Source organism: Ovis aries, chromosome 3 (assembly GCF_016772045.2).
Source record: "Ovis aries strain OAR_USU_Benz2616 breed Rambouillet chromosome 3, ARS-UI_Ramb_v3.0, whole genome shotgun sequence".
NCBI lineage: Eukaryota > Metazoa > Chordata > Mammalia > Artiodactyla > Bovidae > Ovis > Ovis aries.
Window position 1 is genome coordinate 99731635 of NC_056056.1, and position 71641 is coordinate 99803275.

General features: G+C 48.4%; 1 protein-coding gene across 5 annotated transcripts; it reads right to left on the reverse strand.

The window, feature by feature from the left end:
• Nucleotides 1-10368: 10368 nt before the first annotated feature.
• IL1R2 (interleukin 1 receptor type 2) lies at nucleotides 10369-46619 on the reverse strand. Of its 5 annotated transcripts, none has more exons than XM_060412382.1 (10): nucleotides 46574-46619; nucleotides 35727-35895; nucleotides 30155-30270; nucleotides 28945-29203; nucleotides 26787-26967; nucleotides 23160-23331; nucleotides 20133-20195; nucleotides 16680-16815; nucleotides 15031-15173; nucleotides 10369-11083 (listed from the first exon to the last, which is right to left on the reverse strand). In XM_060412382.1, exons 3-10 carry the CDS (start codon nucleotides 30207-30209, stop codon nucleotides 10902-10904), a joined length of 1191 nt encoding a protein of 396 aa, XP_060268365.1. In that variant the 5' UTR covers nucleotides 30210-30270; nucleotides 35727-35895; nucleotides 46574-46619; the 3' UTR covers nucleotides 10369-10901. The 5 variants fall into 5 exon arrangements, with proteins under 5 accessions (XP_060268365.1, XP_060268364.1, XP_012029110.2 ...); XM_060412381.1 differs by lacking the exon at nucleotides 46574-46619 and adding an exon at nucleotides 36449-36570; XM_012173720.4 differs by lacking the exon at nucleotides 35727-35895.
• Nucleotides 46620-71641: the final 25022 nt, after the last annotated feature.

Below are 71641 nucleotides of genomic sequence, written 5' to 3' on the forward strand. Positions count from 1 at the left end.
TCTCTGGGAATTAATGTTTAAACTCCTTGGTTTCCTCATCTCTCAAACATGAGTTACAGTATCCACCTTGCAGATTTTTGTTGAGGATTAAATTAGGTAAAACATATAAAATCTTGCACATTTACAGATGCTTAAATGTCTGTTTCCTCTTATCCATTCTTGCTTTTTTTTTTTACCCCCTCTCTCCTACATCAACAGTCTTTCTCTCCGAGTCCCGGCCTCTGGTGGAGCAGCTCCTGACCCCGCGGAGCCTGAGTCCTGGGCCTCCCTCAGGGCTTGGCAGCTGTGCCGTTTCTGAAGAAGCAGTGGGCAGCACCCCGGGGAGTCTCTCTGCAGGAGAGTTGACCTGGTTTTCCTGTCTGCCAAGGAACGAGGAAGTGGTTTCGGCAGGCTGCCAGGGAGGAGGAGGGTGGCTCCGTGGGAGAGAGGCTGTCAGGCCACCAGCGTCACCATTGTGATGCCTGGAACGGGGGGGGGCCCTATGACAGTACGAGGCGGCTCCTGACACCATAGCTGACAGGCTGCAGCCGGGGGAGGGGGGCAGCTGGGCAGCTTGCTCCCCAGTCGGGTCACCCAGAACACTCTGTAGTGTGACAGCGCTCTCAGAGGCCAGCGGCTGTAACAAGGGACCCCGACAAGATGGCATGAGTGACCGAAGCCAGTGGGGATGGAGGGGCGGACAAGAATAGGTAAGAAACCACAAAAGCACAAGTCCCGTTTCACATCGCAGTGAGCCACGATGAGAGCCGCGGGGTCGACCAGAGCGAGCTTGGGAGCAGAATCAGGAAAAGGGAAAATCAAAGGGTCTCACTGAGGCCATCCCGTTTGTTCACACAGGCTCGTGAGTCCCCGGAGAACTCAGGTTACACACGATTTATCCATCCCCCCAGCAGACACTTCCTCAGTGCCTGTGGGAGCTAGGGATACATCGGTGAGCAAGAACACCCTGCCCCGGGGGGCCGTCACGGTAGACAGACAACCCTGCCTTCTCCAGGAAGCACCTATCTGCTCCCGGAGCATATGAAATGCTTGAGACGTCAAATTCTGTTTCTCACACATAAATTATTGCTGACACCTGGCCCAGGTGTCCACTGTCACCCTCAGGCAGTCCTTGGGCTGGTGGGGTGGGGTGACCTTGGGCTTGTTTTTCCCATGGGCAGCAGAGAAGGGCAAGGTGGTCAGATGCTATCTCCCCTCGCCCCCACATTTTGTAGGAGGAGGTGAAAAAATTCACCTTAAGAAAGTGAAACCAATGGAATCAAAGTAAAATGGGTAAGATCAGCCACATTAAGAAACCATCTTGTTTCTTTTTGTTTAATTTGGACTCAGGGGCTCAGAATTAGATTAATCAGAATCTTTGGTTCAGGGCACATACTTTTTAAGCGGCCTGTTTCTTGATCTGGTAAAAATAAAACCCACCACCCAGCACAAGAGCCAGGGCATTCTTGGAGGCTCGGTGGTAAAGAATCCACTTGCAGTGCAATGCAGTGCAGGGACACAGGTTTGATCCCTGGATCGCAGAGACCCTCTGGAGAAGGAAATGGCAACCCACTCCAATATTCTTGCTTGGGAAATCCCATGGACAGAGGAGCCTGGTGGGCTACAGTCCATGGGGCTGCAAGCAGTTGTACCTGACTTAGTGACTAAACTACAGTGTTGATAGCCAGCACCTGAGGAAACTTACACCTCCCTCCATATCGCCACGCTGGTCCTACCTGTCACCTGATGACGTCACTATCCTGAAACTTACATTTCTCATTCTCCTGCTTTCTTAAGTGTCAGTCACTCAGCCGTGTCCAACTCTGTGCAACCCCATGGACTGTAGCCCACCAGGCTCCTCTGTCCACGGGATTCTCCAGGCCAGAATACTGGAGCGGGTTGCTATTCCCTTGTCCAGGGGATCTTCCCAACCCGGGAATCAAACCCAAGTCTCCCACATTGCAGGTGGATTCTTTACCAGCTGAGCCACCAGGGAAGCCTGCCTTCTTAAAAGTACAGGCAATTTTAAACCCTTCAAATCACATATGTGCTCTTTAAATACAGATACATTCACATACAGGTAAAATAGTTTTATCCTATGTGTTCAGGTATAAATTTGAATGTCTGTTAACATATGTGCATGCATGTGTATAGAGAGTTCAGTTTTAGTTGTTTTCCACTTTATATAAAAGAATGTATGTGCGTGCTCGGTTGTGTCCAACTCTTCGCAACACCATGAAATGTAGCCTGCCAGGCTCCTCTGTCCATGGGATTTCCCAGGCAAGAATGCCGGAATTGCCATTTCCTTCTCCAGGGGATCTTCCGACCCGGGGCTCAAACCTCAGGTATCCTGCACTGGCAGCGGGGTTCTTTACCGCTGAGTCACCAGGGAAGATCATATAAAAGGACATCATTCTATAAACCAGTGTTTCTGGGATTCGCTATTTCTGCAAGAATATCTTTCTAAGATTCAGCTGCAGGTAGCTGTCATTTACTCGTTTTCACCTTTGTAGAAGATTCCACTGTGCTACGATGTCTCAGTTTATGTACCCACTGTCTTGTCTAGTGGGTATCTGCGTTGCTTCTATGTGTTTGGTTTTTTTTTTTTAAACCGCTCTGATGGAAACTTTTAAACATAGAGAGATTGGTGTGAGCAATGTCCTACACACGTGACCGGTGTAAGCAATGGCCGGCACACAGCCAGTCTTATTTCACCCGCATCACTCCCACTCCAGCTCTAGATTGTGCCTGTGGGCTAAGTTGCTTGTCGTGTCTGACTCTCTGCAACCCCATGGACTGTAGCCCATCAGGCTGCTCTGTCCAAAGGATTCTTCAGGCAAGAATACTGGAGGGGGTTGCCATTTCCTCCTCCAGGAGATCTTCCCAACCGAGGGATCAAACCCACATCTCCTAAGTCTCCTGCATGGGGAGGCGGGTTCCTTGCCACTAAGGCCACCTGAGAAGCTCAGGTGTCCCACTTACCCCCTGATATTATCATAAATCAGTGCCCCAGACTCCCCGAGTGTCTCCCACTTTCTCATGCTGTGACCCAGACTTCAAATCTTCGGAGAGGGAGGAAATGCGTAAGGGAGCCATCAGGTAGAGTCCGGGAGTGGTGGCTCTGCTGGCTGCAGACTGCCCCTTTTCTGGGTCATGGCTGAAGCCCCCCAGATCTGAAGGTGAAGAGCCCTGGAGGAGGGGCCCCAGGAGGGAAGCGGATGAATGCCACGTGGCCCCCAAGCTGAAGACCCAGCAAAGGAGAAGCACCTGAAGCAGCCGTTCACAAGGCTCTCACCTGTCCACCATCTCCAGCCTCTTTCCACTCTTTCACATGGAAGTTCTGATGGACGCAAAAGCCCTCTGCCTGCGCCATCTCACTTCTCTCTCCTCACCAGCTTTGAAAGCAGGCAAAGAAGGGGAGATGATAGTAACAGGGAATCTAAAATGAATGGTCAAAACTGCGCATCATCTCCTTGCCTAAACCAGCCATCTGCAAACCTTTTCTGTAAAGGGCCAGAGGGTAAATTCTCCAGCCAGAGCTCCAGTACTCAGCCCCACCTTCAAACAGCCAGGGTAGCTCTTCGAAGCCACGGTGCATCCACAGACAGGCCTTCCTATGTCCTGATAAAACTGAATTTACAGAAACAGAGGCCATCTGGATTTGGCCAGAAAACTCATTTGCTGACCTTTGGTCTATTTGGTATATTTACTTCTGTCTATTCCTAGGTGTTTTTTTTTTTTTTTCCTTGCCACTCGGCTTGTAGGATCTTAGTTTCCCCGACCAGAGATGAAACCCGAGTCCACAGCAATGAAAGCCCTGGAGTCCTGACCACTGGACTGCCAGGAATCCTCACTATGGGTTTTGATTATTAAAGAGCCAAAGACTCAAAAAAAAAAAAAGATAAACAAAAACAGCGAAAGGCTCTATTAAAGACTCCAGGGTGTTAGAAAGTGATCTAGTTTCATTCTTTTACAAGTGGTTGGCCAGTTTTCCCAGCACCACTTGTTAAAGAGATTGTCTTTACTCCATTGTATATTCTTGCCTCCTTTGTCAAAGATAAGGTGTCCATATGTGTGTGGATTTATCTCTGGGCTTTCTATTTTGTTCCATTGATCTATATGTCTGTCTTTGTGCCAGTACCATACTGTCTTGATGACTGTGGCTTTGTAGTAGAGCCTGAAGTCAGGCAAGTTGATTCCTCCAGTTCCATTCTTCTTTCTCAAGATTGCTTTGGCTATTCGAGGTTTTTTGTATTTCCATACAAATCTTGAAATGATTTGTTCTAGTTCTGTGAAAAATGTGGCTGGTAGCTTGATAGGGATTGCATTGAATTTGTAAATTGCTTTGGGTAGTATACTCATTTTCACTATATTGATTCTTCCAATCCATGAACATGGTATATTTCTCCAACTATTAGTGTCCTCTTTGATTTCTTTCATCAGTGTTTTATAGTTTTCTATATATAGGTCTTTAGTTTCTTTAGGTAGATATATTCCTAAGTATTTTATTCTTTTCGTTGCAATGGTGAATGGAATTGTTTCCTTAATTTCTTTTTCTACTTTCTCATTATTCGTGTATAGGAATGCAAGGGATTTCTGTGTGTTGATTTTATATCCTGCAACTTTACTATATTCATTGATTAGCTCTAGTAATTTTCTGGTGGAGTCTTTAGGGTTTTCCATGTAGAGGATCATGTCATCTGCAAAGAGTGAGAGTTTTACTTCTTCTTTTCCAATTTGGATTCCTTTTATTTCTTTTTCTGCTCTGATTGCTGTGGCCAAAACTTCCAGAACTATGTTGAATAGTAGCGGTGAAAGTGGACACCCTTGTCTTGTTCCTGACTTTAGGGGAAATGCTTTCAATTTTTCACCATTGAGGATAATGTTTGCTGTGGGTTTGTCATAGATAGCTTTTATTATGTTGAGGTATGTTCCTTCTATTCCTGCTTTCTGGACGAGTTTTTATCATAAATGGATGTTGAATTTTGTCAAAGGCCTTCTCTGCATCTATTGAGATAATCATATGGTTTTTATTTTTCAATTTGTTAATGTGGTGAATTACATTGATTGATTTGCGGATATTGAAGAATCCTTGCATCCCTGGGATAAAGCCCACTTGGTCATGGTGTATGATCTTTTTAATGTGTTGTTGGATTCTGATTGCTAGAATTTTGTTGAGGATTTTTGCATCTATGTTCATCAGAGATATTGGCCTGTAGTTTTCTTTTTTGTGGCATCTTTGTCAGGTTTTGGTATTAGGGTGATGGTGGCCTCATAGAATGAGTTTGGAAGTTTACCTTCCTCTGCAATTTTCTGGAAGAGTTTGAGGAGGATAGGTGTTAGCTCTTCTCGAAATTTTTGGTAGAATTCAGCTGTGAAGCCATCTGGACCTGGGCTTTTGTTTGCTGGAAGATTTCTGATTACAGTATCAATTTCCGTGCTTGTGATGGGTCTGTTAAGATTTTCTATTTCTTCCTGGTTCAGTTTTGGAAAATTGTACTTTTCTAAGAATTTGTCCATTTCTTCCACGTTGTCCATTTTATTGGCATACAACTGCTGATAGTAGTCTCTTGTGATCCTTTGTATTTCTGTGTTGTCTGTTGTGATCTCTCCATTTTCATTTCTAATTTTATTGATTTGATTTTTCTCTCTTTGCTTCTTGATGAGTCTGGCTAATGGTTTGTCAATTTTATTTATCCTTTCAAAGAACCAGCTTTTGGCTTTGTTGATTTTTGCTATGGTCTCTTTTGTTTCTTTTGCATTTATTTCTGCCCTAATTTTCTAACACCGCACACAAAAATAAACTCAAAATGGATTAAAGATCTAAATGTAAGATCAGAAACTATAAAACTCCTAGAGGAGAACATAGGCAAAACACTCTCAGACATAAATCACAGCAGGATCCTCTATGATCCACCTCCCAGAATTCTGGAAATAAAAGCAAAAATAAACAAATGGGATCTAATTAAAATTAAAAGCTTCTGCACAACAAAGGAAACTATAAGCAAGCTGAAAAGACAGCCTTCTGAATGGGAGAAAATAATAGCAAATGAAGCAACTGACAAACAACTAATCTCAAAAATATACAAGCAACTTCTGCAGCTCAATTCCAGAAAAATAAACGACCCAATCAAAAAATGGGCCAAAGAACTAAATAGACATTTCTCCAAAGAAGACATACGGATGGCTAACAAACACATGAAAAGATGCTCAACATCACTCATTATTAGAGAAATGCAAATCAAAACCACAATGAGGTACCACTTCACACCAGTCAGAATGGCTGAGATCCAAAAATCTGCAAGCAATAAATGCTGGAGAGGGTGTGGAGAAAAGGGAACCCTCCTACACTGTTGGTGGGAATGCAAACTAGTACAGCCACTATGGAGAACGGTGTGGAGATTCCTTAAAAATTGCAAATAGAACTACCTTATGACCCAGCAATCCCACTTCTGGGCATACACACCGAGGAAACCAGAATTGAAAGAGACACATGTACCCCAATGTTCATCGCAGCACTGTTTATAATAGCCAAGACATGGAAACAACCTAGATGTCCATCAGCAGATGAATGGATAAGAAAGCTGTGGTACATATACACAATGGAGTATTACTCAGCCGTTAAAAAGAATTCATTTGAATCAGTTCTGATGAGATGGATGAAACTGGAGCCGATTATACAGAGTGAAGTAAGCCAGAAAGAAAAACACCAATACAGTATACTAACACATATATATGGAATTTAGGAAGATGGCAATGACGACCCTGTATGCAAGACAGGGAAAGAGACACAGATGTGTATAACGGACTTTTGGACTCAGAGGGAGAGGGAGAGGGTGGGATGATTTGGGAGAATGACATTCTAACATGTATACTATCATGTAAGAATTGAATCGCCAGTCTATGTCTGACGCAGGATGCAGCATGCTTGGGGCTGGTGCATGGGGATGACCCAGAAAGTTGTTATGGGGAGGGAGGTGGGAGGGGGGTTCATGTTTGGGAATGCATGTAAGAATTAAAGATTTTAAAATTTAAAAAATAAAAAACTAAAATTTAAAAAAAAATAAAAAATAAATAAAAAATAAAAAATAAAGACTCCAGGGTCAGTCCTGTTACTATCCCCATTTTTCAGATAAGAAGACTGACCTACCATGAGATAAAAAGGGCTCGTGCAGAATCACGAAGGCAGCTTGACATGAGCCTAAGAAACATGTGTTCAAAGGCCCTGGGTTTTGTTTTTCTCCTTGTCTCAATGTAAACAAATTTTAACATCGCTGCAACCATTTAAACTTCATGGGCCCAGGACGCAAGAATGGCTCCTCTCTTGCTCTCTGTGCGTCCCACCCGTGAATCATACCGACTTCCCCTATGCCCACTCACATGAGAGTGCTCACCCTCTGCTCCAGGCCCAAGATTGTTCTGATCCTTAGCTCCACCTGCTAGCTTATTAAGGGGAAATGTCTTTAACCTGAGGGCCTGTGAGGTCAGGCCCGAAGCTGGTCTCCCAGATAACCAATAAGCCAATCTACATCAATTCCCTTTAGAACCGGTAGCTTCCTGCTCTTCCCTGGTAGCTCAACTTAAGGAATCTGCCTGCAATGCAGGAGACTCAGGTTCAACCCCTGCGTTGGAAAGATCCCCTAAGAAGGAAGTGGCAACCCACTCCAGTATTCTTGCCTGGGAAATCCCATGGACAGAGGAGCCTGGTGGGCTGCAGTCCTTGGGGTGGCCAAGAGTCGGACATGACTGAGCAACTAACACTTCCTACTCCCCCAGGAGTGAAGACTGCCACTCTGTGCTGCTAGCCAGCCACGGTGGGCGGTGGCTCCAGGCCACTTGGTCCCATCCAACAAGCCACTCATGTCTCTGCCACTGTTTCCAAGCTTTCTTGGGTCTCCAGGCTGGACAATTACAAGGCTTGCAGACCTGTGGGGTGCAGTCCAACTGTATAAGACAATTTCTGTTTTGCATACAAACTTCCCTTAATATTATAAATATCCTGGTCTCAGAATCTTGATAATTATCACTTATTACTGAGGCATAATGTTTCATCATCAGGGTGGTAAGTTTCACTGAATGCTATCTCCTGTCTATTTTATTGAATCAGGTCCTAAGTTCCCAGGAATAGCAGTACTGGGCATCTCTATGGTCCTCATAGTGGGGTACCACAGAGGGGAGACTTGTGGCATTTGCCAATTTCTGTGATGTAAATTCTCCCACCAGAGTTGGTTTTAAGCTACAGTATGACATCACTGAACAGAGCAGAGGAGATGACACTGGCTCTTTAAGGAGGTGCAAGCTGGCCCCAGGTGGTGCAGTGGTAAAGAACCTGCCTGCCAACAGGAGATGCGGGAGACTCTGTTTAGATCCCTGGGTCAGGACGATCCCTTGGGGTAGGAAATGGCAACCCACTCGAGTACTCTTGCCTGGAAAATTCCATAGATGGAGGAGCCTGGAGGGCTACAGTCCATGGGGTCACAAAGAGTCAGATGCAACTGAACCCACACGCACAGGACTGGAGGCTGGTCCCAGCACCCCACTGGCATCACATGTATACCTTGCCACCTCCCAGTGCCAGCGTATACACGGTATCACAGGGTGTGAGGGTGACTGTTTTGTAATGATCTTGGTATCACCTTTTAACACTGGATAGCAGAGGATGAGATGATTGGATGGCATCACCGACTCAACGGACATGAATTTGAGCAAACTCCAGGAGATGGTGAAGGACAGGGAAGCCTGGTGTGCTGCAGTCCATGGGGTCACAAAGAGTCAAACAGGACTGAGCGACTGACCAACAACAAAAGTGTGTGAGTGCTTATTTACTTCATGATTATTACTGAAACCACAGGTCCCTGGTGCATGTTTCTTCTGCCTTTACTCATGTTCTCTCATCTGTTCAGCTCTGACACCTTTCTTAAAACCTTGAATCACTGCAAATTATAGCTACTAATGCCTTGATCTTGCTTGATGCAATTTCTTTGACATTTGCTTTTATTGTTCTATTATGCAGAAATTGTAACATAATGAATCCTGTCCATCTTTACTCAGGTGATTCTTTTATTGCTATAAAGAGAATTCATCCTATTTTCTTCTATTCTACAAATAATTATTAAATGCCCAGTGAACAGCAGGCTTGATTCTAGGTACTGGGGATATAGTTGAGACCAAAATAACATCTCTGCCCTCAAGGAGCTCCCATGCTGGTGGGGAAAACAGACAGAAAATAAACAACAAATATAAAATGGAAGGTCTGGTGTGGGTAAGAGCTAAAATGACACAAAGCACAGTTGGTGGGGGGACAGAGAAGGATGGAAATAGAGGGTCTCTTATTGAACTTATATGCAGAGTACATCATGAGAAACACTGGGCTGGAAAAAGCACAAGCTGGAATCAAGATTGCCGGGAGAAATGTCAATAACCTCAGATATGCAGATGACACCACCCTTATGGCAGAAAGTGAAGAGGAACTAAAAGCCTCTTGATGAAAGTGAAAGAGGAGAGTGAAAAAGTTGGCTTAAACCTCAACATTCAGAAAACGAAGATCATGGCATCTGGTTCCATCACTTCACAGGAAATAGATGGGGAAACAGTGGAAACAGTGTCAGATTTTATTTTGGGAGGCTCCAAAATCACTGCAGATGGTGATTGCAGCCATGAAATTAAAAGATGCTTCCTCCTTGGAAGGAAAGTTATGACCAACCTAGATGGCATATTGAAAAGCAGAGACATTACTTTGCCAACAAAGGTCCGTCTAGTCAAGACTATGGTTTTTCCTGTGGTCATGTATGGATGTGAGAGTTGGACTGTGAAGAAAGCTGAGCACCGAAGAATAGATGCTTTTGAATTGTGGTGTTGGAGAAGACTCTTGAGAGTCCCTTGGACTGCAAGGAGATCCAACCAGTCCATCCTAAAGGAGATCAGCCCTGAGTGTTCTTCGGAAGGAATGATGCTAAAGCTGAAACTCCAGTACTTTAGCCACCTCATGCAGAGAGTTGTCTCATGGAAAAGACTCTGATGCTGGGAGGGATTGGAGGCAGGGGGAGAAGGGGACAACAGAGGATGAGATGGCTGGATGGCATCACCAACTCGATGGATGTGAGTTGGGGAGTTGGTGACGGACAGGGAGGCCCAGCATGCTATAATTCATGGGGTCGCAAAGAGTCGGACACGACTGAGCTACTGAAGTGAACTATAAGGGCCTTTGGGAAGATCACATTTAAACAAAGATTTGAATAGGTAAAGGAATGAGTCATGCCAATTTTCCTGCAATTTGATTTTTAAATTTAACTCATTAACTTAGCAGGAATTTATTTTTGATATATTATATAAAAGAGGCTGCGATTTTTTTTCCCACAATGTGTATGAATCATCTCAACACTCTTCCTCTTTATTTTCAGAAGTTTAATTATGAAAGCTAAATCCATTTCTCCATTCACTGGTATGTTACATGTTTTTCAGACCATCTATTTGAAATTACCATTTTCTGGATCATCCTTTTAAAAAGCATTTACCAATTCTTGAGGATTCTTCCTCTTTAGTTTTTCTAAATCATCCTGTCCAGTATCAAGATAAAATTCCACCTTTCCAAAAGGAAAACCATGCCTTCACTATTTTTGTATCTAGAACATCTGCCATAGAGCATAGTCAACGTAGAACTTTTCACACGTTTTTATGAAATGAATAAATGAATTTCAAAATTCATTTTGATGTTTTCAACTCTTATTCAAAGAGCGCCTCACACCCACCCACATGCACACTGGTTCCCGTGATCTGGTTTCACAGTAAACATTACGTGGACATTTCAGTCTTTCACTACAAACCCACTATAAACACAGTCTTTGGTAAATAACTGAGGAAAAGAACAGCATCCTTCAAAAAGCTGAGCCGCTTCTGTTGGAAAGGACGTGGTTTGATTTGAACTATTTTATTTCCTTTATTTTACTCGGATAGGATTGCGAGTCTGGATGGCCAGTCTTTAACTCCATCAAACCATAGGCTTTGCCAGTTCTGCGTTTATACCGTCTGTGCATCCATATGCCCCCCAGAACCAAGACGATGAAGGACAGGGGGGCAAGCATGATCTCCCAGGAGAACGTGGCGGCTGTAGGAAGAACAGAGACACACGAGAGGTGAACAAGCGCCTGTGGCCAGCAGGACACTGCCGTGCGCTCTACAGAGAAGGAAACGGCGTTTGATTCTCCTAACAGATATGCACTGATTTTCAGAAAGTATGTCCCTTACGCCCGGATCAAGGGTACTTGGGACAATATGCCAACAATATTGGTGGCATTATGGAGACAGGAAGGTAAAACAGGAATTTCCTGGCAGTCCAGTGGTTCACTAGAAAAGCCCCTGAAGCTGGGAGAGACTGAAGGCAAAAGGAGAACCGGATGGCAGACGATGAGTTGGTTGCATGGCATCACCGACTCAATGGACATGAGTTTGAGCAAACTCTGGAAGATGGTAGGGGCTGGCGTGCTGCAGCCCATGAGGTCACCAAGAGTCAGACATGACTTAGTGACTAAACAACCAGTGGTTAAGACTCCAAGCTTCCAGCGTAGGGGGCACGGGTTTGATCCCTAGTTGGGAAAGATCCCATGTGCCCCACAGTGAGTAAAGAAATAAATAACGACAACAAAGTCAGGTAGAACAAATATCCACCAGAGAGAAGCAGTGTGGATTTCGGCGGGGGGGCGGGGCATGGGCCAGGGTCTAATTTTGTTCCACCTGCTGGACTGTTTGCAATGAGGGGTCTATCAAGGTCTTTGCTGGCTAACTGTGATGTGGCCAGGGTATAATATGTCCTTTTCCAGGGAGCCTGGGTGTCAGGAGGAGTCAGTAAAGTAACAAAGGAAAAGAAAAATTTGGAATAAAGGAGCTTTAGGTGTCAAGATTATTGCCTGGATCCAGCTATTTGTAATTCTGCTCCTTTGCAGCTCTGTGTTACGAAAATATAGGAAGCAAGTGTTGATTAAAAGTTAACAAGTGGTGCAGGAGAGGGATAAACTGGGAGGTTGGAATTGGCATACACACACTATATAAAATAGATAATTAACGGGGACATACTGTATGGCACAGGAAACTCTACTCAACACTCTGTAATAACCTATACAGGAAAAGAACCCAAAAAAGACTAGATACATGTATACGTATAACTGAATCACTTAGCTGTACGCCTGAACCTAATACAACATCATAAACCAACTATACTCCAAAACATAATAAAAATTAAATTTTAGAAAGTTAACAAGTATATTTTAACACTTTAAATGGTGACTGTTATGGTATGTGAATAATACCTCAATAAAATAAATATAAAAGCACAAAAAAAGAGTAAAGCTGGAATTAGAGAATGTGTAGCTCAGATGTAGAGAACAGACGTATGGATACCAAGAGGGAACAGTAGGGGTCGGGGATGAACTGGGAAGTTGGGATTGACATATACACACTATTGATACTGTGTATAAAAAACATGATTAATGAGAATCTACTGTCTAGCACAGGAAACTCAACTCAGTGTTCCGTGGTGAGCTAAATGAGAAGAAACTCCAAAAACGAGGAGATAAATGTTAGCATACAGCTGATTCACTTTGCTGTACAGCAGAAATTAATACACTGTAAAGCAACTACGCTCCAATAAAAACTGATGAAAAGGTTAACAAGTATATTACTTGTTAGATTCACAAAAGAGGCTCTGATTATTGATCACACATGGATGAGGAAGCCAGAATTCTACATTTCTAAGCTACTATTTATCCTACTCTGTGCAGATTTTGGGGAAAAAACACATTCTCAGGCAATTTCTCCAGATGATTCTTGCATCTTAAAATTCCGCAAGCCGAGTGAAGCTTTCGTTTTTGGAGCAATTATTGGGAGGCACCTCTGAGTCCTGGTGGAAGCTTTCAGCTGTGAGCTCTGTGCTCAGTCACAGCTGACCCAGCGAAGGACATGCAAGGTCAGGGCTCACGTCCTAGAAATGTGAGCAGTTCCCAGCCTCAGGACCAGACACGCCACGGCTTCCTCTGGGTTACTGCTCTGCAGCCTGGCAGTGGATCCTCCACTTCTAAATCTATACCACCACCAGCTCGTTCATGGAGAAATGATCTGAGACGTCAGCCCTTGCTTGTGTCCTCCTCCAGTGGTTCTCAAAATACAGCATGAACAGAGCTTGCTAAATGTCAGTCTTTGGCCTCCCCCCGAGAAAATTTCACTAGGTAGATCTGGGGGTGAAGCCAGGAATCTGCATTGTCAACCAGTGGCTCAAGCGGGGCATGCTGGTGGGTGGAGAGCACGGTTACAGAGAAGCTACACTGTGTGGTCATTCCTGCCCTGAGGCTCATCCAGATCCTCAACTGCCCAGTAAAAGCCTGCCTGATGTTTCAAGTTAAGGAATTTAGCGCTTCTCTCTGTAGGGCTTCCCTGGAGGCTCAGAGGTTAAAGCGTCCGCCTCCAATGCAGGAGACCCAGGTTCGATCCCTGGGTTGGGAAGATCCCCTGGAGAAGGGAATGGCAACCCACTCCAGTATTCTTGCCTGGAGAATCCCACGGATGGAGAAGCCTGGTGGGCTACAGTCCACGGGGTCGCAAGGAGTCAGACACGACTGAGCGACTTCACTTTCTGTATGGGAAGATGTAAGAGTCTGGGCTAACTAAAATCGATCATTTCCTATACATGGCAGCTTTCTGGGGCCAATATCTGGTGGTTTTCCACACCCTTCCCCCATCCACCCCCAGCTCCTCCACGGTCACTGTAGGAAGTGGGTGCAGCCTGGTGGGGGTCCGGATCATAGGTATTGTTCTTTCTGGGTGCCCTCCAGAAATAACTCTCAACTAAAAAAAAAAAAAAAAACTTGTCCGCAGCTGCCTCCTCTGCAAACACCCAAATGTAGGGGGGCTTGTGTTTATTGATTGTGCTGATGGCCCAGAAGTCAGGGTAAGGTCCCCAGTGGGAATCACTTTGTCTCTTCCCTTCTTGTCCTTCGAGCAGCTAACAGACTACATCACTCACACCTCCCTTTCCTGCTCAGCACTCAAACACTGAGAAGAAATCGATCTTTCAAAGTGATTTTTTTTTTTATTTTGAAAGTTGCTCAGTTGTGTCCAACTCTTTGCAACGCCATGGACTATACAGTCCATGGAATTCTCCAGGCCAGAATACAGGAGTGGGTAGCCTTCCCTACCCCAGGGGATCTTCCCAACCCAGGGATCAAACCCAGGTCTCCCACATTCCTGGAGGATTCTTTACCAGCTGAGCCACGTCAAAAGGATAAATCGGGTTTTTCCTTTCTCCTTGTTTCAATGTTCTTCCGCGAGCAGCGAGTTGACCTAGCTACAGTCTTCACCTTATTTCCTGATGTTGTTTAGTCTCTCAGTTGTGTCTGATTCCTTGTGACCCCATGGACTACAGCCCGCCAGGCTCCTCTGTCCATGGGATTTTCCAGGCAAGAATACTGGAGAGGGTTGCCATTCCCTTCTCCAGGGGATCTGCCCAACCCAAGGATCAAACCCCTTTCTCCTGCATCACAGGCAGATTCTTTACCACTAAGCAAGCAGAGAAGCCCTATTTCCTGGTGACTGATGGCTTTAACCCTAAAGCCACCTGAGCTCTGGGTACCTCCCAATCCCCAGCCCTGGGAGGATGAAGTTTCTCAACCTCAGTATGAAAAACCTCCCACCCACCTTGAAGGGTCAGGGAAGCACAGTGGCCCTGCTGATCCAGCAGAACCACAGGAGAAACATGGTTTGGTTTGGTTTTTTTAATCTATCACAGAACCATTTTGTCTTTTTTTCCAAAAAATCAGCTTCCTTTTTAAATTTTCCTTTGAGTATAATCTCCCAAAGCCAGCCTCCATCCTACCAAAAACATTCACAAATTCGGAGAGAAAAACATTCACCAATACAGAGAGATGTGTTTTCTGAGCTCCACTAATGGAAAACTCACAGACTCACCTAAGTAACCACCTGATGAATCAGGACCTTTGTTTCACATCCACGGAGCACCCAACACTGTCTTTCCCTTTTGTGGCCCCACCCCCGCAAAATCCATACCTTCTTTGACCATGGTACGAAGCGTCTGGGAACTCATTGTGTTACGGACAGCACATCTAAAATCCGTGTGCAAATCCTCTCTTCTGACAGGATCGAAAATCAGTGGCACCTCAACGTAGTTCTCATTGTTTTCTGAGTATGCCCTGAGTGAGAAAACAGAGCTCAACATCCGCAGCCAAACGCCAGCTCGGCTTTTCAATACACACACCTACACATCCTCAGAGCTCCACTGGACTTAAACAGATGGCACAATTTACCACGTTAGGGCCACTTGGCATTACAGTTGTTATGTGCTCGGGAGAATTTCTAAGCCTGTTCCTGAAGGTAAGAATAACTCTCAAGCTGCTGGTCGCTGGGATAGGATGCTTGTGACAATGCGAACTTACAGAAGCCAGCTTCTTTGGATAAACAGGTAGGGGCGGGGGGGGGGGTCACTTTATAAGGCTCTTGATGAACAATGAACCATTGGTGGGAACAGAAATGTCTAGTCTGGGGAAATTGGACTGTATGACCAACCAATCATTTGCATATTGAAGGGAGGGAGGAGTGCCAGGAATCCCATCCTCCTCTGTGTCTGCTCTCATCACCGCCAGCTCTCACTCTGGAAGTTCAAGTTCAGAACCAAGGGCAGCAGACGCGGGGCAGGGCTCTAGTCAACATCACTGCCACTTGTAATGTTACAGGCATCCAAAGATGCTTCACATTATTTATTAGTACAAATAAAAATACTGTGGCTGTGGATCCACTAGGACTATTTTTGTTTTTCATCTGTGGGGGAAGAATAGGCTCCTTTAAGTAAATGGATAGTATGAGCAAGCTGACATATGGCATGTGAGTCCTGCCCAAACTTCTTGCAATGAGGATCCACGAGCAAAGGGCCATGCTAACCACGTCTAATTTCTATCCACTAAACTGCATCTAGAAAGTTCTTGTTGGATAGATCTTTCCAAAAAGACAAGAATTTGGCAAGCAAAAATTCAGGCAAATTCAGAGTACCGACACTACAATTTTAAAAATCCTTTATGATTTGGAACATGGAAGGGTCTGCCTTCCTCACACAAAAATGGTTCCCATTTAGGCCTGACTGTTCTGTGTTCAGAGTGAGAAAACATTTTCCAGAGATGAAGGCTTATGAGAACAGAATCCTCACTTTCTTTCATAGCATCCTTCCTTAGAGACTGTGGTAGCCCACCGTTCCCTGAGAAATAGGTGGGGCTCAGATCCTGCCGCTACATCTCAGGATCTCTTTAAGGGCTGTGAAAATGTTGGACTCCCAGGTTGCAAAGTCAGGAATGGACACATCTTAGCTCAAAGTATTTGTTTGAAAACTGTAACACTTGAGAGAAAAAGGTTTAATTAAACAACCAGAAGAGGCGACGCCAACCAAGTATAAGGCTGCTACTCAACTCATAGCGTTCCAAGCCTTGATTCTCAGGAGCAGTTGGTGATTCTTAGCAAAACTCAATGTCAAAGATGCTAAAAATCCAACAGATTAGAATAAAAAATATATATGGGTTTGTACTGTGGTGTGTGTGTGTATGTCATATAGGATGGGTTGGCTAGGACACTGTCTGTACAAGGAAGTGTCGTCTGCAGAGGGTCACAACAGCTGTGCCCAGCTGACAAGGAAGATCCGCCCCATCACTTACTGGCGCTCCCCCTCGGTCACGCGGCCCCCGTGGTAGGCGTCCTCTATGCGGGTGTTGTTGGCCGTCCACCACAGCAGAGTGGTTGTGTGTATGCCGGCTCCCAGAAACACCTTACATGGGATTGTCAGCCTTGACCCTGTGACAGCAAGACATAGTGCATCAGATGTCAGAACCCAGCGGGCGGACAGGGGTCACGTCAGGGCATCTGAGCAGTGGGCCTTTCCACTTCTTCTCAGACACCCTCACCACACTGTTATTTTTCTTAGAAGGAATGTTAGTTCCCTTAAGCTTTCACCTCGAGCGCCAGTATTCACTAAGCATCTCCAGCTCCTTCCTCATGGTAGATGGAAAGCCAGAGGCAAACAGCTTCCCAAGGCCACTGGGCTCCTACAGAGCATTCTGAAGTCCCAGGCCACCTTCCTCCACAATTCATTCTCGCTGCCTCCAAAAATCCGGATGGGGGTGTGGATTCTCTCTGCCCACTGCTGGTCTCAGCTCTCCTGTTTGCCCAGGGAGCTCTCCACCCAGGTCGTGTTCATCTAGGATTAACCCTTTCAAAAGTCACTGTGTTTACCATTCATGGTCCAAAAGGATACATGCACCTCAGTGTTCACTGCAGCACCATTTACAATAGCCGGGACATGGGAGCGACCGAACTGTCCACAGAGGAGCGGGTGGAGAAGATGTGGTGCGTATATACGAGGGAACGGGATGTGTGTGTGTGCGTGTGTGTGTGTGAGTCGCTCAGTCGTGTCTGACTCTCTGCGACCCTACATCTCCACCAGGCTCCTCTGTTCATGGGACTCTCTAGGCAAGAATGTTAGAGTGGGTTTCCATTCCCTTCTCCAGGGTAAGATTCCTGACCCAGGGATTGAATCTGCATTGCAGGCAGATTCTTTACCATCCGAGCCACCAGGGAAGCCCAAAGAAGACGTGGCACGTATATACAATGGAATATTACTAAGCAGATAAAAGAACAAAACAACGCCATTTGCAGCAACGTGGGAAGCCCTAGAAACTGTCACGTGGAGTGAGGTGAGTCAGACAGAGAAGGAGAAATATGACATCCCTTATGTGTGGACTCTGAAAAGAAATGATACAAATGAACTTACAATACACAAACAGGCTCAGAGACTTAGAGATGGAACTTACGGCTGCCTGCAGGGAAGAAGCGGGGGAAAGGATAGTTGAGGAGTTTGGGATGAACATGTACACACTGCGTTATTTAAAATGGATGAAACAAGGGCCTGCTGTAGAGCACAGGGAGCTCTGCTCAATGTCATGCGGCAGCCTGGATGGGAGGGGAGTCTGGGGAGAATGGATACATGCATATGTACGGCTGAGTCCCTTCGCTGTTCACCTGAAACTATCACAACATTGTTAACTGACTATGAAAGTGAAAGTGAAGCCGCTCAGTCGTGTCCAACTCTTTGCAACCCCACGGACTGTAGCCTACCAGGCTCCTCTGTCCATGCGAGTTTCCAGCCAATAGTACTGGAGTGGATTGCCATTTCCTTCTCCAGGGGATCTTCCCAACCCAGGGATTGAACCCAGGTTTCCCACATTGTAGATAGATGCTTTACCGTCTGAGCCACCAGGGAAGTCCCCTAATTGACTATACCCCAATACAAAATAAAAACTTCTTTCAAAAGAAAAAGCCACTGTCTTTTACATGAGGGGTGCCTTCTACAGTTGTGCGATGTGATAGTCCTGAGTCCCTTGCCTCAATCACTGTCTTTTTTTTTAGTCACCAAAGTTGGGAACAAAAGAAGAAATCCTGCCCATGCATGTCTTTCTCGAGAGATGGGCCTCCCTGGGGCATGGGCTTTAACCCCGCAGCCCCACTTCAGGCTCAGAAAGCCTACTTTTGTTCTTCCTGGACACCCCTCTGACCTTAAAAGATTTCTCAGGCAGAAGCAGCCCATTCAATCCGGCCACAAGGGACTCTGCCTGGCACATCCATGCGTGCAAAGCAACGGGGTGGGAGGCACAGTTTTGTGGGCTCAGGAACATGGAGGAGCCGGGGGCAGCACTGACCTGGGTCCCCGCCTCCCCAGGCTTCCAGAAGGCTCTTCTGAGAGCCCAGATAGCCTCGGGAGCCGCAACTCAGGTGTCAGGCCACAACCCCAGCATCTGCAAGAGCCCCCTAGGCTCCATGGTCAACAGTTAAAGTTTAAAATATAAGTGCTAGTTGCCCAGTCATGTCCAACTCTGCAACCCCAGACACTGCAGCCCACCAGGCTCTCCCATCCATGGGCTTCTCCAGGCAAGAACACTGGAGAATACCGTTTGAGCCACCAGGGGAGTCTCAAGAATACTGGTGTGGGTAGCCACTCCCTTCTCCAGGGCATCTTCCCAACCCAGGGATCAAACCCAGGTCTCCTGCATTGCAGGCAGATTCTTTACCATCTGAGCCACCGGGGAAGCCCTTAAAATATGAGCCTAAGGCCAAACAGAAGAAATAGGTAGGCGGATGGATGGAAGGAAGGATGGATGGATAGATAGATGGATGGATGGATGGATGGATGGATGGATGGATGGATGGAAGGATGGATGGAAGGACGGATGGATGAATGGATGGAAGGACGGATAAATGATTGGTGGGTCAATAGACATATGATTGATAGATGGAGAGACAGAACTCTGCAGCCAGGGTTTAATAAATGAGCATAAGACCTAAAAAACGATTATATAAAAACAAACACACACACAAGGTACGGGCCTCACAGACACACAGGCCTGAGTCTGAACCCCAGCCAGACTCAACTGAGACTTTTTGACAGACACTGAGCCAATGACCCCCACCACCTTCACCCCAGGCAGCTTTTCTTCTGGAAAATGGGAGAAATAAGACCATCCCACAGGGTTGATGTTGGCATTGAAAGACATCTTATTAGACAGTGTTTGATAAGAAAGTGTGTGCTGGCCAGAACAATGAAAGGGTGAAAAATGAAAACCTCTGACAAGCATTACCTCCCTTGACCCACTGACCTGAGAGTAAGCGACAAGAAACTGTCTCCAGGGAGCCAGCAGGGCAGTCTGAGCCTTGGGCGTAATGCTAGCATTAGCCACATGTTGGTGAAGTGAATTATTAATATTTTAAATACACCTCAGGTGCTGCCTGGGACATCTTGCCATCAATTATCCTTTCATGTAGTTAACAATGGCCACAGAATGTTCTGATTTTTTACATGGAGTTTTTTTTGTAGGTAGAGTTTTCAAGAAGTTAAATATGCATTCTTCCAAACCATGCCATTTCTACAAACATTTGACAAAGAAAAATGCTCCCTCACACTTGTTAATTCTCGCTGGAGTAACAACATTGTTATTTCTTGCAGGGAGGGTCTCCACCCGAGAGGTGCATCCCCCAGGGCAGGCACAGTGGGTGACACAGCGGTCCCAGGGCCCCAGGTTTGAGATTGCAGGCACCCCCATGGATCACACGGTCCTTACCCAGCGAGGCTGAGATGGTCTGGTGGGGAGAGATGATCACAGGAATGGTCTCCTCCTCTCGTTCTGAGAAAGCAGGAGGAAAGGAGATTCAATGAGGAAGCGCTTCAGTGCGAGCTCAGGGTCAGGGTCTATTGTTTAGCTAATTAGCTAAATTCTCTTTTGCCGCAGAGCCAGACATTGTGAGACTCTGCTTTTGTCTGGCAAAGGAAACTGGCTAGCCACGAAATTGAGGCTCTTTGGCCAACGCTTTTCCCAGAAGAGAGATTACTGGAAGAAGCCGCAGTTAAACACACATTCCTCTCGCAGATGTCCTATGCTCTGTGATAACAATTAACCATTCCACTCCCTGGCTTCCTGAATGAACCCTTAACAAGAATGTTCTCAATGTCCATGGGACGGGCGTTCCTTCAAAGGCTCCTCACCCTACAGTAGCCCCCTCCGCACCTGCCACAGAGTCCTGGAGTCACTTGTGAAAAATAAAAAAGGCACAGGACATCCAGAACCACCTGTTTGTGATGCTCACCCGTGTGTATGCTAAGCCGCTTCAGCTGTGTCAGATTTTATGCGATTCTATGGACTGTAGCCCACCAGGCTCCTCTGTCCATGGGATTTTCCAGGCGAGAATACTGGAGTGGGTTGCCGTGCCCTCCTCCAGGGGCTGTTCCCGACCCTGGGATCAAGCCTGAGACTCCTGCGTTGGCAGGCGGGTGCCACTGGGAATGGCCACCTGGGGAACCTGCTAACCCCACACTGAGAGAGACAAGGCAACCCAGCTTGGCCACCTGGGCTTGCAATTGAGGAAACTGACTCTGCTGGGGAATCAGAGCCCAGCTCCCCAAGAGGCAGTTCTCCCAGCAGCTTGAAGAAACTGGGCATCTCAACTGGGGCAGAAAGGCCAGCAAATGGTGGATGAAGGGCTGCCCACGTCCACCACGGCTCCATCCTCATGTCTTCCACTAAAGAGCATCTGAAACCCTAATGGGATAAGCTTTAGGCAGCATCCCAGGTGAGCCCAGAGAGCAGCCGGCTTCTCCAGTGACCGAGATCATGAGCCTGCGCCTCCCTCCAAGGTCACAGGGCTGCTTCAGGGAGGCAGAGAGGGGAGAAAGATGCCCCAAGGACGAGATACATCCATGCGTCGAAAGTCCAGGGCACGTCAGGATCACCTGGGAGCTTATTAAATATGGGCTGCTCACTGTTTCTTGTTCAGTATGTCTGGGAGGAGGCCTGAGCGTCTGCGTGTCTGATGAGTACCCAAGTGATGCTGCAGCTGGCCGAGGACCACCCTTGAAAGCAGCTGAGACACAGTGTGGTCCTCAGGACACAGGATAGTAGGTAGGTTGGCGCCCCCTCGTGTTCCTGTGCAGTATCACATGAACAGGACAACGGTGGAGGGGGGTCAGGATTCTGGGGGATCCCCTCTGCAGGGGAGCAAGGGGCTGATGTGATTGAATCCTCACCAGACAGAGAGACTTCCGTTCATGGAAGACTCGATTTTCCCTGTACTAAGACTGAATCTCTGTATTCTCTGGGAGAAGAAAGTCTTTTCCCTTTGTAGACTAATTATATGCCTGAACATAGTTTCAAAGCTCTCTGAAATGTCCGTGTGTGAGTGTGTGTGTGTCTGCTCACTTGCTCAGTCATGCCCAACTCTTTGCCACCCCATGGACTGTAGCCTGCCAGGCTCCTCTGTCCATGGGATTCTCCAGGCAAGAGTACTGGAGTAAGTTGCCAGTCCCTCCTCCAAGGGATCTTCCTGACCCAGGGATCGAACCCTTATCACGTGCACCTCCTGCACTGGCAGGCGGATTCTTTACCACTAGTGCCACCTGGGAAGCCCTGAAAAGACCCCGATTGTGTAGTTGTTCAGTGTATAAAATTAAGAGAAGCACCATACTGTCCAGAGCAGGGGCCAGGACTTCACCGCCTGTGCGCCTCGTGCACCAAGCTTGATGCCCAGCACGTAGGAGGCATGGAAGAAACAGTGACCAAACCTGAAATGCTAATTGGTACTGTTCACACATTATTTTCAGGTAGAACTCATATAAACCAATGCGCGCCCTTGCTATTTTAAATCCTGGTTTCAAGAGCCACGAGACACACTTGTGTGTTAGTCGCTCAGCTTTCTCAGCCGTGCCCGACTCTTTGCGACACCCTGGGCTGTAGCCCACCAGGCTCTTCTGTCCATGGAATTCTCCAGGCAAGAATACTGGAGTGGCTTGTCATTTCCAAATCCAGGGGATTTCCACAACCCAGGGATTGAACCTGGGTCTCCTGCACTGCAGGAAGATTGTTTACCGTCTGAGCCTTCAGGCTAGACATGCTTGGGGAAGATCAAAAAGGAGAGATTTTTTTTCACCAGCTGTACCAATGTATAGACTTCTCATTGAAAACTCCAAAAAATCCTAGTATCCTAGAATTAGGAGAAGGAAATGGCAACCCACTCCAGCATTCTTGCTTGGGAAATCTCATGGACAGAGGAGCCTGGTGGGCTACAGTTCATGGGGTCACAAAGAGTCAGACATGACCCACCAACTGAGCACGCATGCACATCTAGAATTAGACACAAAGTTACGGCAACTGGGCTCTGATGACTGGCCCTCCAGGTGCAAGCCTTCCAAACGGACCTTGCAGAGGGGCCTTCCAAGTGAACTACTATTTGGCTCCCTCTAGTGGTGTACATTTTAACTTCAGATTTAGAACCCTGTCCACCACCCAGGGATTCACTGTTCATAAAATCACCCAGCTTTTATCCTTCCAAGTGTCATACACGTCTTATAAGCCTGGTGCCAAGACATATGCCATATCTGTTTTCCTCTGATACCAAAGACACTCAAAGAATTCTACGTGAAATCAAACCAATATTGTAGAGCAATTTTCCCTCAATTAAAAATATTTCTTTAAAAAGAAATCAATCAAGAAATAACCACCTGGGGGAAAAAAAGAGTTCTACATGAGCCCTAATTTCCCCCTCGCATGCTTGTTGCTGAACCAGGGTGCAGAGGTTTCTTGATGGCAAGTACTCACTCTTAACTTGGAGTTTGATATTCCTGGTGATGTTGTATTGCCTGCCTTTGTGGGCATACGGCATGGCACAGGTATAGTAGCCTGCGTCCTCCATGGACACATTGTTTACCAGTAAGCGAGTTCCCCTCACACTGAGAAACTTCTGGTTGTCTTGATCCAAAGGGACAGAATCCTTAAGGGAAAATGGTTTTCAAAGTTACACTGTATCCTTGTATATGTGTGGCTGAATCTCTTCATTGTCTACCTAAAGCCATCACCACATTGTTCATTGGCTATACCTCAATACAAAATTTAAAGTTTTTTTAAAAAGTTAAGTTATATTCTAATTGATATCTCAAAAGCTATGAACAGCATCGGTATTATGCATCACTACTGAATTTGCAACCCAAGAATCACCTTGGTATTTACTTTGCAAATATTGTCCTCTGAGGCGTGCTTTTAGCTGTGTTTTCAGGAGAGGGAGTTTTAGCATATAAAATAAAATGGCTGGATTGAAAAGAATGAAATAATGCCATTTGCAGCAACATGGATGGGGCTAGAGATTGTCATACAGAGTGATACAAGTCAGAAAGAGGAGAAATATCATATGACATTGCTTATATGGGGATTCTAAAAAGAAGTGATACAAATGAACTTATTTACAAAAAAGAAATAGACTCACAGACCTAGAAGAAAAACTTACAGTTGCTGGGGGAAAGGATGGAGGGAAGGATAGTTAGGGAGTTTGGGATGGACATGCGCACACAGATATATTTTAAGTGGATAACCATCAAGGACCAACTATTTAACACAAGGAACTCTGCTCAATGTCATGTGGCAACCTGGATGGGAGAGGAGTTTGGGGGAGAGTGGATACATGTGATGTATGGCTGAGTCCCTTCACTGCCCACATGAAACTATCACAAGATTTTTGTGAATTGGCTATACTCCATTACAAAATAAAAAGTTTGTAATAAACGGCTGGGTCTGTTTAGCCACAAAGTTTAAAGCACGTTTGCTTCGGCACAACGGGGAAAAAAGAAACTATCTTCTTTGACAAAGTAGGCCATTAAAATAGAAATATATTTATGGCCTAACTGGTGCCTATAGGCCCTGGGAAACATCCAGAAAGGAGTGCTATGAGGCAGTCATGGTAAATGCCCACAAGAGTTGATGTTGCAGTAATCACATTAAGAATCATTTCGAGTTAAAGAGTCAGGAGAGATGGAGAAAATTTTGTAAGAGAAAACTGAGTGTGAGACATGAAGCCGCACTTTGGACAAAGATACTGCAGAGCAGAGCAGAGCAGAGCAGACATCTCATGAGCACAAAATGTTCTCAGGAACATCTCTTTCAAAACCATGACGATTGCAACCGTCGAATAGAACCCTGAGTCATTTCATAGACTTATTCTGAATAAGAACTCGGGCATAACTGGAAGAGTCTGTCAGCCACATGACTCATTAAGTCTAATTGAACAATATACTTAATTAAAAACAGAGATTTCATCATTCCCAACACATGTGATCAAATATGAACAAACCCAAACAGGGCTCAGATGGTGAAGAATCTGCCTGCAATGTGGGAGACCGGTTTTGATCCCTGGATCAGGAAGATCCCCTGAAGGAGGAACTGGCAGCCCACTCTAGTATTCTTGTCTGGAGAATTCCACAGGCAGAGGAGCCTGGCAGGCTACAGTCCCTGGGGTCCCAAAGAGTTGGACACGACTGAGCGACTCACACACACACAGAGTGTGGGTTTCTGATTAGTGTACTGCAAATGTGAACAGGCTCTAGTGTGTCGATTAAGTTTAAAAAGGTAAAACAGGGCAGAGCCACACGGTTCTTCCAGGGTCTACCGGTCTCCAGGGTGCCCCGTGTGGCAGGGATGTGCGCATTCTGGCCTCCACCGTCGGAGGTCTGACTTCACCCTCTGCCGGCTGAGTGACCTTGGGCACGGTACTCACACTTGTGTGTCTCCCTCTCCTAATCCATAAAATGGAGATGCTAACAGCCCCTGCTGCACTGGGTTCATGTCGGGGACTTGAGAGCAGGCCTGGACACAGGGCATGCCCAGCGACAGTCAGCACTCTTGGGACGGGAACCGACATGATAAGTGCTACCAGGATGCCCCTGTCCACCCGCATTTACACACCAAGCACTGCCCAGGGTGTGTCACACACTTGCTCCACGTCCACTCGAGAAGTCCCAGGTGAGGAGGCATGCACTGCCGCCGTGCAGAGAAAACAGGCTAAAGAGGGAAAGAAGCTGACCAAGGCTAGACAACAGGTCACTGAAGATGCAGGGTTTCCAATCCAGACTGGTCACCCCCCAGAATCAATGCTCTTTCCTATTGTAAAATCTCTCACTTGACCTTTCTATGCTCTTACGAAACCAAGAGTTCCTCTGTTGGGTGGACTAATTCATAAGAGCTGGTTACTTCACTGGGTTCATTAAAAAGGTCGTTCAGGCTTTGCCATGCCATCCTATACAAAAAACTGAATGGACTTTTTGGCCAACTCTGAAAATCATTTTATCTGAAAATCACTTAAAAGTTTCCAATATTAACTTGACATACTATAGCTATTTTTGTAGTTAGAATGCTTGTCAATTGGTCAACCTATTTTTTTTACTAAAGTGTTCATTTCTATCCATTTTTAAACAAGTAACTGTACTTTTCAGTATCAACTCACAGTCTATATCAGGGGTCAGCAAACTTTTTCTGTAAAGAGCCAGAAAGTAAATATTTTAGGCCACATGTCTTCTGTCCAACTACTCAACTCAGTTGTCGCTGCCCCATAAAAACAGAAACAAATGAGCCTGGCTCAGTAAAACATTACTTACAGAGACTAAGATTTGAGTTTTATATCAGTTACACAGGTCATGAAATAATAGTCTTCTTTTAATTTTTTAAACCATTTAAAAACGTGAAAACTATACTTAACTGGATAGTTAACATCCAAAAAGGAGTAGCAGCTAATATTTAAAATGGATAAAAGCAAGGACCTACTCTATAGCACAGGGAACTCTGCCAGGCCTGGGTGGGAGGGGAGTTTGGGGGAGAATGGGTGCGTGCATCTGCATGGCTGAGCCCCTGTGCTGTCCACCTGCAACTATCACAGCATCATTAATTAAACATACTCCAATACAAAATAAAAAGTTAAAAAACAAGCAAAGGAGAGGCAGCTCACTGCCCCGCGGCTGCCTTCTGCCCACCCCTGGTCCCCACGAGGGAGCTGACAACAGTATCTATCAGACAAGGCAGGAAATCATGTCTGCACCAATGTGGACTCCTTTAACCCAAAGGTTAATTTTCATGTGCTTTTACAAAAACTCCACTAACACGTACGTAAAGCTGTTAAACAGTTCTTTCTAAATTTCTATAGACACAGCACAGAGTAAAAAGCTGCTTTCTTCAGCTTTTATTTATTCTTCATTCATTTCACACTCTGTCTTTTCAAATCACTATCTGAGGATGTTTACTCAAGCCTCATAAAGATACACAGAATATACTAATCATGGCCCTCTTTAAAAATCACTGGTTAAAAAAATAGAAAAGTGAACATATTGCCTTCAGAATGGGCATTTTATATCTTTTCTATGGCCCTTCAAACATGTATTCATTAAATGGCAACTTTTAGAGACGTACCTTGTACCACTGAATCTTCACATCAGCATTGTTACCGATGAACTCGCTCAGATCAGGACAAACTAGTAGCCCAGAGGCTGACAAGGGTATAATTTGTGGGTAGAAGATGAGAGGCACCGAGGCGTCTGTCTTCTCGAAAACCCTGAGCTCAACGGACATTTTGTCACAGTAAGAGGCATTTCTGATTGAAAAGGGGAGAAAAGAATACTAAATGGCAAGGCAGGATGAAAGTAAAACTTAATGAAATTAAGAATAACTTCCCCAATCTCGGTGAATACTTCATTCCGTATTTTTCTCATTAGTATTGTAGTATTTCTGTCCCTAGTCCTTTTGAATCTTTGGGGGGCAAAAGAAGTACCGTGTCATAATTGTCATATAGGAATGGTGATGTATTCTGCATGTTTCTCAAAGGACCCTTCACAAGCCTGCTTTCAAGGCCATTGAGGCCACTCAGAAGAAATTCCAGTTTCTTAGTGGAGAAGGAAATGGCAACCCACTCCAGTATTCTTGCCTGGAGAATCCCGGGGACAGAGGAGCCCAGCGGGCTATAGGCCATGGGGTTGCCAAGAGTCGGACACAACTGAAGTGACTTAGCACACGTACACAAGAAACTCCAAGGCCTCTTCAAAGGGGTCTACGCCCTCCCAGGTTCTGGGGGGTGCGTCAGCACAGCCCCAACATGCTCCAAATTCCTAGCCCAGGAAACCTTATCCAGATGGAGAGACTGTTTCCTAAGAGCCAGTTTCCATAGAAAGAATATCCCCTTTACTTCTCTTGGAAATCATGTATCAACTGAAATCACATATCAGGAAACTGCTAAGATCTTTGAATAAGATCTGTGAAGTATTTTTTTCAATACTGCACGGGGGAAATGAACTTGGTAAGTTTGTTTGGGTTCTGTTTTTTCGGTTGGTCTAACAATAATCTCAGTATCATCATTCTATCAAGACCTTAGAACTGGAGAAAAGGCAGAGGCACAATGGTGATATTAATAGAAACAGAGAGTTGGAAGCCTGCAATTGACACACAGACACTATTGACACTATGTGTACAATAGACACTTGATGGGAACACGCTGTCCAGCACAGGGAACATAGTCAGTGCTCTGCGGTGACCTGAATGGGAAGGCCAGAAGGGAGTGGATGCACGCACAGGCGCAGCCGCCTCACTGTGCTGTGCAGCAGAGACTGACACCACACTGCAAAGCGGCTACGCGTGCTTAGTGACTGTCACGTCCAACTCTTTGCGACTGTTTGAACTAGAGCCTGCCAGGTTCCTCAGTCCATGAGGTTTTTCAGTCAAGAATACTGGAGTGGGTTGCCATTTCCTCCTCCAGGGGATCTTCCTGACCCAGGAATCGAACCCGCGTCTCCTGTATCTCCTGTACTGCAGGCAGGTCCTTTACCCACCAAGCCATCGGAGAAGCCCATTTAAAATTTAGAAACAAATTAAAATAGATTCAGCTGAATATTAAAAAAAATTTTTTTAAAGGTTAAAATGGTAAATGTTGTATTATCCTTGTGTCGCCACAATTAAAGAGGAAAAAAGCAGCAGGACAAAGAAGGGGGAACCAAGCCCCATGTCAGGAACTGCGGGTTCCAGCCTCAGCTCCACAGGCACCACCTGGGAGAACTTTATGAGCCTGGCTCTCCCCGCCCCAATAAGCATTTGCATTAACTGCTTCCTAAAGTCTCTCCCCCGTCTCCAATCCGACTCAGGGTCCTGCATGTATTCCTTAAGCCCCTGTGGATTCAGCAGTGAACAAAACAAACCACGGCCCTGCGCTCTGGAGTGTCTGTTCTAATGGGGTGGACAAGGCCTTAAATACATTGAATCAGTACACGTGTGCCAGATGGAGACAGAACTACAAGTTCAGGTGAGAGAGAGACAGGAATCCCGCTCTAGACAAAGCAGCCAGGGACATCCTCTTCCTAGAGGTGACACTTAGACAAAGACTTCAGTGAAGGGGAGAGTGGGCACCGTGAGGACGTCCGGGGACAGGCTCGCGGCTAGGAGGCACTTCAGGAACAGTGAGGCAGACGTAAAGTGGGTCCCCACCTGTGGGCTGCATTTGGAAGCCCAGGTTGTTCTGGAGATGCTACGCAAGCATCTGCTGTGGGAGAGCCCCCTCCCCTCTTCCTGTCCCCAAGGCACTGACCTGGTGGTGCAGATGTAGGAGCCGGAGTCTGCCCGGGAGGCTGGCACGATCCAGAGAGCTCCGTCTTGGACCCACACGCGCGACTCTTCTTCCGCTGGGCCTGCTGCGGCGGAGTCATTCCTACGCCAAGTCACGTTGACATGGGCGCTGGTAGACTCCCAGTGGAGCACCTGGGGGCACCTCAAGACCAAAGGCTCCCCTTCTAGCTGGAACCTCGTTTTGGGGTGCCTCCCATGAAATCGGCAGCTTCCTGCGGCCCCTGAAGGACAGAGAATCCACGGTCAGGTTTTGGGTCTCTCCAGGGACATTACATGCCCCAACGATGGGGGGCCCCACCAACAAATCTGAGAGTTCACAATGCTCTCAAAGCTCCCAGATAATGACATTAGGGCTGCTAACAAGGTCCATCTACATTTTGTGGGAAGAGTTAAATTAGGTTCACAAGATAACAAAAAAAATTTTGGTCTTTTTTAAGAATTTTTTTTTTTTTTTAATGTGGACCAGTTTTAAAGTCTTTACTGAATTTGTTACAATACTGTCTCTGTTTTATGTTTTGGATTTTTGGCTGTGGGGCATGTGGGATCTTAGCTCCCTGACCAGGGACCAAACTCACAGCCCTTGCATTGGAAGGCAAGGTCTTACCTAACTTTACTGGGCCGCCAGGCAAGTCTCAAGTTTGGCCTTATTTTTGACTTGATGACAGCTGGCCATTCAGAGTCAATCTTGATTGAGTTCAGCTTAGTTCCAACACATTGGATGGTAAAAATCCAAAGGCACCCTTTATCAAGGGCAAAAGCACTGTCTCTTCGGTTTGTTCCTTTGGCAGGAGTGACTGACGCCCACAGCAAACTCATCCACCAGAGGAGAACGGCAAGAGAAGACTGTGTCTCCTACCAAGGCATGGATGGCCACACCTTGCTTCTCGATAACAACAAAACTTCCCTAGATAAAAGCAACTCCTATCCCCAGGTGGCTCAGTGGTAAAGAATATGCCTGCCAATGCAGGAGACGTAGGTTTGACCCCTGGGTCTAGAAGAGCCCCTGGAGAAGGAAATGGTAACCCACTCCAGTATTCTTGCCTGGAGAATCCCATGGACGGAGAAGCCTGGCGGGTTACAGTCCATGGGGTTGCAAAGAGTCAGCCTGGTGACTAAACAACATCCCCAGAGAAGCTGCAGGCAAGCCCCTCCAGCTGAGAGTCACCACTTACCCACGTGCACGGCGAAGGTGGACACACCCATTATCAATACGGACAAGAGGAACATGGCTCCCAGAAACTTCTGGAGGACACGGGAAGGGGAGACTGCCAGCCCAGCACACCAGAGCCTAGAGGAGGAGACAGACGGAGCGGGTGTCACCAGAAGCCACCACACCGGAAGAGAGGACCCCGTGAGGGTGGTCCTGGGCTGCTTTCTGGAGCTTTTACCTGACAACAGAAACCTTGTAGCCTAGACTTTCATTATTTTTTTTAACAAGAAAACTCAAAGTTTTTAAATCTGTTCCTCTCTGGCAATTTTCACTTGAAATAGGAGTTTTGTACCCTAAGTCTCTCTCTCTCCTGAAACGTGCCTAGCACTCCCAGCTCCTCGGCCCAAGAGGTTCTTTCCTCACCTAAGGCCACTGCTAGTGTCTTGCCTCAAACACCACTCTTCACGAGGTCTTCCCCAACCTGCCATATAATTGCATCCGCTTCTGCCCCGACACTCCATCTTTCCTTTCCAGCTCTATTGCTCTCTTGACATTTATCATCAACTATGTCTCATCTCACCAGCATGTAAGCTTCAGGTGCTCCTTCTAATTCATTTTGTTCAGAGCTGTTTCCTAACTCCTGTCTATTGAGTGAGGGATGAGTGAATGAATCACAAAGTCAAAAGGCCTTCATATTAAAGTTAAATATAACTTTAAGTGAAATATAACTTTAAGTCAATATAACTATCAAGTTAAATATAACTTGTCAGAGAACTTTTGCTATAGTCCTTATCAGTTCAGTTCAGTTCAGTCGCTCAGTCGTGTCCGGCTCTTTGCGACCCCATGAATCGCAGCACGCCAGGCCTCCCTGTCCATCACCAACTCCCAGAGTTCACTCAGACTCACGTCCATCGAGTCCGTGATGCCATCCAGCCATCTCATCCTCTGTCGTCCCCTTCTCCCCCTGCCCCCAGTCCCTCCCAGCATCAGAGTCTTTTCCAATGAGTCAACTCTTCGCATGAGGTGGCCAAAGTACTGGAGTTTCAGCTTTAGCATCATTCCTCCAAAGAAATCCCAGGGCTGATCTCCTTCGGATTAACTCTTATTTTACACACAATTCTGACATAACCTGAGGAATTCTATATAATCTGTGGTCTAGAGCATCCCAGAGGAAAAAGCAAAATGAGGGCCAAAAACTGAATATTTTACACCAGTTCACAAAGCATTCCTCCCCATCAACCTCCCCAGAGCTGGAGTATCAGATGCCCCCCACACCTCCCCCATGGGACCCCCACACCTCCCCCCGGACCGTCCGCATCTCCCCTGGTCCCTCTCACGCTCTATCACAGTTGCCTGTTGTATCGCCAGCCACTGCCACAACAATACTCCTAACAAGCCAGCCCCAAACCAGCGCCATAGAACGCCAGTCTTTCGTTCCCGCTCACAGGTCTGTGGGTGAGATGGAGGCTGGCCGACCTAGATTACGCTGGGTTAGGCTCAGCTCCGAGCTTCAGGTGGGACCCAAGTCAGCTCAACGCTGTCTCACTCTCCTTGGACCAGTGACTTTCTGGGAGGCGATGTTCTCATGTGATGGCAAACCATAAACAACGTGGGCAAGAGCGCGCGAGGTCTTGCTTGCTCAGAACTAGCTCACTCTTGTTGGCCCACATTCCGTTGGCCAAAGCAAGACACGTGGCCAAACCTGCCATCTGTGGGGCAGGTAAATACCCCCACCTGCAGAGGGAGGAGTTACCCCAGGAGGGAATGAAGTGGGCGCCATCAGGCCTTGGACCACACCTGCGGACCCCAGGGGTGGAGACAGATTTGAGGACACAATACTCAGCGGCTCAGTGTCCCACTCTATGTGACCCTATGGGTTGTAGCCTGTCAGGCTCCTCTGTCCATGGGATTCTCCAGGCGAGAAAACTGGAGTGAGTAGCCATGCCCTCCCCCAGGGGATCTTCCCAACCCAGGGGAAGAGCAAACCCACGTCTCCTGCATTGGCAGGCAGATTCTCTACCACTGAGCCAACCTGGGAAGCCCATGAGGACACAGGCTCCATCTTATCCAGTTTCCATGGACTACGTGGTGCCCACTCCCAGAAAGTACCAGGGAATGTGTACGCCTGAAAGTCAGCTAGGGGGCTGGGAGTGATGAATGAATCCAGATAAAAACACCCTTGCCAGAACCCACCTTCATGTTCTTGAAGGAGTTTGGCTTGTTCCCCATTCCTGGCACAGATATCATTCAGAATGGCTCACAGTAAATGCAAATAGCTCTTAGCTTGCCAGGGCCGTGTTGGCAGACAGAGGAAGTGATCCTTGAACTCTAGAAACCTCCCCCACCTCATCACTGGGCAACCACCAGAAGGTGGGGGCTCAGAGCTGTGTCCTGAGCGCCCCTACTGGTGACAAGTGGTGACATGGAGGACCTGAGACTTTCCCCTTAGCTGGGTGTCCACTCTGGGCTGTCTCACCATCAGCTCTTCCTGCTTCTGTTCCTGTAACTTTGCCTCTAACCCCACCCAAGTTTCACCAGGCCATTTACTTCGCGTAAAGGTAACCCCGACATTGACCATGTTGCTTTATCCTCTTTGGACAGGGACTTCCCTGGTGGCTCACATGGTAAGGAATCTGCCCGCAATGTGGGAGACCCAGGTTCGATCCCTGGGTCAGGAAGATCCCCTGGAGAAGGAAATGGCAACCCACTCCAGTATTCTTGCCTGGGAAATCCTGTGGAGAGAGGAGCCTGGCAAGCTACAGTCGAAGGGGTCACAGAGGGTCAGACACAACTGAGCGACTAACACAGGCAGCTAATCCCATGCTAGTTGTACTGGTCCTAGCCAGACTCCTGAGATCTCTAGTGAGGACTGAAAGAAATAGGAGTTAAACACACGTACAATCAATACCAGGAGTCATGTACAGGTGTGAGAGCTGGACCATAAAGAAGGCTAAAAAATTGATGCTTTTGAACTGTGAGCTTTTGAAGACTCTTGAGAATCCCTTGGACAGCAAGGAGATCAAACCAGTCAATCCTAAAGGAAAGCAACCCTGAATATTTTTTGGAAGAACTGATGCTGAAACTGAAGCTACAATAGTTTGGCCACCTGATGTGAAGAGCCAACTCATTAGAAAAGACCCTGATGCTGGGAAAGGTTGAGGGTGTGAGGAGAAGGGGGTGACAGGGTGAGATGGTTGGATGGCATCACTGATTCAATGGACATGAGTTTGAGCAAACTCCGGGAGATGCTGAAGGACAGGGGATCCTGTGTGCTGCAGTCCGTGGGGTTGCAACGAGTCAGATACAGCTTAGTGAGTGAACAACAACAATCAGTACCATAAATCTGAATAAGTGAGTGAAGTCAAAGACACTGACACAGGAACCAGGGGACCAGTGACGGCTGCTGTGCTAAATACTGAGTGTTGATTCTTTTGTTTTGCCCCTGTGATGTGAATATCATGCCAAATCCATGGATGATAAAGTAGAAGAGATTAAAAAGGTGAAGCAGCTTGGCCAATGTCTCACAGCTAGTACGTGGGGTTGATGTTTAAACCCAGGATTGGAGATTCCAAAGCCTCTAGTCTTTAGAAACAAAGTTTCTATGACAGATGCTAACTTCCTTCTCCAGGGTCTGCTTTCCCAGTAACAGAAACCGCCCCCCAATTCTTAACTGAGCACCTCCCATCCCACACAAAGACTACATTTCCCAGCCTCTCTTGCAACTAGGAGTGGCCTCATGACAAAATCTGGGCCAATGAAATGTAAATGGAAATGTATGATCCTCCCAGACGTCAACTTAAAACTATCCTGAAAAACTTCAAAGACTTAGCTGCAAAGTCTGCCTTGCTGCCAGCTCAGTGTGGAGACGGTGGCTGGATGGGGCCGTGTGCAGGTCATGTGCGGAAGGAGCCTGGTCCTCAGTGCCTTCATGGAGCTGCCCCCACCCCCACCCCGACTGCCCTCTTGGTTCAGGCTTCCTATCACCCCTATCCTGAACCCCTAATTTCAAGGCGCTCAGGGAAGGAGCCGCACAGGGATCTGTCACACTTAACATTCTCACTGCTCTTCTTTCTGAGACCTGACTCTTAAAAATAAAATGTTTCTGCCCGTTGACCGTAAAAAGTCATCTCAACTCTCCTGGGATGAAAGCACCCCCAAGGCTCAGGCTTAGCCTCCTCTGATGGGGAGAAGGTTTGTAACCACTTTTAAAGTCACTCTGATCCCAAGAGTCAGGCTGCGTCCACTCTGGGGTGGCTGCCTGCTGAAGCCTTGGAGCTGGGAGGAGATCCAAGAAATCTCGCGCCACTTTCTCTTCAACTCTCCTCTCGAAACCACATCTGGTGGGGGTGAGGAGTAGGGCTGACCCAACACAGACATCCTGTTCCAGGGGGACAAAATTCTACACTATTGCTCTCCTCCCAGACCAGCCCCTGCCCATCCATCCCTGACCCCTGCTGGACCCTCCAGTCCCACCTGATTCCCCAGTCTCCCACCTGGACCCTGAGCCCCACCTGGGCCCCTAACCCCCTACCTAGACCCCCCAGTCCCACCTGGGTCCCCCAACCCCCACATGGACCCTAGGCCCTGCCTGGACTCCTAGCCCCACGGTGGCTCCCCAAGCCACCGCTACGGCCCCTGTAGCCCCACCTCGTGCCACCCCCCCGTGTCACCTGGGCTCCCGACCCCCCCCCCCCGCGTGGACCCCCAGCCCCCTCTGGGCCACGGATCCCCTCCTGGGCACCCAGTGCCACTGAGGCTCCCCAGTCCCTGGCCTGGACCCCCCAGACCCGCCTGGGCCCCCAGCCAAAGGCAGCTGTCTCCAGCCCTCTCTGTGGACTTCGGCAAAACAGCAGCTTCCCTGTGACCTCTCCAGGAAGTGGCTTCAGACAATTAAACCACAAACACATAGCAGTGATCATTTTCAATCATCTAAACCTCTGAATCAGGCTGGAACCAGAGCTGCCGCAGTGTGGGAAACATCAGGTTTTGGCAGCCCCGAGGAAGAAGAATTCATTTTGCAGCAAAATGCTGTTTTCCTGTTCTACTTTCTTTAAATGTGTCTTTAAATTACAGGCAGTTTGACATTTCTGCTTGAACCTGAGATGACCTTCTTACTGGAAGAAAGAAATTGTAAAGGCATTTAGTTCCAAGTATTTGAGTTACAGCTCTAGCTTTATTTTTTGCTTCTGTCAAATGACCTGTTTTGCTGAACTCAGTGTAAAAGTAGAGAGGAATAGGAGGCGAAGCAGGGCCAGGCTCAGAAAATGACCAAAAATGTGGGAAAAATTGAAAAAAAGAAAAAGAATGAAGGTGGAAACTGTTGATGGTTCAACCTAAGCCAGGGGTGCCCAGGGAGGGGAAGGGGCAGGAAGGAGGCGGAGGCCTGAGCAGCCTCCACCACAGGCCGCCTGAGACCCAGGTGACCGTACCTGCCTATGACCCTGGGCCCGACTCCTGCTCAAGGATGAACATGCAGCCTACAGGTGTGCAGGTGGTTACTTCGCCTTTCACTTTAATTCTGAACAATTCCAACAGACTGAAGAGTTGCAGGAAGTTATATAAACCAAAAAGTAGAACACCAGTATGTATCTTACCTTGTTATAACTGTTTAGTCGCTCAGTCGGGTCTGACTCTTTGAGACCCCAAGGACTGTAGCCCGCCAGGCTTATCCGTCCATGGGATTCTCCAGGCAAGAATACTGGAGCGGGTGGCCACTGCCTCCTCCAGGGGATCTTCCTGACTCAGGAATCGAGCCTGTGTCTCCTGCATTGCCAGGTGGATTCCTTACCACTGAGCCCCCTGGGAGGCCCAGTGTATCTTACCCAGAGTCACCAATTTTGGTTTATTCTCATCTTCTCTGTCTTTCTGTGTGTCTCTCTTTCTGGGCGCTTGACCCCTTCATGACCCCTCATGACCTCTGTGCCTCTCAGAAACTTAGATCCAAATACTTTTCATTTTGCTTCAGCTTTTAATTTAGAAAAAAAAATTCCAAGCTTAATTTTTATGTAAATAGTAATTTCCCATAGTTTTCAGAAGAGAGGCCTGGGCCCCCAAACCCTGGCTGGACCCCCAGCCCTGCTTGGGCCCACCCTAGTCCCACCTGGGCCATACACACACACACACACACACACACACACACACACAGACACACACGGACACACACATACATACTTTCCCCTGAACCCCTGAAAGTTTATTGAGAGTAAAATAAGCAAACGTTAGCTCCAGAGATAAAAGGAGCAAAAGATTTACTCTCTAGTATATTTGAGTATCTCTCTTAATTCACCTAGAAGATGAAACTTTTCTTTATTCCTACCTTCTCTTGTTCCCGGAAGGTTTTAAGCCACTACGAGTGGCTTCCATCTGTGAGTCAGGAAGTACAGTCATCCAGCACACAGAGACGCGGTGCCAGACCTTGACTATCGGTGAAGTCGAATATCTCTCCAGCCTCACGCCCTACCACTGAGTCACGTCCAGTTTGCAAATTCCTAAAAATCTAAACAGGGTGTTTCAGGAATGCGATACAAAACCCCCTGTAACCTATGGGGAAATAAATATTTACATCAAAATTAAGCTTGGAAAAGCAACTACTAATTCAATGTTGAAGCCAAATAAAAAGTAGTTGGAACTAGGTCTCTGGGAAGCATAGAATGTTAGGCATTTGAGATTCTCTAACTTCAGATACAGAGAAATTACAGACAGGTTTGAGGCAGACAAACGTGTTGGTTCAGAGCGGAATCCCTGAGAGATGTCCACACACTACTTTTGTCCTGTAGCAAAGAGAAGCTCGTATTTCCCTCCCGCCTGGGATTAAGGGAATTTGGAGCAGGATGGTGGGACTGCTTCAGGTCTGCGTGGCTGTGTCAGTGGCAAGCCTTGACCCTAATGGGGTCAGGGGGACAGATGCGCTAACTGGAAGCCAGGGCACCGGAAGACCCTTCTTTGGCAGAACCAGCTACTGGGCCACATTCGGCGGAATCTCAAAGGAGAGAACTTGGTAAGGCTCAGACTCAGCTCCACCATGAGCTACACACTCTCTATTGTACTGTCTACCAGTAAGTGCCTTTCTCTCTAAAATCACCCTTTCCCAGTGAATTTATCTGCAAAACAGAAGCAGAGCTACAGATGGAGAAACAAACTTATAGCTGCCGGGGGGTAAAGAAGGGTGGAGGGATAAACTGGGAAATCGGGACTGACCAATACACACTACTACATATAAAACAGGAAACCAACAAGGACCTGCTGTACAGCACAGAGAACCCCACTGAATACTGTGTAATGACCTATGGGAAAAGAATCTCAAAAATAAAAAGGAACAAATAGATGTATGTATATATAAAACTGATTCACTGTGCTGTACATCTGAAACTAACACAACATTATCAATCAACTATACGCCAATAAAAAAAGTCTTTAACAAAAATAAATTTTTTAAATTAAATAAAAAAATAAAATCACTCATTCCCTGTCGAACTTTTTAAACTTTGACCAACTTCTGCCCCAGAAACCATGAACCAAGAGATTCAGCAAATCAGCCCAGCTTATCCTGCCACTCAAATACTCCACTCATGTGTTTCATTCCCAGCAAGCCGCAGTCGTTCAGAGCCCATGGGGCCATCAAGGTGTACAGTGGGGCCCTGTCAGCCAATGCATTGGCTCTGACTCCCAGGCAAGACCAGACCCCGGGTTTCCCAGCCATGAACTTCAGCAGGAGATGTTAGGTGGACACTGTGTGACCAGCCAGGCCCAGGAGCCTCTTCATGGAAGCCACTGAGGAGCCCCCAGGCCAGCAGATGGGGACCAGCCACCCTCCCCATCACACCCTGGGGACACGGCTTCCCCAGTTCTCAGACTCTGGTCCTGGCGAGAAGTAGGTGGCAAGGTCAGAAACTCTCAAAGACTGAGCATCTACCCAAAGCGTCAGTCGCTCAGTCATGCCTGACTTCTGGCAACCCCGTGGACTGTAGCTCGCCAGGCTCCTCTATCCATGGGATTTCCTGGGCAAGAATACTGGAGTGGGTTGCCATTTCCTTCTCCAGGGGATCTTTCTGACCCAGAGATCGAACCTGGGTCTCCTGTATTGCAGGCAGATTCTTTGCCATCTGAGCCATATACCCAAAAGAGACTGAATAAAACCCAGAGAGGCAGAGCTGGACCAACCTAGACCGGAATAACATGGACTGGCAGCTTAAATTCCTCTTTACTCACTAATAGGAGTGAGAAATGGAGTATTTCCTGCCATATCAGTAAACAAGGATGTCACAGTCATCAGCGTTTCCAGCCCTCCAGGGCACTCAGGAAGAAGAACACATGCCCTGGCATCCATTAGGGTGCAGCCACTCTCTAGAGTGAGCCCTGAAGAACTCAGGATGTAGAAAAAAAAAAAAAACACAGGATACTGGGTGTGTGTTTTGAGAAACATATGAAAGAAATGATTTCAGTGAGCCCAGACTCCTGCATCTTCCCATACACAGGAGGGCACTGGATTCCTTAATTTTAGATTGGTTTTCTGTAATTCACAAAAAATACTTTTGATGTTCAGACTACCTACCCTTCGTTGCAAACTCCTGTACAACCTAACTCCTCCCCACCACCTCCTCAGAGTAATTCTCTCAGGGTTACTTGAGATGCTGTCTCCCAGGCCTGAAGTCCTAAAAAATTCCCATCAAATGAAACATAGCTCTCAACTTTTAGGTTGTGACTATTTTTTAAGTTGACAGGAGCCTCAGGAACCAAATGAGATTATTAGAAAAGTTATTAAAAGCTCATTTTTGTGACATCAGCTTGCAGTGAGTACAAATATTCACCCCCATATATATATTTTAGAAATATTTCCTCCCCAAGTTATTAAGCTGTCAGAACAGAGGAGATTTTTCTTTTTATGCTTCAAAAGATCATCTCCTACTCCCTGGAAAATATGCCCACCCAGAATGGCTTGTCCGCTAAGGGTCACAAAAGGCATAATTTCCCCCTAGCCCTATGCCCAGCACAGACAAGAGAGCTGGTGAAAATCAAGCCAAAATAAACCAATCACGCTAGGAAACCCAAGCGATTCTGGTCTACCAGGTGTGGGGAAAGTCCTTGGCACAAGAATCCCCAGTCATTAGCCTGAAGACAGCCCAGAACTGATTGGATTGTCCACCAACCCAGGAAGTCCCACCAAGAAACTCTTTGCTCTCCTCTGGGCCCAGAGGGAGAGTTTCTGTTGCAGGGAAAAGGAAAAGAGAGGGAGGAGTTTTCCTTTTCTTTCCTGAGACCGAAGAAGATAAAGAGAAGAGTAAGCAGGCCTGGCCACTCTTAGTTTTTACTTTAATTGTTCCTAATCTGTAGTCTGTAACTAGGTTGCGTTTCTGCCCCCCAACTCACATTTTGCGCCTGTTATCCTTTGACTGTATGCTAATTACATCCTGTATCTGCTCACCTTTACAGCACTCTCCCCACAGATCACCCCTTGTAGTTTTTCTCTTTTTTACATTATAGAAAGAAGGCCCAGTGCAACACACAAGACAGTAGACTCAACCACAGGCTACCACAGTGCCGGCCTCAATTAACAGACAACCTGATGCCAGCCTATGACTGTTTTTAAAACAATGCAAGAGAAAGAATACAGGATCCTTACACCTTTGCTCCTCATCACCTCGCCCTGACTGTGAGCCCTCATCGAATATAAGCCCCCAGGTTCCTCATGGAAGGGGACACAGTTCTCGAGGCACGAGCCTATCGTGTTCTCCCCCTCTGCCGGCTGAGGATTAAAGCTGCCTTTCCATTTCCTCCAAACTCCGTGTTTTTTTATTCCGCTTCAGTGGGCAGAGAAAGCCAAGATTTTGGCGGCATTCCCTTCACACACATGTGCTCCCTCTGGCTTCTCCCAGGCAGCCAGGACAGCCAGATCCATCCCTGGTGTGAGACCAGCATCCTGAAGCTGAGCTATCTGAAATGCTGCCTCCTCTCTGGCAGCACAGGGGTTGACAGACTCAGGTTCCCAGCATCTGCACCGGTGCTACCTTGAGGCGCACAAGGAATTTCACTTCTCTGTACCCTTGAAGTTAGGCATGGTCACAGGACTGGTTATCATAAGAAGGAAGCGGGGAGGACATGGGTCACCCCCGGAGTTTTATTTCTGGTTAATCCACCCCCCACCCCAGCTCTGTCTTCTACCATGGTGAACCCTGAGCCCTTGTTGCTGGATGGCGGCCACCTCGGATAGTCAGGGCACCCTGATAGGAGGCTGAGGTTTACTTCTATCCATGGGTCCATTCCCTTGGTCCTGAGTGTCTGTTTTCCCTTTGGTCATGTACGGATGTGAGAGTTGGACCGTACAAAGGGCTGAGAGCCCAAGAATTGATGCTTTCAAGTTGTGGTGCTAAAGAAGACTCTTGAGAGTCCCTTGGACAGCAAGGAGATCAAACCAGTCAATCCTAAAGTAAATAAATCCTGAATATTCACTGGAAGGACTAATGCTGAAGCTCCAATACTTTGGCCACCTATGTGAAGAGCCAACTCACTGGAAAAAACCCTGATGCTGGAAAGATTGAGGGCAGGAGAAGAGGGTAACAGAGGATGAAATGTTTGGATGGTATCACTGACTCAATGGCTATGAGTCTGAGCAACTCAGGGAGACAGTGAAGGACAGGGAAGCCTGGTGTGCGGCAGTCCATGTGGATGCAAAGAGTTGGATACAACTTAGCAACTGAACAACAACAAATAGAAACACCAATTTTTCACCCCAGCACTTGTGTTGAGATAATCTGAGGCGGATGTTGTCTACAAAAATTCTCTTTAGGCACAGCAATCCAGGAGAAGAATGAAGACATTGGATTTGCTTTCTATTGCCCTGGAGCAAAAGACCACAGACTCAGTGACGTGAAACCAGGCCCCATTATGAGCTCACATCATTGTGGGTCTGCCTGCTCAGACAGATTCTGTTCAGGGTCCCACAGTGAAGTGAAAGCCGCTCAGTCGTGTCCGACTTTTTACGACCCCATGGATTATACAGTCCATGGAATTCTCCAGGCCAGAATACTGGAGTGGGTAGCCTTTCCCTTCTCCAGGGGATCTTCCCAACCCAGGGACTGAACCCAGTTCTCCCGCATTACAGGCGGATTCTTTACCGGCTGAGCCACCAAGGAAGCCCCACAGGCAGATATCAAAGCTTGGGGTCCCGGCCCACGTGCCTGGGGCTGTTGGCAGAATTCAGTTCCTTGCAACTCTACAGCTGGGGTCCTCACTTTCTTGCTGGCTGTCAGCCAAGGCCGCTTTCAGCAACTAGAGGCCGCTGCCGCTTCCTGCCCCGGGGCCCTCTCCTCAACAGGACAGTTTGTTTCCTCAGAGCCAAGGGACAATCTCAGTTCTACTTCACATCTCTCTTACTCTGGACTGTGACCCCAGATCTTCTTTTAAAGAACTAAGGGCTTCCCTGGTGGTCCAGGGGTTAAGAATTCACCTGCCAGTGTAGGGGACATGAGTTCAATCCCCGGTCTGGGAAGAACCCACATGCTACAGGGCAACTAAGCCCGTGAACCACACACACCATAGAAACCCACACACCCAGAGCCTGTGCTCCACAACAGGAGAAGCCCACCCCTCAACTAGAGAGCAGCCCCACTCCCCGCAACTGCAGAAAGTCCATTTGCAGCAACCAAAGCCCAGCGCAGCCAAATTAATACACAAATAAATAAGGAGCCCAGCTGGTTGTGCCAGGCTGGCCTTCCATTTGACTAATTTCAAGTCAATTGCCTGGAGACCAAAAATACACCTGCAAAATTCCCTCTCCTTTGCTGCATATGGTCCCCTAATTGTGGGAAAGCCATCCCGTAATGTTTGTATGACCTACTCTCATTCAGTGGGAGGGGCTTAGACAAAGCATGATCAGTGAGGGGTGTCTTATAATTCTGCCAACCACAGACAGTTCAGGAAACATTCTGATGACTATCAGCTCTAGAAAATTTAGGGCACATCCAAAGCCGTATGTTAACTTCCTTGCTCCCAGATAAGAACACTTGGTCTCAAATATTCTGAAGCCTTCCTACTCAAGGTGTGGTCCCTGGGCCAGCAGCATGGACATATACCACTTATGAGAAATGCAAAATCTCTGGCCCCAGCCCAGACCTAGGGAACCAGAATCGTCTGTGCTTTACCAAGACTCCCATGTGATTTGAGAAGCATTGATATTTAGGCCTGGCTTATCCTTAAATAAAGTAAGCAGATATCCACAGGAATTAAGAGCAGAGATAATGTTAACTCCCTGTGCCTCTGATCACGCCAGCCCTCTCAGAGTGGGTTTTGAAATTCTGAGGCCAATGTCTCATAATCTGACGATGATGACGGTTAAGATGGTGATGACGACATTTCTTGAACATCCCCCATGTGCCAGGCACTGGCTGAAGTCTTGACACGTATGATTTCTCTTAACATTCTCAGTACTTTACAAAGTAGATATTAGTATTTTCCTTTTAGAGAGAAAGACATTGAGGCTTACAGATGTTCAATAACACCTCCAAGGAAATACAAATAGAAGTGGTGGGGCCAGGATTGGGCCCTCATCCCTTTAACTTAAGGGTGATGTGATCTGCTTGTCACAAGGTGCCAAAACTACGCTGGGAATCACAGACCGGGGGGTCACAGGCCTGTTCAACATGTGGGTGTGTGTCTTCCAGTCAGGGTGGTGGCGCTGTCTTCCATTAAATGTCTTTCCAAGGGACAGACTCATTGCAGTGGGTCACAGGCCCTGTCACTCACAACCTCACATATCTGACTTACTTCCTGTGCCCCTGACCACACTCAGACTAGCAATGGCCAATTAAGCCCAAGCACTCTTAAAGTTCCTCTTGACGTGTCATGAAAAATTTGAGTGAAAGAGGTGCTATCCAAAACCATTTTTAAAATAACAAAAGAACCCCTGCTCTCTAATCCATCCATTTCATCGGATGAATGAAACATCCAGAAACATAAAGTTATATGTCCAAGTCACGTAGCAAGATAATATCCCAGTTTTAAATGGAGCTCTTTTGGCCCATAATCAAGTGCCATGATAACTGACCTCCTGTGTTTAGGAAATTATTTATGTTTCATATGAGGTTCTTAACTCAAGTATGCTCCAGAAATGTTTTGATGGAGTTCCATACAGATTCTCAGATTTCTCTGTGTTCATGCTACTGGTGAATCAAATGCCCATTTATCTAATGAGAATCAATCAGATACATAACAGGTTTAGAACCCAGGTTCTGAGGGGAGACTTAGATGTTTGTGAAAAAAGAAATGTAATTTTTTTCCCATCTAAGTTCACAGACTCCCAGAATTCTAAGCCCCTTCCGTGGACCCCACATTAAGAATCCCTCCTCTGGGACTCCCCTAGTGGGCTAGGGGGTAAGACTCCAGCCCCCAGTGCAGAGGGTCTAGGTTTGATCCCTGGTCAGGGAACCAGATCTAACATGTCATAACTAAGATCCAACATGCTGCAACTAAAGAGCTCGCATGCCACAACTAAGGCCTGATGCAGGCAAATAAGTAAATAGATGCTAAAGAAAAAGAAGTCCCTGAACAGGTTATAAAAGTGTGCCAGTGAGGAACACAGCAGGTAGAACAGAGCAGTGGATATCGGCCTTGGCTACACATCAGAAGTGCCTGGAAAGTGTTAAAAGCTGAAGATGCCTGAGCCTCACCCCTCAAAGTTCCTGATGTAATTGGCCCCAGGTACAGGGAGTTTTAAAACCTCTCTAGGTGATTTTAATGCTCAACCAGGGCTAAGAACACTGGAGCAGGCATTCTGAGAAGCTAGAGGATCAACACCATCCTCATCACTATTTTTCCTGTGACCCCATCAACTGGAAACTTCCATATCCCTTTCATCTTTTCGCTGTCCTCTTCCTCCCTCCTTCAAGCAATACGCCTTCGTGAGTGGGGAACAAAATTGAGAGGAAACTGAGGTCTGGTTTCAACACTGATATACTCACTTGTTCCAGCTGATTTGCCTCTGGACATGAGATCTCTTAACCTCCTAAGGATGTGGTTCTCCAGGTCCCCAGACCAGTCACCTCAGCACCACCTGGTAACTCAGGAGCAGTGCAGGTCCTCCTCCCCTGCACCTACTGAATCCAAAACCCTGAGTGGGCTCAGCCATCATTTTAATAAAGTCCTTCAGGTGATGCTGAAGCAAGCTCAAGTTTGAGAACCTCTTGTCAAAGGCACTGTCATGATCAAGTATCCCCCATGAACAGAGCAGGTGATGGTGACATGAAAAGACCACCTGGGGCTTCTTGGATGGTCTAGTGGTTAAGAACGTGCCTTGCAACGCAGGGTTCAATCCCTGGTCGGGGAAGATCCCACATGCCATGGAGCAACTAAGCCCGTGTGTCAGAACCACTGAGCTTGCGCTCTAGAACTCGGAAGCTGCAACTGCTGAAGCCCGCGTGCACAGTCTGTGCCCCACAACGAGAAGCCACTGCAATGAGCAGCCTGCACACTGCAACAAAAAGTAGCCCCCACTCACGCAAGTAGAGGAAGCCTGCATGCAGCAACGAAGACCAGCACAGCCAAACATAATAAATCTTAAAAAAGAAAAAGACCACCTGACTCTACGCTGCATGCTTGCTCTGCTTCAGCTGTGCTTTACCAGATGCCACCTCTGCCATCCTAGCTCTGAGCATTCCTGGTCACCCCAGTGTTGACTGTCAAACAGCCTGGCTTTGAGGGGCTGGTGGGAGTAGAGACATTGCGGGGAGAGGGGGAAGGCCGGCTGGCAGCATGGAAAGGGGGGGTCCCAGACCAGCTGGGAACAAATGCGGCAGTGACTGTCTTCACAGCCCCCCGCCCCATTCCACCTGAACTCTCTTCTTGCCCATTAGGATAACCAGACAGGTTAAAAAGTGGGAAATACCATTAAAATGGACAAGACTGTCACGAGGTTTGAAGGAAGGTACTGCTTCCATGATGCACGTGGGAGGAGCCCCCTCCCCACCCCTGCCTTGTTTGGAAGGCAGAGCTCAGGGAAGGGTGAACTGGGGGGCGTGGAGGGACGCCCCATCACCCCACCGCAGACAGCGAGCTGCGGGAGGAACTCTGAAGGGCAGGTCACTCAACAGCCCCAGTTTACCAAGATGACACGCCCTGGCCCGGGATCACACAGCATTAGAAGCAGAGTGGGGCCAGGGGCTCCCGAGGGAGCTGGGAGCCAGGGAGAGGACAGGCTCCCAAAGCGGAGCTGGGATTTGAGAAGGAGGACGGTTAACACAGAGAGAAAACCTTCAGATGGCACCCCCCTGTGCCTGGCACTGCACCAGGCTCCATGTGGGTTGGATTCATTTACTCTGCTGGGCTTCCCAGGTGGCCCTAGTGGTAAAGAACCCACCTGCCAATGCAGGAGACATAGGAGATCCAGGTTTAATCCCTGGGTGCGAAGATCCCCTAAAGGAGGAAATGGTAACCCACTCCAGTATTCCTGCCTGAAGAATCCCATGGACAGAGGAGCCTGGTGGGCTACAGTCTATGGGGTCGCAAAGAGTTGGACACGACTGAGCAGCTTCACTTACACTTACTTAACGTTTCCTGATCGCGGATTACTGGTGAGCTGCTGACCATTGGGTAGACCATCTCTGTTGATGGTACTCCTGATTCACTCAAGTACAGGGTTCTTAAAAGACAGTCACCATAGGAACACACGCACGACGTCATACAGTTATAACAGGCACAGCCGGACTTGAACTTGGGCCCTTCAGCCTCTGGGACTGGCACTTAACCACACTCTGCCCACTGCTCTTTCAAGGCGGCCAGAAGGTTTGGGGCTCAGCCAACCCCGAGAGCTCAGATGTTAGAAAAGTTACTCATACTTTGGAAAAGAAAGCATCCCGTGATCTTTCCAAAGAGGAAAGCCTCTAAGCTCAGTGTAAGTCCCAGAGGCACAGCCTTCTCTGAGCCAGAGACAGACCCTCTCAGCCATTCCTCCCCTCTTCCTGATTCCATGGCAGTTTCGCCTGTCACTCCAATCACAGCAACAGCAAAGACTCTGCCTCCAATGCAGGAGACCTGGGATCGATCCCTGGGTCAGGAAGAGCCCCTGGAGGAGGGCATGGCAACCCACACCACTATTCTTGCCTGGAGAATTCTATGGACAGAGGAGCCTGGCGGGCTCCAGCCCAAGGGGTCCCAAAAGAGTCAAGACAGGACTAAGCAACTTTCACTCACTCACTCCAATCGTAGAAAGTCCTTGGAAACTCTCTGATCCAGCCCCTTTCTTGACAGAGAAACTGAAACCGCAAAAGGTCCAAGTCACCTTCCCCATGGGTGAGGAAGGTCACAGAGAGGGGGGAGCCACCTGGAGGAACCGTCTGCGATCTAGAGATGTCAGGGAAGCTTCCTGAGGTTCCCTGGAGAAATGATGGAGCCCAGGCGCCCTGACTCCCAGATCGAGCCCTCCTCCCCTTACCTGCAGCTCTGCATTGCTCACCTGGAGCTTGTCTCCTGGGAAGGCTGCCAGGCCTTTCACCTTCAGTGGAAGCTCAGCGGTCGGGCAGGAATTTATATCCTCGTTGTCCAGGGATTTCCCAATCGGGCTTGCGCCCTCCCCCGACTGGGTGGCTATGAACACACCTTTTCCCTTCTCACTGAGAGCACCCTCCGAGCTGCAGCTCTGGGTGTGTGATCACTCAAATGGGGAAGTGGCCAAGGAAACTCTGTGTGAGTTTCCCTATTTTTTGTGACTCGCTAAAACTTGCGTACTTCCAGCTGCGAGGTGATTTTACAGGGATGTGTATTTTGCCCGCCACAGTCCTGTTCAAAAGGAAAAAGAGGACTTTGGAACTTTAACCAGGGACAGAGTTGCTACTTCCCCCGTGAAGTCCTTCTGGGGATAGAGAACCCCTGCCCCCAGTCTTATGTGATGTTTAACTGTTACTGAAGGAAGAAGGTGGTTTTTCCAAATATTTATCAGAGTTTGTGGGATTTGGTTGAGTAATCTGTACCCTGGAGGTGGAAATTCATGTCTGTGCAAGACAGATGGCGGTAACTCTCCCCTTAGGAACAGTCCCTTGAGCTAGAAAGGACAGAGTCCTGGGGAGAGGATGAGCCTGGACCCAGGCTGGTGCTGGGGGATGGAAAGGAAAAACACACTTCCAAATGTCCTTAAAAATCCCTGTTACTATCCTAACGGACACTTTCTGTCTGATTTATTCAGATACTGATGTTCTTAAAGGTAAAGATGCAGAAACAGAAACCCTTGTAGAGAAATCTTAGGAATTTCATACCCAGAGCAAATGGTTCAGAGTCAAAAGCACCCACTGACCCTAGTTTTATTCTTCTGCTGACAAGGAAGGTAGGGCTTCCCTGGTGGTAAAGAATCTGCCTGACAATGCAGGAGATGTGAGTTTGATCCCTGGGTTGGGAAGATCCTGCTGGACAAGGAAATGGAAACCCACTCCAGTATTCTTGCTTGGTAAGTTCCAAGGACAGAGGAGTCTGACAGGCTACAGTCCATGGGGTCTCAAAAGAGTTGGACATGACTTAGTGACTGAACAACAACAAGGAAGGTAATTCTTGGGGGTCTCAACTCAGATGGGTACATAAAATCTGAGAAAAACACCATATTGGAGCAAGATGGAGACTTTTGAGATGGTCAAATCCATCCTCCAGTTTAAAGCAGAACAAACTGAGGTCCAGGCATATAGGGGTACCACAGGTGAGCTTACTGGATTAATTCAGTGATTGCATAACTTCATGATGAGGTTCTTACGGAAGCTGTCTGTTTGTGTGAGTTGCTCAGTCATGTCTGACTCTGCGACCCCATGGACTGTAGCCCGCCAGTTTCCTCTGACCATATTTCCCAGGCAAGAATATTGGAGTGTTGCCATTTCATTCTCCAGGGGATCTTCCCAACCCAAGAATCAAACTTGGGTCTCCGGGAGCTGGGAATACCCACCAAAAGAGTTTATTAGGCAAAGAGTAAATGTTACACTGTATCCCTGTTTAATCTTTTTCCAAGGACCAGTTGAAGGGGGAATACTTGTTTCTGTCCCATAACTTTAACATGGTAAGATCAAAAAGTATGCTATAAATTTGCAGTCCAGCCAAAGAAGTTCCAAGGGTGTACATTCACCTCAGCAGGTAAATCTCACCAAACACCATCATCATCCCAGGATGAAAGGCATGTCGATAACTGAATCCTCTGCATACGGTCACTGTGGTCAGCCAAACACACGAGTCCAGCTGACCCGCCTCTTTGGGAGCCTAGTCACTAAATAGCACAGGGCAGCCCACATGAATAGCGCCAAAGAGAGGAAGTGAAATCACACCATGTGCCTTTGGCCATGCTGAAGGGTAACTGCTTATCTTATGATCCACAAAGAGGAATTTACACAACCTTGGAGAAGGCAATGGCACCCCGACTCCAGACTGAGCGACTTCACTTTCACTGTTCACTTTCATGCATTGGAGAAGGAAATGGCAACCCACTCCAGTGTTCTTGCCTGGAGAATCCCAGGGATGGCGGAGCCTGGTGGGCTGCCATCTATGGGGTTGCACAGAGTCGGACACGACTGAAGCGACTTAGCAGCAGCAGCAGCAGTTTTTTTCTATGGGAAACCTTGATCCTCAAGACACAAGAATTGTTTGAATAGTCCTTTTAAAAAACTAATACTTCAGGGAATTCCCTGGCAGTTGGGTGGTTAAGGGGCTTCCCTGGTGGCTCAGATGGTAAAGAATCTGCATGACTCCAGGCTTCCACCACAGGGGAAAACAAGTTCAGTTCATGGTTGGGAAAGTAAGATCCTGTATGCCTTGTGGCAAAAAATTAAAAAAAAAAAAAAGTAATGCCTCAGACTCACAGTCATTCAAGCCAGACTGCAGGGGCCCGCAGCAGTGCAGGTTGACCTCATTTTACTGGACTTTGTTTTATTTAGCAGATACTGCATTTATTACACATTGAAGGTTTGCAGCAACCTGGGTGCGAACAACTCCAGGGGTGCCACTCTTCCAATAGCATTTGATCACTTGTGTCTGTTTCACATTTTGGCCATTCTCCAAGTATTTCACATTTTTCATTATTATTATTATAGTTGTGACGGTGATCTTTGACAGGACTATTGCAAAAAGGTGATGACACACTGAAGGCTCAGATGATGGTTAGCATTTTTTAGCAAGAAAGTATTTTTCAGTTAAGGTATGTACTTTTTTTTAGACATAATGTTATTGCATACTTAATAGGTTACAGTAGAGTGTATTACACTTTTATATACACTGCAAAACCAAAAAAAAAAAAAATCCACGTGACTCACTTTATTGCGAGATTCACGTTATTGCGGAGGTCTGGAACCCACCCTGCAGTACCTCCAGGGCTTCATTTCTGCATCGTCCTTCCCGTGCAGAGTTTCTCCACCAAGTGATGGGAAATAAACACGGCACAGCATGTTCTGTGCCATCTCGAAACCTCTGAGGTTTGAGGTGAAGCTCACCCAGGATGTTTATTGCAAGGGTTGAAGCAATGAGTCTTCATCCTTTTAGACTCAGGAGGACTTTTCAAAGTCCATTCTGGTTCAGAAATCAGCAGCATCCTCTGCAAACCCAGCAGCAAGCTTCACCCGGCCCCCTTCTCTTCCTTCCTTACAATGATGTGGAGGCAGAGGTTGGGGGTGATGAGAGGGGAGCTGGAGGCAAGGATGCTGTGGGTTGGCCACTGCGATGTGTATTACATGGGCTACTGGTCCCCAGTTTAATGGGACAGCCTCTGCCATAGTATCCCCATAGATCCACTCATTCTTTTTCTATACAATTTTATTTATTTATTTTTGCTTGTGCTGGGTCTTTGGTGCTTTGTGAGGGCTTTCTCTAGTTGCAGCGAGCAGGGGCTCCTCTCCAGCTGTGGCGCGCAGGCGTCTCCTTGCGGTGGCTCCTCTTGCCACAGGGCACAGGTTCTTGGGTGCACGGGCTCAGCAGTTGTGGTACACGGGCTCAGCAGTTGTGGTGCACGGGCTCAGTAGTTGAAGTTCCCAGGATCTAGAGGACAAGTTCAATAGTTGTGGCACACAGGTCTGGTTGCTCCGCGGCATGTGGAATCTTCCCGGACCAGGGATCAAACCCATTTCCCCTGCATTGGCAGGCAGCTTCTTACCCACTGTGCCACCAGGGGAGTCTCACTCATTATCAGATCAGAGTTCTTTCATTTTGATTCATGAAAATATGGTCATCAAATCCACAGGATTGATTTAGCAATCAGACCCCGTAAAACTGAAAATTCTCAGGCCTGCTGTGGTCAGCGGGACAATTACAGAACAAAACTCTCTGTCTTATTCACAGAGGCAGGAGAAAAGTCATTACCTTCCGATAAATACTTTACAAGTTAGCAAACTAAAAATGAAAATATATACTGCAAACAGGCTTCCACCTTCTCCGCTATAAAAACAGAGGGCTGAGTTCAGTGAGTGCTGTATTAGTTTCCTTCAGCTGCTATATCGAGTCATCACCAACAATGGCTAAAACAAAACCATCTGATCTTCTAACCCCTCTGGAGGCCAGAAGTCCACAGTGGGCTCCAGGAGGTGGCAGTCAAGAGGTCAGCAGTGCTGCAGTCCTACTGAAGGCCCCGGGGACGATCCTTCCCTCCTCTTTTCCATCTTCTGGAGTGGTCCTCACTTCTCCCCAGCACGTCACCGTCTCCTCCCTGCTCCCAGCAGCAGGTGGGCTTTCTCCTGACCTCCTTCCCTCTCACTTTTGAGGACTCTCTTGGCTCTATTTGTGTGTGCATGCTCAGTTGCGTCCAACTTTTGGCGACTCCGTGGACTGTAGCCCGCCAGGCTCCTCTGTCCGTGGGATTTCCCAGGCAAGAATACTGGAGTGGGTTGCCATTCCCTCCTCCAGGCGATATTCCCAACCCAGGGACAGAACCCAAGTCTCCTGCATCTCCTACACTGGCAGGTGGGATCTCTACCACTCGACTCTATTGGGGGCCCACTGAAATAATCCAGGATAATCTTCCCACCTGAAAATCTACAACCTAACGACTCCTGTAAAATCCCTTTTGCTATAGAAGGTATCAAAATCATAGGTCCCAGGGATGAGGATGCTGGTGTGTTTGGGGACCATGGCTCACCATCAACAAGCACGAAGGCTCCTTTCTGTTCTCAGAGTCTGTGCCTCATGATGCTATGTGGTGTAGGCCACTGGTCTGCACAAGTGTGGACTGGAACAACGCGGTTCCTATCACACCCATGCGCCCAGGTTGTCTAGATGGTGTGGCTTAGAATGCACAGAGCACTTGAGAGCTACAGAAGAGATTTTATTTTGTATTCAGTTCAGAGGAAATCAGTCTTCATTGTGGAAAGGCCTCTTCTTCCCAGCTTGTCCTTGGCTTCCTCCTCCTCACCCTGGTTTCAGAGAGAAACACTCAATGGGATGAGGATACCAAGGGCCGCTGCCCATTCTCCCCTCCAACCTGCCCATGGGGCCTGGAGCATTCACAGAGGCCAGCTGGACACTGGACCTATGTCACGCTGATGCTCCCTCCCTGGGGTGTCCAGCCCAGAGCCCCCGGTCCTCCTTACACAAACCAAGCCCGCCCCCTGTGCAGGCGTGGGAGGCTCCAGCAGGCTCCTCCTGCTCTGATTTGAGGCCTCCTGTCTCCTAACTGTACGCTGCCTCCCTTAAACTTACCCTCCACCTTCGGGCCAGGGACACGGGGCCAGCACTGGGGATGTGGGCGGTCCAGGAGAAGACCCCTAGAAGCCAAACCCCCAGGGCACTGCCAGGCCACTCGTGGAGGATGAGCCCTGCTCTCTACTCAGTGGTAGGGGGAAAGAGACACTCCATTGCCTTACAACCAGAAAGAGGAAGATCTCCTCTTCACAGAGATTTGATCTCTGTGATGAGTGACACAAGGGTTATTCACCGTATGGGATTCCACTGCTGAAAACCAGCCGAGCGTCCGCCCACCCAGGGTGGGAGGAAGACGTGCCACCGGCAGCCTTCCTTGCCTTCCAGTCTGGTCCAAATGGAAAGGAAAGTTTCCAGATCTTGCCTCCCCATCCCACACCGCCCACCTCCTTTGGCCTTGATACCCCTGCAGTCTCCACTGTCTGCCCCCACCCCCGCCCCCGCTTCCACTGCGTCATGGGACCCTCCTTTGCTTTCTAACAATCACAGTGACACACAGAACGTTTGCTCAGCTGACACCTGAGTGCCACGTTTCTGGGAAGCAGTGATGGCGGGGCCTGAGTCACCCTGCCGGGCCCCGGGTACACCCACGGCCGGCTCATCCATGTGTCATGTTACATAAGAAACCCCACCTGGGCACGGCACCTGCCAGCCCTCCCAACAGGCATGCAGGCTTCGGGCTGAGCCAGCTTTGATTTGTCGTCTTCGCAACACTCCAGCCCCCAGGGCAGGCTGTCACAGGCGGGCTCCGCAGGCTTTGGCAGCTGGAAGGAAGGCTCTGGTGCAGTGAATCACTCGAAGAGATTCCTTGGAGTCCTGTCAGGAGGTACCTTCCATGTGGCTCTGGTCACCTCCCTGCCCCAGCACACCCCACGCTGTTACACTTGTCCCCCGAGGACTTGTAAGGGGTCTATGACCTCACACGGCAGCAGCTGGTCTCAGTCCATGAACCCTGAGCAAGGGACCCCCTTCCTCACCTAAAGAGGAAAAGAAAGGGGACACCCCTAACCTGGCATGGGAGAGACTGGCTAAGCTTGGAGGACAAGAGGCAGTGACACCCCAGAGCATGATTTATAGATGGGACGGTGCTTTTAGGAGAGAGACTTTAAAATGGATCTGAAATGTGTATAACGGACTTTTGGACTCAGAGGGAGAGGGAGAGGGTGGGGTGATTTGGGAGAATGGCATTCTAACATGTATACTATCATGTAAGAATTGAATCGCCAGTCTATGTCTGATGCAGGATACAGCATGCTTGGGGCTGGTGCATGGCGATGACCCACAGAGATGTTATGGGGAGGGAGGTGGGAGGGGGGTTCATGTTTGGGAACTCATGTAAGAATTAAAGATTTTAAAATTAAAAAAATTAAAAAATTAAAAAATTTAAAAAAATTTAAAAATCAATACAAAATAAATAAATGAAATGGATCTGAAGCTCAGAGCCAACACCACTTCCCACTGCCCGTTTCTCTGCGAACCATCCTTGATTAACCAAGTCTTACATTAACCAGGTCTGTGTTTTAGCTTTGACATCTGGGGCCTCTCTGACCCTTCCGTGGACTAGCTAGTTCCTAGAGGTTCCAACCACAAACCCACAAGTGTGCCTCTCAAATACAAACCAACCAGCCCAGAGCCCACACCCTAGCCACCCCCAAATGTGTTCTCTTCCTTGCATATAGTTCCCCCCTTTGTTGTTGCTGATATTGTTCAGTCACCCAGTCATGTCTGACTCTTTGCAACCCCATGGACTGCTGCATGCCAGGCTTCCCTGTCCTTCACCATCTCCTGGAGTTTGCTCAAACTCATGTCCATTGAGGTGACGAGGCCATCCAACCTTTTCATCCTCTGTCGTCCCTTCTCCTCCTGCCCTCAATCTTTCCTAGCATCAGGTCTTTTTCAGTGAGTCGGCTCTTCATATCAGGGGGCCAAAGTCTTGGAGCTTCAGCATCAGTCCTTCCAATGAATATTCAGGGTTGGTTTCCTATAGGATTGACTGGTTTGCTCTCCCTGCAGTCCAAGGGACTCTCAAGAGTCTTCTCCAGCACCACACTTTGAAAGCACCAGTTCTTCAGTGAACCCATTTCTCCCCCAGACAGAACACCTTTTGAAGCATTCCCATCTCCTTCGGGTTGAGAAAAGCAAAGAAAAACACTTTTTTCTCTATCTTGTCAGGGCTAACCCAGAGCTCAGTGAAGGCCAGACCAGTATAGAGGGCATAGCAAGTGCCCCAGCTGGAGGAAGGGGGACCAAGGAGCACGGCTAGGAAGCAGAGGGCACTGGCTCAGCGAGAATCGGGGAGGCGGTGACCGAGCCCTGGGGCAGGAGTTCTCAAAGTGTGGCCTGGACGGCATTAGAGCATCCTGGGAGCTCGTTAGAAATGCAGATTCTGGGGACTTCCCTGGTTATCCAGTGGTTAGGACTCTGCGCTTCCACTGAAGGGAACACAGGTTCAATCCCTGCTTCGGGAACTAAGATCCTGCAGGCCACATGGCGAGATCAAAAGAGTAAATAACACCGTAATATCCAGGAAATGCAGATTCTGAGCCCCCACCTAGAGCACTCAATCAGAAACTAGAGGAGCGGGCTTCCCAGGTGGCTCAGTGGTAAAGAATCCGCCTGCCGATGTAGGAGACACAGGAGACATGGGTTCGATCCCTGAAATGGGAAAGTCCCACGTGCCACAGAGCAGCTAAGCTTTTGTGCCACAACTATCGCACTTGTGCTCTCGAGCTCAGGAACCGCAGCCACAGTGTCACAGCTGCTGAAGCCCACGTGCCTAGAGCGTGTGCTCGACAACGAGGAGCCGCTGCATTGAAAAGCCCGGGTACCACGACTAGAGAGCAGCCCCTGCTCACTGCAGCCAGAGAAAAGCGCGTGCAGCAACAAAGATCCAGTGCAGCCGAAAAATGAAAAAATCACATTACTTTTCCAAAAGAGAAACTAGACGAGGGACTGAACAGCTGGGAACTGAACATACGAGGGGCTGAACAGCTGGGGTTAGGGAAACACCCCCCAACCTCCAGATGATTCTGATGTGGACAAAACTTGAGATGACCTATTCCAGGGGGCTCTCGTCTCTGCTGCCCATAAGAGGTGTTTGACAAATATCAAGGCCAGGATACTTGGCCTGGACCTGGACAGGAGAGGTGGAGCTGGGCCAGGCAATACCTTCAAGTTCCCGCGTGGTCTCTGTACCCCCTGCCAGGGCTGAGAGCTGCTGCCTGAGGACTTGCACTGCTCACACCCACCAGGGCCGTGTCTTCGGCTCCTTCAGGGGGCAAATACCAACAAGTAAGGAAATTCCAAGCGTGATTCACGGAGCACGGGTCCTAAGACAGACACAGGTGAGGCCGGGTTGCGAGGCTTGATCACAGGGGTCTGGCAGGTAGCTGAGCTTCCATATCTAACGGCCAACCAGGGGAGCAGATCCCAGTTCACAGCCACTGAGCTCAGAAAAGACCAAGGTCGGAGGTGGCAGCCCATTCATTCGTATTTCGTTTTCTAATATGTTTTTGAGCACCTGCCCCAAGTCAGGCGTTATTTTCAGCCCCAAGAACTCACATGCTAGCAGAGAAAAATGACAATAATGAAGGCGTGAAACACTGGGGCTGACAGGTCTACACTACTGACACTATGTATACAACAGGTGACTAACGAGGGCCTACTGCACAGCACAGGGAAGGCGACTCAGCGCTCCATGGTGATCTAAACGGGAAGGAATCTAAAAAAGAAGGGATCCATGTATGCGTATGGCTGACTCACTTTGCTGTACAGCAGAAACACAACATTGTAAAGCGATTGCAATAAAAATTTTCTTAAAAAGATTTGCTACAAGCTCCATTTCCTGGAAAAATTGGCAGGTACTTGAGATGCTAACTGGAAAAAGGAAAAATTAAAAAAACAAATTCTTTGTAAAGAAAATGTTATGTTAATGGTTCACTTTATAACAAGCGAGATGCTGGGTAAATAACAGACACGAAGGCCCTCTGGGGGCTTCCCTGGTGGCTCAGAGGTTAAAGCGTCTGCCTGCAATGCGGGAGACCTGGGTTCGATCCCTGGGTTGGGAAGATCCCCTGGAGAAGGAAATGGCAACCCACTCCAGGATTCTTGCCTGGAGAATCCCATGGACTGAGGAGCCTGGTGGGCTACAGTCCACAGGGTCGCAAAGAGTTGGACACGACTGAGCGAAAGGTCCTCTGAGCAGGACAATTCCCTCCATGAGAGTCACTCATATACCAGTTTTTGCTGGATTCAGTCTGGCAACTGGGATTCGTGCGTTCTCACCCACAGAGTCTTCAGCGCCTCACCTTGGGGTGTCTCAGGCTTGATCTGGCTACACTAAGCCAGTAAAGGTAGGGCATCGATAGTACTGGCACGTGAAACAGGACTCGGGTGAAATGTATTCTGATTCCATCTGTACCAGAAAGGGCTGCTAAGTGAAAAATAAACAAAATTATAGAAAGTACACGTTATATATGTAGGAAAAACAGCCACGTGCCGTAAAATAATGGCACACTGATGGCAAATCACAGTCAATTCTTCCTTCGGAACACTCTGTTGGCCTGGATCTATTTCCAGAGTGAACGTGACAGGCTCCCAACAGCCTTCAGTACCCGCCTTTCCCCTCCGCTTGGAGCTGGTGTGCTTCTCAAACCAAGGACTGAGAATCATCGGGCAGGAAATGGTCCCCTCCCTGAATCACAGGCTCATGGCTATCTTTCCAGCGGCTGGATGGAGGGGTAAGACTGCCTTCCCTAATACTCCAAGGAAGCACCCTTCACCCCACAGTGCCAGGAAGACAATGTCCTAAGACACGGGCAGACCTGCCCTCCTAGGCTTGACCCCAGAGGAGCTGACCCAGGAAGGGGTGCCAAGGAATCCCACCTCCAGAGTCCACGATAGCCCTGGCTAAGAGATGGGGAAGAATCTGCCAGGTTCTGTGCGATTCAGTCAATCTGCAGCACCCCAGGGGTTCCCCACCCAGCCCCAAGTTCTGGCTCCTCCAGACCCTGAAAGACAGAAGGAGGCAGCGGATCTATTCGAACAAGCCTCAAGGAGCTGTCCAAGTTTGGGGCCACCTTGAACCAAGTTCTAGTGGAACTAAGCAAACTGTTCATTGGGGCTTGTTTGGCCAGAACGCCTTGGGTTTTGTTCTTGTACTTGGAGATTCACAGACCCACAGCTTGTCAGAGTAGGAAGAGGCTCAGTTGCCCCTGCCCACGGAATCCCCCACCTTTGTAGATGATAAAGCCTTGTTGGTGGGATTTCACCAGGTTGAAGACTGAGGACTGAAGCTCTCCCTGGCTCCCTGAGGAGTATCCAAGCCTCACCAGCTTTGAAAACAATTCTTTGAAAAAGAAGGAGAGAGTTAATTCCAGATCAGGCTCAGGGCTCTCTGGGTGCAGTCAGCCACACAGGGTGACACTGAGCTCCATACCAGCCTCCCCCAGAGCCACCTCTCAGTCCCAATTCAACTTCACACCCTCAGCAAGCGTCCACACCTCCTACAGGTCTGTGACCGTGAGCCGGGATCATGATAGGAGTTACTCTCTCTCCCAGGGCACCCACGAAGCGCCTCCTGTTCCAAGCATGTTATTTACATGTTCACTTAGTCAACCATCCCAACAGCCCGGTGAGGTTAGTATTATGATGCACTGGGTTGTCCACAGAGTTCCTTCAGGTTTTCCTGTAAGATGGTACAGAAAAAAATCTGAACAAACTTCTTGGTCAACCCAATATTATCTGTTCTGTAGATAAAGAAAATGAAGTATGCAGATGTCAAGTAACTTGTCCAAAGTAGCTCAAGTTATGGGTCGAATTCTCTTCTTCCAAAAAGATATATTGTAATCCCACCCCCCAGAGTAGCTCAGAATGTGACCTTAACCAGAAATTGGGTTTTCAATGAGGCAATCAAGTTAAAGCGAGGATACTGCGTGTCTGACTCTGCGATTCCCATGGACTGCAGCCCACCAGGCTCCTCTGTCCATGGGATTCCCCAAGCAAGAATACTGGAGTGGGTTGCCATTTCCTCCTCCAATGTGAGGTCATTAGGGTGGGCCCTAATGTAATTGGTGTCCTTATAAAAAGAAGTGTGGACACAGAGATGGACCCACCTGAGGGAATGTGAAGACAAAAGTAGGAGATGGCGGTGTGAGTGGAAGGATACAGCTTCCGGCCAAGGGAAGCCAAGGATGAGGGCTGGTGACACCGGAGGCCAGGAGAGGCAAAGAAGCACCCTCCCCTGGAGTCACCAGAGGGAACTTGAGCCTGCGAGCAGTTTGATCGCTGACCTCCAGGCACCAGAATGGAAACGTTCATTGCTGCGGCTCTAAACCACCCAGGAGAGTAGCTGGGGTTGGGGATGAGCCTCCACCTTGGGCTCTGTGGCTCTGGAGTCCACACTCCTGGCCCCACCACCCAGGGGCTGCAGGAGAGCTGCCAACACATCACAGGACACAGTCTAGCCCTCATGCCTGGGGGTGGAGGTGACAGCCGAGAACTACCACTGAGAAGAGATCAGCCCCATGGATCGGATGGCCATCCACAGCCTCAGAAGATTAACACACACCAAGAAAGACAGCAAACACCTCCAACAAGACTGAAACCACCCCCTCACTTCCCAGCGTGTAGCAACAGAATGTCACATCCCTGCAGACACGGGAGGGGTTTGTTTACCATCTCCTTTTTCTAACTTGCATTTCACTCTGCCAGTTAAGCCTATCACATTCCATCAAGAAGCAAGTAGCTCTGCTGCTCCTGCCAAAGTGGAATGAGGCCAAAGGCACCATGCCTTCCTAGGTCGCATGGGTGAGATACCCTCTCCACACTCACCCCCCAGGGTTGGAGCTGGATCCCACCTCAGCAGAGCACAGCGGTGGGTGCCCGACAAAAGCCCAGCCCGCTCCCTGCCCCTGGAGAAGAGTCTGTACCCTGGCCCTCGACAGTCACCTAGAGACGAAGGCATGGACGCTCAAGCTGCATAGTCACTAACCTTACCTCACGCACATTTACTAAGAGTTCAGGGAGCTGAACTCTTTCCTGATGGCTCAGTGGTTAAAGAAATCTGCCTGCAGTGTAGAAGACACAGGAGAAGTGGGTTCGATCCCTGGGTCAGGAAGATCCAGTATTCTTGCCTGGGAAGTCCCAGGCACAGAGGAGCCTGGCAGGCTACAGTCCATGGGGTCGCAAAGAGTCAGACACGACTGAGCATGCATGCATTCGCCAAGGAGTCAAAGGCAAAGGTGACCACAACTTTCTGCTGGTTAGTGGCTGGGCATGACTCCTAACCTCTCTGGGTCTGCCTTCCCCTCTGTACATCAGGACAATGACAACATCTCTCCAGGGTTGTTGCAGGGTTAAGTCAGCTTGTAGCCAAGTATTGTGCACAAGCGAAGCACCCAGCAAATGCCAACAAGCACACCAAAACTAAGCCCAACTCATGAGCATCCCAGGTGCGAGGAACCAGCCCGAAGTGCAGCGACTCAGGGACTGAGAGACCCCCGGCAGGGGGTGAGATCCCCCTGGAAACAGCACTGTGTTCCTGGGGCTGAGGAAGTGCCTGCCCGTCCCCAGCTCCTGGCCATACCCCCAGGGCTAGGACCTGTCTCCTGCAGATGGAGGGGATTTAGGGAGCCTGGGCACCTGGCTCAATGTTGAGTCAGCCCTGCCAGGCCTCTGACCTGGTTCCTTCCAGGCCCTCCTGCCAGGTCAGGCTGAGACCTGCAGGCTCTGCTCCCTGGCTGTGCACAGGCATTCGGGTTGTGGGTGGTAGTGGAGATAGGCCAGAGCCAGGAAAAATGGGGCGAGTGCTTACAAGGCAGTGACCTTTGTGGAAGGCAAGGTGGGGGCTGGTAGGATGAAATGGGCCCTGTTGGCCTAGCCACATCCCTGGGCACCTGCCAGAGTGACCCCGGTGCCTAGCCCGGTCTCTGGGGACAGGTCCCCAGACCCCTGGTGACCCCGGTGCCTAGCCTGGCCTCTGGGGACAGGTCCACAGGCCCCTGGTGACCCCGGTGCCCAGCCCGGCACCTGGGGACAGGTCCACAGGCCCCTGGTGGCCCCAGTGCCTAGCCCAACCCCTGGGGACAGGTCCCCAGGCCCCTGGTCCCGATGACTCATGATCAGCTCCACCACCACCCTGGTTCCCACAAAAGGAGACAGAGAGCTGATGTTCATGAAGCCCATTTGGTGGTAGGACCGAAGGAACTGGAAGGTGACATTAGCCAGGACAACTCCAAAGACCGTGACACCAGCAGCCCCCACCACAGCCAGCTACCAGGTTACAGTAAAAGCAAGTCTAGGACCAAGTCTGCCTCACACACACACAGATGTTGTTGAACTAAACTCGTTCATTAGCCAGCAAGGACAAAAGATGTTCATACATCCTGTTCAGTAGGCTCAAGAAAGTTCCAGTGTGCTGCAGACCACGCCTGGCAGGGAACATCCATTCAAGTCAAGGCCAAGCCAGGACTGGGTGGCTGGAACCCACCTAGGATCTGGGATGGGATGGAGTCAGGTGAGCGGGCATCATCTCCAAGGGGAGTCCAATATCCTGTTTATCAGGAGTGGAGAATGTTCTCTACAACGCGGGCCTTTCATCTCAGCAACGAGAGTCCAGGACTCCTTCAACTGTTATCAAGAGGTCACTGTTATCACTCAAAAGATCCATTCTGACACACATCAAGAGGCCCGTATTTTCCCCTCAAAAATCCATCCTGACATTCTGTTGGTTGTTGATTGCGACAGAGATGGGGTATGACCTTTTTGCTAGAAGGCCAACTGACCTTTGGCCTGAGCTCTCTTGACCAGCATGCATGCAGGCCCAGAGCACAAGTTTGTCTCAGAACTTCACCCAGACTCCCAGACGCCCATGTGGTTTCAAAGTCAGGGACCTGAGGCATGAGAGGAGGTCGGCCCAACCCCAGGGGTTCCCACCAAAGGCACAAACCTGAATCTAACCCCAGGCAGACACCAGACAGAGAGCAGGAACCTTCCACAGACACCCTGAGCCACACTCTCCTAAAGCGTAAACAATGTGAAACACAAAGAAAGATGGAGACCTGGTTCCACAGAAGGAGACACGAGCGGACAACCAGATGCTGTGAACGACTGGGGCAAATGGCAGAACGGGCACGAGGTCTGTAACTGGATAAAAATATCACGCGAAGGCCTTCCCAGGTAGCTCTGCGGCACAGAACCCGCCTGCAGTGCAGGAGACGTAAGAGATGCGGGTTCAGTCCCTGGGTCAAGACGATCCCCTGGGGAAGGAAATGGCAACCCACCCCAGTTTTCCTGCCTGGAGAATCCCAAGGACAGAGGAGCCTGGAAGACTACAGCCCATGGGGTCACAAAGAGTCGGACATGACTGAAGCGACTTAGCACACTGGCACGCATCATATGAAGGACCTGGTTTTGATCACTGTGCTGTGGTTATATAAAAGGATTCCTTGCTTTCAGGAAATAGACCCTGAAGTATTTAAGAATAAAAAGACATGCCCACAACTTACACGGTTTTTGGTACCATAACTTTTTAAGTCTTAGAATATTCTCTCTCTATATATATATTCTTCTATTAGCATATAATAGCATCACCAAATCAATGGACATGAATCTGAGCAAACTCTGGGAGATAGTGAAGGACAAGGAAGCCTGGTATGTCACAGTTCATATCTACAACTTACACGGTTTTTGGTACCATAACTTTTTAAGTCTTAGAATATTCTCTCTATATATATTCTTATATTAGCATATAATAGCATCACCAACTCAATGTACATGAATCTGAGCAAACTCTGGGAGACAGTGAAGGACAGGGAAGCCTGGTATGTTGCAGTTCATGAGGTCACAAAGAGTCAAATAAGATAGCAACTGAACGACAAGAGTTGTTGTTGACAATTTTGACAAAAATATCATTTCACGTCAGTACACATCAAGCTGGCGCACTCTTTTTTCCAACTGGCAGTATTCTCTTACATAGCTGTGCCATACGGACTCAGTCCTATTGGTAATGGATGCTGAGGTTGCGTTCTTCTTGGCTTTCCCAAGCAATGCTGCAGGAAGGGTTCATAAGGGAGACACAGTGGTGCTCACTAGAGCATCGTCAGGTCCTCTACCAACAGGAACTACATCTCAACCCGAGAACAAGTTCCTGGGGTTAAAACTATCTGGTCACCTCTTCCCAGACTTCGTCAGCATTACGTCACACAACATACTCATAAATGGTTCAGGAAAAACTAACGCATACATGCGCAAGCAAACACACACACTCATAGGAGAGACAATGAAAAAGGATAAAACACACACAATGAAGTGATCTGGAGAATCTGGATGAATCATGTGGAAATTCTTTTTACTGTTCTTGCAACTTTTTTTCTAAAGGCAAATCTATGTTAGATCATTTTTTGAAGTTAAAACTGGACACCTGTAATTCTGTCCACACCTGGCTGGTCTTCTCGCCTGCTGGTGGGCCTGGGCCTCCTCCTGCAGCCCTCGATCTTCCCCACGCACCTGGGGCCACCCCGCTGTGGGCCACCAGGAAGGCCCGTGCCAGGTTCCGGAGACTGCTTGCTCCAGGAAATGGCTTTCAAGGGCTTCCAGATCTCTGAAATTCCCAGGAACACAAAGTGCCAGTCAGGACTCCCACACATTTTTCTTTCTCTTTTTGGCTGCTCCATAGCGTGCGGTGGGGCACATAGTGCCTTGACCAGGGGCTGAACCCATGCCCCCTGCAGGGGAAGCACAGAATCTTAACCACTGGACTGCCAGGGGATTCCAGGACCCCCACCCTCCTGAAACTTTCTCCTCTTTCCCTGCCATCAGGACCCTGGAAGTGCCCACTGAAACTATCCCTCAAGCCTTGGGGGTGTGCCCCCACCCCCACCCCCAATCTCATCCCAACTCCAGGAATTGGGAGAAGTTCTGAGCCAGGAGTCCTTTGAGCTGGCCCTGCCCACTCTGTTTTAGGTCTGGCTGTTGGTCAGATCCAAGCTTTTGTTTCCACAAACAAAGACCACTCAGATGGGAACAAGCTAGGGCTCTTTACTCACAGCTGGCTACAGCAGGGGAGTCAGCCTCCTTCGCTTGGTTTTGGCATAGACACAAAGGCAGGTGGGGGAGTGGGAAAGCTCTGCAATGGGGAAAGGGGAGCTCCAGGGATGCCCTGGCTGGAGGCTGCTGCCCCCTCACTAGAAGCTGGGCATCCTTTGCGGCTGGCCAGGCACGTGTATTTGGCTTTCCTTGGTCCTAATGGGAAGCAGGGACAAAAATCAGGGCTGCTCAGACCCTCAGAAGTGTCTGACTTTGCGACCCCATGGACTGTAGCCTATCACACTCCTCTGTCCATGAGATTCTCCAGGCAAGAATACTGCAGTGGGTTCAGTTGTCAGTTATTAATCAAGCCCTGGCCATTTGGGACCAATTGCTACAGGGGTTATAGTTGGGCTGCCCACGGCTGCTACAGCGGTACTCTGACTTCTGACAAGGCTGACTTAGAGATAACAGGCTGGCTTCTGGTTGCTGCAGACTGTGGGTCAGTTTTGTTTTTATATTTATATAAAATATTAACTTGCATTTTATATTTATAATATATATTCTGGACATCGTTCACGTATGCTTTCAGTCTCTCCATTTCCAAGAGCAAAGGTGATCTCAGATTCCAAACTTCAACCCATAGCTGGAAGATTTTTAAGGAGCTAGACGACCAGGTCCCTGAAAGGTGCCCACACCTGGGTTATCCAGTCAAAGACACTGTAGCGTGAGCCCCAGGAGCTTGGGGCTTCTCCTTAGCAGCAGCACCTCTCAGCCTCTGAGAGCAGTTGTTGCCCCGGCATCTCTGCTGAGCTCTGGAGCCAAGGTTCCAGCCCTCCCTGAGGTGGCAGGTCCTCCCCTCAAAACGCCCTCACTTCCTGGTGGCTCACTGTTCTCATCACTGTCAGCTCAGCCAGCCCACTCCCTGCCCATCACGTTGGCCCGGGTCTCAGGAGTCAGGCCCAGGCTTGGGCAGGAAGGATGACCGCATCCTCACTCACGACAGGGCCCTGCACACCCTTCTTTGTCCGGGAAGGGTTTTAGGTGTGCGGAGCTCGATTCTGTCTTATTCCGGAAAGTTACTGTGTCGTGATGGTCGTGACGGCTGCTTTCAGTCATTCAGAGTCTGAAATACTATCCTTAAACTCACCTTCCAGGCTCCTCCCTCCTTTCTGTTTTTTACTTTTCATTGTTGATCTTTTATACCTTTAGGTTTTTTTGGACTTAGACTGGAGCATAATTGATTAATGTTGTGTTAGCTTCAGATGCACAGCAAAGTGATTCAGTTATACATATACTTGTATCTATTCTGTGGGTTTGCCTGGTGGCTCAGTGGTAAAGAATCCATCTGCTAATGCAGGAGACACAGAGACGTGGGCTTGATTCCTGGGTTGGGAAGATCCTCTGGAGAAGGAAACGGCAGCTCCCTCCAATATTCTTGCCTGGAGAATCCCATGGACAGAGGAGCCTAGAGGGCTACAGTCTGTGCTGTTGAAAAAGAGTCGGACAAGACTGAAGCAACTAAAGAACATGTATTCTTTATCAAATGCTTTTTCCACTGAGGTTGTCACATAATACTGAGCAGAGTTCCCTGTGCTATACAGTAGGTCCTTCTGGGTTACCCATTTTAAATAGAGCAGTATGTACACGTCCAACTGGATAACTGTCCCTTCCCTAGTAACCATAAATTCTTTCTCTTTAAGCCTGTGAGTCTGTTTCTGTTTTGTAAATAAGTTCATTCGTATCATTTTTCTTTCTGCATATAAGCATAGCATATATTTACCTTTCTCTATGTGACTTACTTCACTTAGTGTGATAATCTCCAGGTCCATCCATGTTGCTGCAAATGGCACTATTTCATTCTTTTTTGTGGCTGAATAGTATTCCACTGTACACCTGTACCACATCTTCATCCATTCCTCTGACGATGGACATTTAGGTTCCTCTCACGTGCTGGCTATTGTAAATGGCACTGCAATGAACACTGGGCTGCATATATCCTCTGGACTATATTTTTCTGTAAATATAAGCCCGGGGTGGGATTGCAGGATCATATGATAGCTCTGTTTTTAGTTTTTAAGGAACCTCCATACCAGTCATCTGCATACCACATCTCCAAACCAGTCGAACTTGTGGTGAATTTGTGGTGCAGACACCCAGCTGCACAAATGTTCCTAGCAAGTCCAGACCAGCCTCCAAGATCCAGCATTCAGGACACTTGCCCCATCAATCTTAGATGCAGGAAACTTCACACTTTTCAACTTTTCCACGCCAAATGACACCTGGCCCTGAGTCTGCACCCCCTCAACCACAGACGCACATACCTTAGTCAGAGCTGCTGAGAAATTCAATCTCAGTTGAGTCTAGGATCAAACAAGAATCCACAGGAAGGACCTCACTGCCAATATCTTCACTCTGCCCTGAGGCCACATGAAAAACTTTCTCTCTCTGGACAAGCAAATCCAGGCCCCAGACTTTCAAAGTCACGCTGCTTCATACTTGGTATTCAGGGACACCGGGGGCCATCCATCTGGAGTGGGTAGCCATTCCCTTCTCCAGGGGATCTTCCTGACGCAGGAATCGAACCACGGTTTCCTGCATTGCAGGCGAATTCTTTACCTGCTGAGCCACCAGGGAAGCCCGCATATACAAACACACAGCCTTAAAAGAAAAAGGTGAAACCATGACTCTCATACAAATATACAACTAAATATGTATTTAAAAGATATGAGGGAGGCATGCAGATTTTATAACAGGATCACAGGAAAAGTCAAAACAGCACAGATTTGTGTGGAAAAGGCAATGTTGGGATGAATTGTAAATGGAAACATCCCCAAGAGGATGGGGGGAGAAAGTTAGATCTCTACAGGACAGGAATTAATTCCCAGGTGACTGTAGCTGTGAAATTAAAAGACGCTTGCTCCTTGGAAGAAAAGGTATAACACACCTAGGCAGTATATTAGAAAGAATAGACATTACTTTACCGACAAAGGTCCATATAATCAAAGCTATGGTTTTTCCAGTAGATGTGTACAGATGTGACAGCTGAACCATAAAGAAGGCTGGATGCTACAGAATTAATGCTTTCAAACTGTGGTGCTGGAGAAGACTCTTGAGAGCCCCTTGGACTGCAAGGAGATCCAACCAGTCCATCCTAAAGGAGATCAACACTGAATATTCACTGGAAAGACTGATGCTAAAGCGGAAGCTCCAATACTTTGGCCACCTGATGCAAAGAGCCAACTCACTGGAAAAGACCCTGATGCTGGGAAAGACTGAGGGCAGGAAAAGGGGGTAACAGAGGATACGATGGTTGGATGCATCACCGACTCGATGGACATGAGTTTGAGCACACTCCAGGAGATAGTGAAGGACAGGGAAGCCTGGCATGCTGCAGTCTATGGGGTCGCAAAGAGCTGGACACAACTGAGCATCTGGGGGACTCTAGGGCACTAATGGGGTTGGAAACTGGTACCCCAGGATGGAAGGATGGAAGCGACTGAACAAAAACAGCAAGTTTCCCATTAAAACACAACTTGTTTTACTTCAACCAAACCTCACCAAGCTCCACCCTTGTATACTCATCCCTCCCACATCTGGATCAACCCAGATGCATCCTCGTAATGGGCTCAGATCTACTGGAGGAGGAAAGGCTGAAACACTGAACAGACAGACAACCTCCAGGCCATATACACAAATACTGGGTTGGCCAAAAAGCTCACCCAGATTTTCCTGTAACATCCTATGGAAAAACCCAAACGAACTTTCTGGCCAACCCAATGCTACCAGCCTCGGAGCTCCCGAGCCAGGATCTGGAGACCCCCAGCCCTCAGCCCGTGCTCCCTGGGCTCTGGCTGCCCCAGCCTTTTCTGGGAACAGGAGTGAGCAGCCTCCTGTTTCAGGCACAGCCCTGCCACTCCCCAGCACGTGGTCCTTGAGGAAATCACAGCCTCTCTGAGTCTCCTCCCTCAAAGAAAACACAGCAATATCTGTGTTCCTCGTCAGCTGACTCACCAGGCTGAGGTGGGGATCAGATCGCATGGAGTCTGTGAATGTTCTTTGAAAGCGATTTTTAAAAAATAAACCTCAAAACACACCAACAAATAAATGAAACCAAAGTCATCCACCTGGAAGACGCTCGTTCAGTCGCTAAGTTGTGTGCTAAGTCTTGGCAGCCCCATAGACTGCACACCAGGCTCCTCTGTTCACCACCATCTCCTGGGGTTTGCTCAGATTCATACCTGTTGAGTGGGGGATGCTGAGCCCACCCACTACAGTGGGCAGCCTTCAGGGGGCCCAGCAGGCGAGAGGAGATAGGCGGGCACCCCCGCTCCGGCTCTGCTTGCCTCTCCCCGCTCCGGGTCTCTGGCTGCTCCAGGGTCCCCATTCCCCGACCCCTGCTCATCCTTTGGACAGCAGCCTCCTGTCCAAGAAACACCTGGGGCAGATCTGCTTCCCCGGGGACTCTGGCTGGCACCAGGGGTCTGACCACGTCACCCGGCCGGAGGTAAACCTGCCCCTGCCTCTCAGCTCCCGCTGCTGGCATCTCACTGCCCAGGTGCGTGCCCTCCCACAGAGTTGTTCCCTGCAGGGGGAGCAGCGTGGACCGTCCTGGTCTGCGTCTGCATCCTGTCTCCCAGCACCAGCCACCCTGGCTGACGTGAGTGACTCTCCTCCACCCCTCACGAGGTCGGGCCTGGGGACTCAGCTGCTTGTGGAGGGCAAGCTGGAAAGGGAGTCGGCAGAGTCAGGCGCTCCAAAGACACGAGCCAGCTCGTCTTCTGGCATTCATCAGGCTGTGTGCTTTCTGCATGGTGCTCAGTCGTGTCCAACTCTTTGCAACCCCATGGACTGTAGCCCGCCAGGTTCCTCTGTCCATAGGATTCTCCAGGCAAGAGTACTGCAGTGGGTTGCTAAGCCCTCCTGCAGGGGATTTTCCCGACCCAGGGATCAAACCCAAGTCTCATGTCTCCTGCATTGGCAGGGGGGTTCTATACCACTAGCCCTACCTGGGAAGCCTGTGCTTTGAGCCCCATTTAAAGATGGGGAGACTGAGACCCAGAGGATGTGCAGTGACTTGACTGAGCCCCCGCTGGAAGTGGCCCAGTCTATCAGTTCTCTGGAAGTCTCTGGGCCTTCGGAGTCAGGCTGGTCTTCGCTGACGGCATGTGAAGGGCTGAGATTTGGGACAAAAGCCGAAAGCCACCGGGTTTCCATTAGAGCCTGTTTCGACACAGGGGTTGCCTAACAGCATCATGCTTACAAAGAAGCGAAGCCCAGAACTTCTCTGCCCGGTTGAGAAAGAGCATGCAGATTACTCGACGCAAAACAGAAACACGTTGTGAAATCCAAGAGCCAGAGCCCAGGTGGCCACCGTCTGTCCCCAGCTCCAGGGAAGAGGCTGCAGCACGGGTCCTGAAAATGTTGCTTTAGGCCAAGCCATTACATGAGCCTTGGCCCAGAGGCCTCAGATTCCTTAGACTCTGAGGTCAGCTCACAGGCCCCCTGACACAAAGGGCCACGGCCGGGACTGGGGCGCGAGCCAGTTTCCAAGGAAACGATCAGCCATTTTTCAGGCAGCTGTGTGTTCCCAGGATGGTGAGCAGACACCGTGACCTTCACCATGGTCAGGAGGTGGCCTGTTCTTCCATCTGTCCTTAAGCAAGTCACCTTCCCTCCCTGTGTTCTCACCTTCTCACGTGCAAAAGGCACAGCCAGCAAGTCCTGCCCCCGGCCACGAGGTGTTAGCATCCTTGGGAGTGTCCAGGTGGCTCCACATTACCTTGAGGCATACAAAGCTGGAGATCACAGCATCTGCTCTTACAAATTGTTGTTGTTGTCGCTTTAAAAAAAAATGCATCTCCCGTACAACCTCATTAGCTAGAAGCAAGATAGTCCTGGGGTTGTGGAGGAAATACAGAGAATCAGAAGCCTTGGACCCTAGCTCTTGCTCTGCAGGACTCAATACATAACTTTGGACACAAGTATTCATGTCTGACTCCTTGCAACCCCATGGGCTGTAGCCATGTATGAGCTATGTAGGCTCCTCGGTCCATGGGATTTCCCAGGCAAGAATACTGGAGTGGGTTGCCATTCCTACTCCAGGGGATCTTCCCAACCCAGGGATTAAACCCGAGGCTCCTGGGTCTCTCGCATTGCAGGTGGAGTTTGTACTGCTGAGCCACTGGGAAGTCCCCAGTTACCAGTATAAATATTCTTTATAAGCTGAAGTAGATATTACAAGAAACACTGTTAATGGACTCACAGAGGCCCAGGACCAATCACATTTTTTTAAAGATCATGGTGTTTGTACCCACCCCTGCCTTCCTGAACTGCAGCTCTAAAAGCCTTTGTGGGACCTCCCTGTGGTCAAGTGGTTAAGACTCCACACTTCCAATGCAGGGGGCAAGGGTCTGATCCCTGGTCAGGGAACTAAGATCCCACACGCCAGGCATCATATCCAAAAAATAAAATAAAAGCCTTTTCTAGATGCATTAGGTCCCATCAATTAGATTCATTTCTTCATGGTTCTGAAGGAATAAGAGTGCTATACCTATAGTCCTATGGCTGTAAGAAAACTAGACAGTGTATTAAAGAGCAGAGACATCACTTTGCCAACAAAGGTAGCCAAAGGTAGTCAAACCATAGTCAAAGGTATGGTTTTTCCAGTGATCATGTGCGGATGTGAGAGTTGGACCATAAAGAAGGCTGAGTGCTAAAGAATTAATGCTTTCGAATTATAGGGCTAGAGAAGACTCTCGAGAGTCTCTTGGACTGCAAGGAGATCAAACCAGTCCATCCTAAAGGAAATCAACCCTGAATATTCATTGGAAGGACTGATGCCGAACCTGAAGCTCACTTTGGCCACCTGATGCGAAGAGCCGACTCACTGGAAAAGACCCTGATGCTGGGAAAGGCTGAAGGCAGGAGGAGAAGGGGACAAGAGAGGATGAGATGGTTGGATGGCATCACTGACTTGATGGACATGAGTTTGAGCAAGCTCCGGGAGACAGTGAAGGCCAGGGAAGCCTGGGATCCATGGGGTCACAAAGAGTCAGATGCGACTGAGTGAGTGAACAGCAAGCAACAGCCACTGTCGAGTGTTGTTCCTGGCAAGTAAGACCAAAGAGACACTGAATGTTCCTAAACAGCTTTCCAGGGGCCACTCACAAGTGAGAGCTAGCTGCAGTGGCTACAGGGACAGCTTCCCAATTGCCAGGTCAAACTGTGTGACAAGCCATTAACTCAAGGGTTCCAGGGCTGGTCTCCGGATTTCATACCTGCCTGACCGTGGCAGAGGCAGCAGGCGCCCTGGTGGGTCAGTTCTACAGAGATGCTCTGGGAATCAAAGACGGAGCTTCTCCCAGTGCCTGCTCGGCCCCTCTACTGTACACACCCCGCATGTGCCAACGACCGAGCTGACACCACGGCCATGAAGAAAGGAGCCGCTGACCCAGGTGGAGGAAGACACAGAAAGAGACCAACAGGCCCTCGTCTCACTTCACTCCTCACTTTCTGCCCCATGCCCATCTCTGCCTACTGAAATCAACTCACCCTTCACAACTCAGCCGGATCTTACGTCCTCCAGGAAACCTCGCCCAGCGGCAAGCTGGCAGCACCCGCTGTGACTCCTACAGCCTTACTTCGGTTTCTCTCTCTTAGCAGGTGGGACACACATCTGCCTTTGTAGCTATCCACATGCAGTCCCTTTACTATGATGCTGACCTCCTTGAAAACAGGCACTTTATCTGTTCTTTTTGGTCTCTCCCAACACTTGACCTAATATGTAACACCTGGAATCATCCCAATGAAGACGTTGATTGAATGATGCTCATTGAGGAGAGAAGACAAACAAAAACCACTGGAGAGAAGCCCATGGCAGGACATGTAAGGGCTGAATTGAGTATCACCAACCAAGAATGGCAGGTGCCTCCTCCATCCCCAACAGTAAGGTGACTTCTTGACTTCCACACTCCCTTCTCCACCCGCAACCCAGCCCACAGCAGAAAGAGGCATATTCACTGAGCAGACTGAACCGTGGAGGCGCCAGACTCTGGGATACTTCGTGTTTACTCACTCAGGTGTGTCTGACTCTTTGGAACCCCATGGGCTGCAGCCCACAAGGCTCCTCTGTCCGTGGGATTTCCCAGACAAGAATACTGGAGTGGGCTGCCATTTGCTTCTCCAGGGGATCTTCCTGACTCAGGGATCAAACCCACATCTCCTCCATTGCAGGCAGATTCTTTACCACTGAGCCACTGGGGAACAGCCCCTCTGGGATACTAACACCAGGAAAAATTCAGGGCCAAAGACAAGAGAAGTAAATTCTAATCTGATCAAGACAAAATTCTATCTCCAGAGTTCCCTTAGCCAAGACTATACCACCTCCACCACCAGGAGTCAGAGGGTTTGTGAGAAATTCAACACATCTCAAATTCCCCAGAGAAAGCATCTCCAGTTTTGAGGATCTTCTGATAGAAAGCCCATCTGGTCACCTAACAAAACCCCAGCCCCCGAGGTGCACACAAGGCAGGAGGCTCCTAATTGCCATCTCACACCTCCTTCTGAAACATGAATGGTTACTGATGAATCATCAAACATTTCAGGAAAGTGCCAACATGAAAGAGAGGAACCTGGAGAGACAAGCAACCTCACAGGAAAAAGAAAAAAAAGACCAGCCTCCCCAAGCAGGAGAGACTCCTCCAGCTGATGCCTCCAGACTGTCTGCATCACTGGTTCTCCTGGGTCTCCAACCTTCCATTACTAGCCCACACTGCAGGTTGGGATTTACCAGTTTCCATGGTCACAGGGCTTCCCTGGTGCCCAGATGGCAAAGAAGCTGGCTGCAACG

What these genes read in the sequence shown, in the direction of transcription:
- IL1R2 (XM_042246372.1), bottom strand. Translation starts at nt 36,519, where the DNA reads ATGACTGTACTTCCTGACTCACAGATGGAAGCCACTCGTAGTGGCTTA. An exon ending in TGAAGATTCAGTGGTACAAG is followed by an intron (nt 23,332 to 26,786) that starts GTACGTCTCTAA and finishes TTTTCCCTTAAG; the next exon opens with GATTCTGTCCCTTTGGATCA. An exon ending in TATCAAACTCCAAGTTAAGA is followed by an intron (nt 20,196 to 23,159) that starts GTGAGTACTTGC and finishes CTGCTTTCTCAG; the next exon opens with AACGAGAGGAGGAGACCATT.